Source organism: Phaseolus vulgaris, chromosome 5 (assembly GCF_051622355.1).
Source record: "Phaseolus vulgaris cultivar YP4 chromosome 5, ASM5162235v1, whole genome shotgun sequence".
Classification (NCBI taxonomy): Eukaryota; Viridiplantae; Streptophyta; class Magnoliopsida; order Fabales; family Fabaceae; genus Phaseolus; species Phaseolus vulgaris.
The window spans coordinates 1,848,749-1,917,386 of NC_143502.1; the positions used below are offsets into that span (position 1 = coordinate 1,848,749).

Below are 68,638 nucleotides of genomic sequence, written 5' to 3' on the forward strand. Positions count from 1 at the left end.
AAGCTTAAAGAAGAAGCAATATTACTACCATTGGATATGGTGTTGAGGAAATGGGGCCATATCTTATTCTTTGACATTGAAGATCCTTATTCTTTGATCTTGTGTGAAACCACAGAATATTCTAAATGTTGCTTCACTTTGACAAATTCTTCTACACATCTTCACTTGTCATTTTAAACAAGATATTCCCTTTTCAAACCAACCTTCTTTCTCTTTCATAACTATCTACCCTTAAATCCAAAAGGGTCAAAATTATTATTTAATATAAGGCAACTTCTTCCTGCACCCCTCACTTTCTGAAAAGACTGTTTTGTCCCCTTTAAAAATGACTTCCGGATTGTTCTTTCCAAAATATTTCCGGAACGTCTTTTCCAAAACATGTTTTATGAATTCCGGATTTATAAATCTGGAAATAAATAAAACATGTGTTATAGAAAAATGTTATGGAATGATTTTCTGTCTTACAGATTTTGTATTCCGGAAATATCATTTGCTTACGGAACCACTATTTCGAAAACACCTAAAACTGTAAAAGATAATTTTGGTATTTTTGAAGAATGTAGGGGTGCATAAAGAAAAGTGTAGAGGTGCAGGAAGAAACACCCTTAATCCATGGTTGAATGATAAGTTAATTAGACTTATAACAATTATTGTGTTTGTTTTTTAATATCAGATCTTTTTTCTATTCATCAAACTCTTCACTTAATTTCCTAAAGTCTTCTCTCAATTAAATTTTAGGTCAACCAAGCTTTTTACTTTATTTGTATAAACTTTTTTGTGATGGTATCCTTAATTATATTACAATGGTTTATTGAAAATTATGATCCTTAATTATTGTCACAAAATAAAAATTATAAATTCACAAAAATTGTATACATGTAACAACATATATAAATAATAAAATTATTAAAAAAAAATTAGGTATTCAGAAAAGTAAAATTTTAAAGGCATTTGAAGTTTGTTAATAGAACCATGGAAACTTTAAGGTAATAATAATAATAATAATAATAATAATATATTCAAAAGAAATTGATAAAAAAAAATCCAAAATACTTGGAAAAAAAAACCAATATTAGAATAATAAGTCATATATAATTAGCTCTTCTCTTATTTACTACTTTTCTTAATTTTATCTATTTATCGACAGGAATATAACTATAATAATAATAAATTCTAATAAATTAATTTTGGAAAAAAAAATTAATGAAACCATCTTTGTTAAATGAGATATCATCGTGATTTCAGAAAATAAATAAAAAATTATATTTATAAAAAGAACTTACTACACTTATATTTATGAATTTAAATGTATTAATTTATTATGTGACTACGGTATCAGTTTTAAAATATCAAATTAAACCTTTTTATTTTAAATCCTAACATACTATAATAATTTTACTATTATTTGCAAATTTAAATCGATTTCTTGTTGAAATTTAAAAAAATAACAATTTGAGAATACCTCATTCTCAAACTCAGCAAAGAAATATAATGTATGTCATTGATGAAAATAAGAAAATTGTTTACACATACTTTATACTTTCAAAAATTATTTTTCATACATAGTCTCATCATGTTCAAAGTTTATGACAAGATATGTTACATTGACCATCTTGGGATGCACACTGAAAAACTGGTTTCTCCTTGTAAGGTTGGTGTTTCAAATTTGGTTTGAGAAGAGGGGCAAAAGGAAAAGTGATTTCTTTTAAGACATTTTCAAGCATGGAAAAAAATGGCATGGAACACAGATTTTTCTTTACACTGGATTTTCTCTTCTTCAAATGGAAGAAAACTTTCTCTTTGATTGAAAACTAAGCATACAAAAAATGATAGTGTTAGACTGAAATGCAAGACTAATCTGAAGTAGAATCAAATTTTTGAAGAGAGAACATTAGCATGTTAACAAAATAACAGAAAAAAGTTTACAATACTATTTAGGCCAAAATTACAAATGGTGGTCAAATTACATGAAATGAGAGGAGAAAGGGTTGAAGCTCTTGAATATGCCAATTTTCAACTTTCAAAACTGTGGTTAGTGTCACAGCAAGAAGGTTCCAAGCTATTGTTTTGTTGTTGTCCATATGCTGCAATTAGTAAAGCTTCTGCCCTTCCTAAAACATCACAAATTCCATAAATCAAAAGCATATTTAGCAACAAGAACCAATCACCATGAACACTATCTTTCTACAAATTTTCACAAATAGTGTACATTTAGAAACTACAACTATGGCTTATTGATGTCCAACTTTCATATAAACTTTAAAAAACATATGGATTTAGTTTCTTAATCTAAGAGTTCATCATGTTTTATAAAGTTAAATGCATGTTTTTTAAAGTTTGGAGACCAAAATCATCAAAGTAGAAGTGCACCTTTATCACATTTGATCTAAGGGACTAAAAACACATTTTTCTCTAAAAAAAGAGGAATCCAAGCAAGAGCAATATTATCCACAACAACATGATACTGGAAGGACCTTTTCAGTTGTGTAATACATCTATAGTACTGGACTACAAGGCACTTTGATAAATTGTAGGATCTTCAAAAATTTAACAGCAAATTTTCAACATGAATTAAAAGACCTTTTTGAAGATATTAATGATAATCAAGTACCGACATAATAGTTAACTAAATATAAAACAAAACAAGACAAGTACCATGATCTTTTTTCCTAGTTAACATGGAAGTCAGTGATGGAAATAATGTGGATGCAAGTCTCCTGCTATCATCCTGCAGTATAAAAAACTCAAATGCTATTACTAACAAAGCAGACTCAAAAATATTTAGGAAATATGCATGCAGAACAAGCATTGTGGACAACATGGATAAATGCAACATGTTGCTTAAACTTCCTTTACTTTCACAATGTTGAGACATGTATCTCTAGTAATTAGGAAAAAATATATTTAAAATCTTCACATTCATTCCATCAGATCTTATCTTATTTTCTTTTTAAGAGAATGTGAATGTTACAAATAGAGGAGTTGAGAATGTAATTAGCATGATTTTTATTAATAACAGCTTCATCAAAAAGACAACAAGGGAAATATAGAGACGAAGACATCAGAGAAATTCATGTCAGACTACAATTAGTACATAAAAGTTGGGGTGAGATCACATCTTAGATAAAATCTTGAACAAAAGCGAGGTCTTTTCGAGACAAAGACCAATGGGACCAAGACAATTTTTTGGGATTTCTGGTCTGAATCTCTACAATAACCTCAGGGCCAAGGATGATTCACTGCAACTGTCAACTAGGCCAAAGTGCTATAGAGATAGACTAGGAACAGTGTCTAGGACATAAGACAAAACAAGACTCCTTTCTCCCCCTGGAAACTAGGATCACATGTCTCAAAAGGACAAAGATGTGAGTCTTGGCAGTTGCAATTGTGATAATGCCTACAAAAAAACCTCAGGCACATTTTGAAAAAAAGACTCCCTTAAGAACCAAACAGCAGCATAAACCTCCAAACAAACAACAAAACCAGCAGCACAAAATAGGTGACCACAAGAAGGCAATACTAGTGAGAAGAACAATAGTAAAAACTACCAAGAGATGAATCAACAAGAAACTCACAAATTGAAAGTGGTCACCAGGGGAGGCTGGCAAACTCAATGAGACTGGAGGCAGATACTTGAGAAGGACAGTGCATGAAGCTAAGACTGCTGGCAAGGGCAACCACAGTCAAATAATATGTGTAGGCTTTGTGAAGACTATGATGATCATGAAAGGTGAAACTTGCAGGGATGGTTCATAGAGGGCACGGTAAGTCAAATCAGACCATGACTTGGTGGTTACGATGAGAGCTGACTGTGGATGTAAAGGCTGCAAACAACAGGGGTGGTGACTAAAAGCAAAGGAGTGTTAATGTGTTGGATATCCCGCATTGATCAGATATATGACCAATACAGTCCTTGTAAAGATTGAGTAACCCTGTCCTAAACCCAAATTATAAGAAATATAATGTGCAAATATTAAGTACTCGCTTAAACATTATTAGTCTCAGCTAACAATCTTTTTTCTTTATTTGGTAAAAAATAGCATAGCATCATATTTTTGGAAATAATAAACTTTGAAACTGAAAGCAAAATTGCACATAATAATTGGAAAAATTCCACTTTGATCTGTACAGTTGGGATCAAACCAACCTTAGAAGTCATGCTTCCAGAGAGTTCAAATTTCGCTTTCCAAGTGAAAGATGGCACTGGAATAACAGAAAACCCTGAGGAAACTAAGATGCCAATCCATAGCCCATATCCGAATCCTCCACTCCACCAGCCCTTGAATGCAAAAGACGGAGGGAAATAATATTAGTTTAAGTTTAAAAAACTAAACACACTTATCAAAATATTAGTATACAGCAAAACTAAAAGACAGCTTTGACACTACACTACACAATTGTAACATAAAATTAAATAATAAATATGATAGTCTAAAGAACATTAACAATGCTGAGATCAGGTGATCAACTCATTAGCATGAAAGTAAAGGGTTTTTAACACAAAATTGAAGTCTTTAGAAAACTACAAAATATGTTCTACTTAAAGCTAACATACCAACCTGTTTCCCATCTTGTGGAAAAGGGAGTGACTGCTCTAAATACGCAGTGGTTCCTGATGAAATCAAGAGTCAATTTGCAAATAGCCAACCATAAACAGTGTCAACCTTCAAAAGAAATATGAAAACGGCAAAATAATTCAAAATTTACTGTGGCAAACTTGAGAATTAGTACTGAATCGTAAATTGCACTGCCAGGGATGAAAAAGAATAAGTAAGCATCATCATTATCTCAGAATAACTAACAAACAAGCAGATTGAAAAATGTGATACATAACATCAATTGATGCTTCATCCAAAGGAACAATAATATTTTCAGAAAATACGCATGAAAAATGGTAATATCATTTTAACTTTTTTCAGATGTAAATGTAAACTTGTGACGTGTTACACTAGATCTACTTGAGACCAGAGAAAAGCAGAGGAAAATTATTCTGAGATTATTATTGACTTGACACAAATACAGAGTGATACATGTATAAATAGATACAAGGAACAAGAAAAAGAGGTAAGGTCCTAAATCTACTAGAAATCAATGAGATTTCCTATGATACAGCAGACTTTCCTTAGATCCTTCCTAAAATATAAATCTATACGACCATAATAACTGTTATAATTATAGAAATAAGGAATTGATCCTATACAATCAAGAATATCTAGATTATATATGTTATTAGAAACGTTTTTATTTATTCTCGTATCATATCTGCTATTAAAGGACATCAAATCTCTTTTATTTGTTGTATTGACTCTTTTTTCTCAATATAAATAAAACACACGTGCGTGCTTTCTCACATTGAAACGGTTTCAGTTCAATGTTTCTCTTTCCTAGAGTTTAACAATAACAAACAAATAAAATCAAAACTTAATCTACAACAATGTTTCACAAATTCAAGTCGTGGAGAGAAGTAAATACAACATTTACACTCTATTGCTATAAGATCGTACAAATCTAACTAATATTGATTTCTCTGATTTTTTTATTTATTAACTAATACTACTCTATGTCCACACACAGTTTCCTTTAAATCCACATTTTGCATTAAATAAATTGATCAATGAAATATTAACCACACACACACAAGTAGATAAAGATTATTGCGATAAATCAAGTCTGCAGCCTTATCTCAGTATATCGTAGTCACAACACAATCTCAACAGATCATAATAAAATTCTTACAAGATCATAATATAAGTCTCAGCATATCATAATAGTCTCAAATAACAAGAAAATATAAAAAAAAATATGTGAAAGACTAACAACTGTTATGAAATGACAAAAACAGATAATTGAACCAACTTCTATAATGATTCATTTTCTACCGTTTGTATAAATAGACAGAAATAGTTAGTTGAAACACATAACCAAAAAAGGAGGTTTAGAAAAATACAATATACCAATTGGAGCATCAAAACTACGAATCAACTGAACAACAGACTTGGCATCTAAGCGCCTTCGGGTCCTATTTTTCTTGCCAACAAGTATTTTCACATGAGGAGAGTCAAACACCTGCATATGTCAGAGTAAGGATATGAATACAGAGACAAAGTTCAGAAACATAATCTAGTAGTTTTTTTTTAAAATTTGAATCAAGAGGCCTAGAGGATCTAATGCAAAAACAGTTCACAAAAATGCAAAGGAATATAATTTACTGTTGAGATCAATCCTCATCCAGATTCCATTGCCTCTTTGTTATGAAGAAACCTAGGTGTAATACTGTACACACACACCATTAGTCATCAGCCATATGTAATTTATCAATGACTGCCCACAAAACTTCATGCATAGAATTCTTCATCTAAGGGATGGGTTGACCACATTTTCCTCACTTTCTTTTTCATTATGATGATAGCAAAAGATCACTTATTTTGGCTCCTACTGTGGTTGTGAAAATAAGACTTACATTCACAATAAAAAAGAATACAAGTTTTTATGCACTGTATTACTACCTTAATATAACCACTCAATTTTAATCCAAACCACAATTCTACTACTATCAGCATCCTCCCTTCTTCATATACTTATGTATCATTCCCATTTCTTCTTGCTATTTAGATTACCGGATATGTGTAACATGCTTAAAACTGTGCAAGGCTCAAAACTTAAGCACAAAGCCGTAATCCCATCCTTCATTACTACCTTAAGCATCTAGGATCCTTTTGCATGCATTTTAGCAAAAATGTGCCACTATATATCTAGTAAACTATCCCCTATGGAACTCAAATATTCCCTTTAGACGTATATCTTCTTCCTCAACGGAACTTAGAATTAAACAAGTAAATAGCATAACAAGGCACATGTTACAAACAGTAAAAAACACTAAGCACAATCTCTACCAGTCAACTTGCAACAATATCTACCAGCACAACAAGAGGTACAAAGCATATAGGTTTTAGAAATCTTATTGATACTCTAATAACACTGCTTTTATTCCACCACATCGCAGGCAACTCACCGAACCCCATCCTTCTATACCAATACAGACACATTCAGAGCCTACCCTTACCCATAAAATACAACCCCTCCATGCCATTAAAAGCCATACAATCAAAACCGTAAAAAACCATCTCAACACATCTTAAACCACACCTAATGGCACACGTGTAACACTTCAAAGTTTCACTCTTATTTTCCCTGACAAGATTATTTTTAAAAAAAAACACCATTCTACTGCCATTATAACCACAATATAAAGTTATTTGAAGAATTGCAACAAAATCTCTACCATGGCAGCAACTTAAAACCTTGAGTAACGCTATCAATGCAACAGAACCGTGCTGAACAAAAAGGAAAGGACTTTAACCAACAAAGACAAAAAGAAGCACGATACCTGAGCTGAACAAACGGAACCGTGTGTTTTCAACAGTGCAACTGCACCAGAGACATCTGGGTCAATTCCAAGGACCCATTTGGACCCGTCATTTTGGTGGGTCGGGTCATGCTCACCATTCAAAAGATGGGTCTTTTCTGGAAAAGGGTAAGAGAGTGAGGCCAACCAATTCTCTTTGAAGTGGGTATCAGAAGCCTTAACCCTGCGCTTTTTTTCAGGAACTGTGATTGGAGGGTCACTCTGATTCTGGGTTTGGGTGAGAATGGAAGAAGGAGAAGAATGAGTAGAAGAAACCCAAAAGGCCCTGAAGGAGATTTTGGGTTTGAGTTTGGAAGAGACTCTGTTCATAAAATGGAACTGAGATTGGTGGAATTGCTGTGTGAATTGTAGGGATTCCATGAAAGAACAAAGATACACAGAAAAAATGGTTTAGAGATGTAAGAGAGGGAAGAAAAGGGTCCAAAACAAAATCAAATTAATATATTTTTCTTTATTTTTTGCTTTTGTTGAGCAAGAGTTTCTTTACCAATTTTATGGTAAAAAAGAGAATGAGAGGCTACAAAATTCAAAGGCTACAAAATTTAAATTGAAAACAAAGCAAATTTAAATTCTTATTTGTAAAATGTTTCTCTTTTATTAAATAAAAATGTATTATTTTTTAACTTTCCCTTCCATCTAAGTATATGTTTGGTGAAATATTATTATAAAACTAATTTATAATTATTGAATATAATTAAAATATATACTTAAACCATGTTACTCACAAAATTTGAATAAAAATGTATGTGGTGATATTGATTCTAATATTTGATCAAATGAAAATTAAATTAAAAATGTAGAATATATATATATATATAATTAAATTTGTATTTTCTGTAAATTATTTTTAAATAATCTCTTTTTCAATGGATCGAATAAAGTTTATGACAGAAAAATATTTTTTTTATCCAAAAAGAAATTGAAAGTGTTTATGGATTAAGTTCTATTGCACTCTTTATTTCTAATAACTAGTTTTTCTAACTATTGCAAAACATAAAATGACATCTTGAAGATCATTTGCTTAATAAGACATCAACAACATACCATCGAAGTCTAAAAATATTAATTAAATTTAACTTAAGGTGTGGGAATTTAAAATGAATCTTGTAGTATTTTGATAGTTCATATGCTTCATCCAAAACTGATTCCAACTTGTTTATATTAATGTTTTTTTTTCTTGGGTGATCCTAAATTATTAGGAAACATCTGAATTTAAAAGTATAAAATAATTTTATTTATTATTAATGGTTTTATTTAATACTATTTATTATTTTTAATTATTTAGTATTGTTATTGTATAAAAGAAAATGATAAAATAAAATATCCACAAAAATTTACAAGTACATATAACATTTCAAAATGTCTATATTTTAGCAAGTTGCAATTTTTTTTTTCTTTTATTCCTCTTTTTAAAAATATTAATTAGTAAACATAAAATATGTAAATATTTCATGACAAAAATTATAACTAAATTTGACATATTATAGATGTGACAAAAGATACACCCAAATGAAACCGATTTTAATTCAGTTGGTTAGGAAGAAATATGTTTTTGTATGTTGGAGGGATATATAAGATAATGTGATTCGATAAAAGTGTGTATTTAATATGATTGAAATATATTTTTTTTCTAAGATAATTAATGATGTTGGTGTATATAAAATAAATGTTGTGTAATTATTTTTAGTTGTGATTTTTTCAGTTAATGTTTATTTTTTTAAAAAAAAATCATTTTCAAAATATATATTTTATCTATAAAAAACTTCATCTACTAATAGCATAACTAATTTGTGTATATTTAATATAATTGAAATATGTTTCTTTTTATAAGATAATTAATGATGGTGGTGTATATAAAACAAAATCTGTGTAATTATTTTTAATTGTGATTTTTTCAGTTAATATTTATTTTTTCTTTAAAAATTATTTTCAAAATATATATTTTATCTGTTTTTATATAAATAAAAAAAATGAAAAGCCATACAGTCAAAATCGTAAAAAACCCTCAGCACATCTTAAACCACACTTAACCCAACAAAATAGGGAAAAAACCGAACAATTTTTTTTTTTTTAAAAACAATATTTGAAAATAGAAAACTGGAGCAACTGTGAAAGAATTAGTGAAAGTGGAAGACGATGAACCAACGAAGAAGAACTAGAAGACCTGGGAGAATCGGAATTTTCAACTAAGCCATTGATGGAGAATTGGAATTCAAACGTTTCAATTTATAATGATGCCTAAACACTAAATTGTATCAACTTAGTTGAATAAATTAATATTAGAATTTTCAATTTAAAAAACTAATGTTTTACTTACGAAAATTATTAACCCATGTTCTTTTTTCTACTTCATAGGAATTGGTCTGCATCCTTAACAAAATCAAATTATTTATTTCAGAATAAAAATAATTCCTTCTGAATATTCAAATAGAATTCATAGTAGGTTTTAAAATTGCTTAACTTTTTAGAACAATTGATTTAGAAATTCCAAAAGAGTTCAATCTTTTTCTGGGATGGTATTTCTGAAGGTACTGAGTTTTTCAAAAAAGTAATATTTCTGAAGGGTTGTTAATTTCTTTCCAGAATTGATTGTCAAGAAAAAATGAAATTTGTGAGGAGGAATCTAAATTTAGGAAACCCTTGGGAGAAACTTTATCATATCATATTTTGGGGGACACAGGCTGAGATTCCTACTGTGCAAGAAGAAAAAGATGCTCTCTTTCTTGCATATTCTTGATCTTCCCCATATTAAGATCATGATCCTGAGTCATCACCACCTCGTTGTTTTTTACTAAATAGAAACACCAGCCATTGCTCACTCCAAAATCAATTTTCCTTGTCACATGTAATGTCTATTTCTGAAAACAAAAAAAGCTACATGTCTAATGCTTTATTCAAGAGTAACCTCAAAGACCACCCCTTCAAGATTCCCAACAATGCATCGAGTTCCAGTAACTTCTTTCATCTTCATCCGAAGCTTAGAAGCTTCAATGATAATCAACGAATCCATGCTGCAAGCAGGGGAATTTAATCAGTGAGAGATTATACTTTAGACCAAACAAATCAATAGCTATGCAAACTAGATAAGCTATGACGTTAATAATTTGTTGGATTTGACGAATAAGCTCGGAAGAAAATTGGAACTTTATCTGGGGGACAACATAGGGGCAGGGGAAGCTGAATTCACAGTTGAGATCACAAGGGTTACAAGACTAATTTTAACCAACCAAATTTTGAAAATACCAAGTCGCAAATAATTACAAAACAGTACATGCAATGAAAGTAGCTCAAAAATACACTTTAGACATATATATATATATTAGACACAAATACACACAAAACAGAAGAACAAAAGCAAGGTTACATACGTCTTAGCTCTTGATACATAGCCTAGAATGAATTTGCACTTTCTGCCCTCTCTGGCCTGCAGTAGCTGTTTAACACTATCAAAAAGCTTTGGTATGCTTGACTGCTGAAAGCGTATAAATTGTCAAGGTTTCTAAAATCAAATTTTAGTGAATTGAAATACTTTTACAAAGAACCTTGATAAAATGAACATATTTTAATTTCAAGCATTACAGTATTCGGCAATGTTTGTTATTTTATCTTCTAATTCATTTCAGTTAATGCCTGGAATCGGATTTAGCTCCTTTAAAGTGAGGGGAACCCACTTTAGAAGATAAAGTGCTGTGATAATAACCATTGATAACAAAAACAGTGGTTGCGAATATAATAACTAATTTTCGATTTTGTGAAATATATATTTGATTTTATCATAAAATTAATTATATTTGATTATAAAACTAAATTTATATTTGATGTTATCATAAAGTTAATTATGTATAAAAAACAAGAATTTAACTGATTTTGAAAAGAAACTACACAGATGCATAGTTTTTAAGTATGATAAGGTGGAATAAATACATAAAGGATATATATATCAGCTCCAAGAATGAGATCAAAACCTCCAGGATGTTTTTGTAATATTTCATTTATATGACCAGTGTTCCCCCATTCTAGTTTCTCTGCTACTAATTCTGCATGTACATTAATGTATTTCAGTGAATCAAACATGTATATTCCATTATTTCTTTAGAAGGATTTTTACTCACCATGAGAAATAGAGCTAATATTCTCAGGACATGAATGCAGTTCTATGTTTTTCTTCAAGATCTGATAAGAGACAGAATATTAAACTATATAGCAGATAACCAGGGATGTGTACCATGCGTCATACAAACAGATTTTCACAACCCTACCTTAAGCACTTCTTCATTATGATCTGTCATCACAACTTTATGGCAGAATCTGCTGCAAAGTATTCCAGTAATACCTGAGATTCAAAACAGAGACATTCACAGCATCAAGGTCTAACATTATACAAATAAGGATAGGGTATCAAACAATCCAGATTGAGATCCTACTTAGGATCAGGAGGGGTTAGAAACACAAAGATGAAATCGTTCTGAAATTAAAGGATCCTTGAATTTTTTATGTATGTATACCAAAACAACTTAGTAAGTAGTACAACTAAAATTTAATTAAGTGTTAAAACTCCAGTTGAAAATCATGTCAGAACACAAGTTACACGTAAGTTCTGGCTCATTAAATAAAATACAACCATACAAAACTAAAAGGTTACATTTTCACAAGAGACATGAGTACAATCAGCTCATTGAACAAAGTCCATAACTGAGGACCAAAGTATATACACTGGATGAAGCAGCAAATATACACCAGAAAGCCTCTGAACCACAAGTAGAAGCAGATTGGAGGAGAGAAGGAGTTGAAAACTCAAACCACCACTAGAGGTCTAGCCGTCATCCATAACTGGAGGCTCCCATGGATCTGAGATCAAGCAAACCTGGAAAGAACCCAAAGGTTATAGGACAGTGGTCCCATGTACGACAGAAAAGGTTTGTATGCCTTTAAGGCCTTCAGAATTTGGATGTTAAAAATGAGCAACATGGCCAGTATACTGGTATTGTCCAGTCCAACCCACCATTTCCGCAATACAAATGACCAACCCCTGCTCATCTACTCAAACAAATGAAAAGCAGTATAACGTGATTCTACAACTTATCATGTGATTTTGACTACTGTGATAGGTTTAGGTGCCCTGTTTTGGATTTGGAAGATAATAAAGTAACTATAAAGATAAGTAATTCATTTTGTAGAACAAGGCAAGTTAATCATCAGCAACGAGTGATTAAGGATGCACGGCTGATTTGTAAAACTAATAATATATTACAGACACATTGTATCTCCTTCAAACATCAAAGAATCTAAGTACAATAAATCATATTTACTTATAAAGATGAATACATACATACCAACACCAGAACCTAACTCAATAACAGTGCAATCCTGAAGCATCTTAACATTTTTTGAAAGATAATCATTCAACAACATGGCTCCAGGCCATACCAACTGCCCTGTCAAGTCAAAATCAGCTGATTCAAAAGATAATTAGTATTCTGACAAAAGCTAATAGAAGATACAGAAAGCAAAATAGGAGCCAACCAAAAGGGACACGGTGTGTTCACTCTAGTTTATTATATACAAAAGTTTCTAAGTTCCCAATTACGCATTGATAGATCATGTTCAACTCCAAATCCTGTGTAAACAGTGGCTTCAATGTAAACTCTATTTGGTACACTTTTTAAAGATTGAATAGCAAATTGTTAACCTATTTACTACACCCAATTTTCCCCGTTTCAAAAATAAGAATGGGAACGTAAAGGGTCACTTGGATATATATTTTTTCAAATGCAATTTAATTTAAAGGTTTGATATGTTTGTTAGTATAATTTCAGTTCATAAGAACTTTTCTATCAGATGAAAAGCATGTACCAATTTATTGTCTTACTGAAACTAGATAGAGAATCAGTTTTCATTAATAGCCTAGGCCTGTCAAGTGAATAATAGCTTTAGTGAAAAAATATTTAATTGAGCTTACCAAATACTTAAACTTCGCAACAAAGCCATATAGTCATATATCAAACTCAAAGAACATTACAGTTCCTTCGTGAGGAATCAATGCAGCAAATGTTTAGGATAGCCACCTACTAGAAATCCCAAGTTACCAAAGTCAGTAAATTTAAAACACACACACACAAGACAGTATACCACCCAAACAAAGTACACACGCCCATAAAGTGAATGTGTGTGGAATTGAATAATAGGTATTAGAGTATACATATTTTAAGAAAATAAATGTTGGTAACACACTCTTTCCAACACACTATTTGTTGTGGAATAAAATACACAAAAATTCATGTGCGACTCACTAAATGATCCGGGTCTCACACCCAACATCATGCATCTCATTCCCTATTTGTGAGTATGCATGGTCAGCTCAATTGTAACAGCAATGGTTCCTAATTGTTAGCCAGTAGTTAGGCACAACTAAGCTACAAATTGGTTCCTCTGATGACTCACTAATTGATTGTGAATGCAATAATTAGCACTGTAAATAAGATAAAATTTGTATAGTATAACAAATACAAACAGTTCCTCTCAAAACACCATTTTTTTCAACACCTAGTTTTGGTTTTCTTCTTAACTTTTCATTACTTCACATAACCATTTTTTACTTATCAATCCTGTTATAAATGGTCATTAAGACTACGAAACAAACACTAGCACTACAACTAGAATTTACTAACAAAATTTAAAAAATAAAAAAATACAACCTTTTAATCAAACTCTGTCTCAAAGGTAGTAGTACAACCCACAATCAAGCACGTGCATTTTCAAATATTTTGAAATTTAAATTACTCACTGGAAGCAGAATGCAGACAGAAGAGCTCAATATCTTGCGAACCGAAGGTGAAATTTGTCAGCTTGTAACTTCAGATTCAAAAAATAAAAAAATAATCATCAGAACCGTTAATTTGAGAACGAGGTGGAGAGAGAAAGAGAGAAGGTGGGGAATTACTTGTCATCGACGAAGAACGATGCGTCTAAGCAAACGATTTCTTCTTCTTCTTCTTCGTGTTTCCGCTGATTTCCTCTTTCTTCCATATTCAGTGTTCGGAGCTTTAAACGACGGCGTTCTCTTCAGTTGCCGTAGTATTGCTGTTTCTCTGTTTTCTAATTGCAGTGAAGAGGGAAAAAATAAATTTAGGTTTTTTTTATTTACGTCCAACGATGTCGTTTTATATTAATGACAAAAGAGCTCAAAAATTAAAGTGAAAAAAATAAACAAATGTTATTCTTCCATTATAACACTTCTGAAAAACATTCACTTTTTTTTTTATTCAATATTATTTTGTTATCATATTATATCTTAACAAAATGGGTATAAATTTATGGTATAACATATTATTCAATCACCCATATGTAATATGTAATTTTGTATTTGATATGTTTAGACGTTGTTCTCGTATGTCAATATAGTTCCACATCGTTCAGGAATCGAGTTCAAGGGACCATTCACCAAGCTCCTCATCCATTAGGCGACCGAACAACAAAAGAAAATCCGAAGAGAGCTCACCAATACTCCGACCGACGTCGAATCGGTCATAACAGACGTGAAAAGATATGTTAGAAATTATATGTCAATTAGAAAAAATGTCAACTTAAAATATATAAATAAAGTAATTTATTTATAAAAGTAAAATATTGTGATTAATAGTAAAAATAATTATAAAAAAATGCATTCCATTAGTTCATATGAATGTGGTATTTATTTATTTAAATTAATCATGGGGTTTGAATTTAAAAGTCACATTTTCATATGGAAGAGTCATGAGCCTCCTCATTTGAATCCTACCACCAACCAAGATACATCGGCTAATAATATTTTAAGAGTCAATCCAATTTATTTTAGAACAATTATTAAAGTATATTGAATAGTTTCATGTGTAGTACTAGTTAGTATTATGGCTTAGGGAGTTTTTTTTTTTAAATAAATGTTATGTGAAATTAATAATTAATAATTATTTATTAATTTATTTTTAATTAATTTTACATGGTGATGATTTTTTACTTAACTATATTATTTTATTCAATGCAAAATCTTTATGGTCCATCAATATATAATCGGGTATTAATTTATTCTTCAACTAATACAAACTTTGATTCCGATTCTTAATTTATAAAAATAATAATAATCAAATGTTATATAAGTAAAGGTGAGTATTTAAACTCGTGAGTTATGCATATAACTTGTAGATTGTGAGATTATGAAATTTTTATTTTGGATATTACTTGGATGTCAGTCATTTAATTTGGTTTTTATGATATGGGAGCAAGAAAAAAATATAATTTTTAACATTTTAAATTAAAATATTTAATATAAGTTAGATATTTTATTTACAATGTATTGTATTATAAATAAAATAAAAAATATTCATAAAAAAGTGAAAGATAATATATATATATATATATATATGAATGAGATATGGTAATTAAAATAATAAGATAAGATGAGATAATTTTAAAAAACTTTGAAGAATATTGTTAAAAAAAAATGTGACTATGACATTAGTTCGGTCTAGAGTTTTTTTTTAATTGTTACACAACTTTTCTTTTAAAATTACATTTAAATTATTGTGTAATTGGTAATAAGGTCACTCTTGGATTAAGTATAGCTTAAAATGTATGGTTGTTTAGTATACGAGTCAAGTTAACTGCTTGAGTTCTATAGTATATGACTCAAGCATTGACGATAATCTTGAGTAAAAAGATGTTGAGACAATTGTGTTTTTTTTAAAGTATATCGTTCAAGTTTTGGATAAAATGCTCAAAGGATATGGCTTCTGGTTTAAGTATTGTGTTGAATACTTAAGCATTATATAGGTGGTATACATATCTCTTAAACGCTAGTTAGTGACATCGACGCGTTGATTAGATGATGGTGATAATCTTTTGAAACATGTTGGATTATTCAAACAATTGGTTGTCGTTCAATTATTGATCATATACTCAAGTAATGAGATGGTCATTATAACAAACAAGTATTATATAAATACTAATAATTTAATTAAAAATTGGGAGCAATTTTTTTAATTAGATTTTTAGAGAAAACACTAATCATATCACAACTTCTTAAATGTAAATATATATCAATATTTTACATTTTTATAATTATTCATAATATAAATGGATAATTTATTCATTATTATAATAGAAGAATTTATGATTAAAATTATTAAAAAAAGTGTATTTATCAAATAATTTTTTTTAAAATTAAAACCTAATAATTTGGAAAAATGAATTCAATAAAAATTAGGAAATAAAACTTACAATAAGTTGGGTTTTTTTGATTATATCTAACGTTATTATATTTCAAGCGTTAATTACTAGTGAATTAATTAGTAATGTTAAACCCTTTATACTATATATAATAATCAAATTCAAACCAATAATAATAAATATTTTATCATAAAGATATTAAATCAATTAACATGTATATGATTAATTACTTTCTATAACAATATGGTAAAAACTATATTTAACCTAGGTTTTAATTAATTAATTAAATATTTATTCTTGCAATATATACAAGTTAAACTTAAATCAAATATTAGAGAACATATATTTTGTCATACAAATACTAATGTAGAATTTTATTTTATTTTAATTTTTATTGAATTGTCACTTTTGACTTTGGAACTTCTAGCAGCACCCATGACTCTTTGGACGGTGAATAGGGCTAGAATATGACCAATTTGATGTGGGCCAATGAAAAAATGACACGTGTCCCATGTGCTTGGTTCCATTAGACTTAGGTCTTATATAAAAACTCTCTACCTTGTTATTTCTTGCTCCGTTCAAAGCACGCCGTGTTCCACTCTCTCACCCTTTCGCAATCTCAATACCCTTTTGATTTGTGAAAGGTAAAATCTTCTCTTTTCCTTCTTCCACTCTTTGTTTCGATCTCAAGTGTTTTCTTGTTCTTTTCTACATGTATTCTTCGGATCTGTTGCCGCATGATGCTGCATCTGCTGTCTTGTGTTCTGTTTTTTCCCATGATGTTTTATTTTTCGATTTTGTACAGTTTGGTGGTCTTATTTTTTGGTGTTTTGGTGTTTTTTTTGTTCGATCTGATCAGTGTTTTTTTTGGGTGGTTGGGTCATTGTTGTTTTCCTCTTGAAATTGAAGAAGAGTCTGATCCGTGTTGGTCTGTTCTTGTGTGATCGGATCTCGAATGGGCTTGATCTGTAGGCTGACACCGATTGTGAGTAGGGTTTTAGATTTGTGAGTGGGGTTACTGTTCAAAGGTCTTTCCTTTTTCCTGTTTGATTGAAGTTTTTTTTTATGGTGCATAGGAATTTAGCAAATTTATACCGACTTTTTTGTTTTATGGTTGGATATAAATATGATCTATTTCATAGATCTACCTTGGGTTTTGACTTTTTTTTGCGTTCTCTGTCATGCGTGTCTCTTGTATTGAGGTAGATTGTGGATCTGTTCTCTAAGATTTTGAAATCTATTCCATTTGTACTCCTACAAAGGCAATTTAGATTTTTTTTGGTTTGAATAAAGGATGACCAATATTTTTTCCTTAAAATATTTTTGCTATTTTATTTACTTATTAGGATTTTACTAATTTTAAAATATATCATGACTATATTTAGCTGAAAATTTGTATTCCAAGTCAATTGGATGCATGTTTCACTTTGTCTTACCACCCAAAGACCTATGTCTGTATAATTTGTCTTTGCATGGTTTATTATTATTAACGAAATATCCTGATTATTCCTATGGTTGGTCCTAGATTGTGACCTGATTTTGATGTGAATGTGTATTCTATACCAGTATTCTGTATCAGACAAATAGTTATTATTTTAAGTTATTTTTATATTGATTATCACTGTGGGTTCTTCTTTCATGTGTTTTGATGGTGACGGGCTTCTTGTACTATAGATAGACTCGGTTGTTCGATTTTTAGTGAACATTTTGGATTAACAGGGGTATTGTGTTCCAAACTTTATGTATATACTTTTTAACTATCAAACAGCCATGAAATCCGTTTGATTAAATGTGCTTTTTCATTACTTCAAAGTAATGTTCATGATCTGTGAATGCCTTTTCTTTATACTCTCATGGTAAGATTGCTAAATTTACTTAATTTAACATTGGACACTTTTTTCAGGAAAGCCACCATGGTGGATCAGGTCCAACACCCTACAATCATGGACAAGGTTGCTGGCCAGCTCCATCTCCGTTCTGGTTTTTCATCTGGTATTAAGAGTTATGATGGAGCTTACCGCCACCCTGCCATGTACCAAAGACCCTCCTTTGGGAACTACTCGAATGCTGCATTGATGCCCTCATGCAAAACTACTATGGATTTATCTGCTGCTGTAGCAACACCATCCCCTGTATTTGTTGCAGCCCCAGCAGAGAAAGGGCATTTTCTTATTGACTTTCTCATGGGAGGTGTTTCAGCAGCTGTCTCAAAAACTGCTGCTGCCCCCATTGAACGTGTTAAGCTTCTGATCCAGAACCAGGATGAAATGCTCAAAACTGGAAGGCTTTCTGAGCCCTACAAGGGTATTGGTGATTGTTTTAAAAGAACAATGGCTGAAGAGGGTGCTGTTTCTCTATGGAGAGGAAACACTGCAAATGTCATCCGTTATTTCCCCACTCAGGTTAGTTATTTCGTAATTTTCGTATGGCAAAATTTAGACACTGTTCTCCAGAAATTTGATTATTGTTGTTTTCCCATGAACTCAGATTTTTACCATAGAAATCTATGTTGACACTCACTATACAGTCTTTTATTTAGCATTTGGTAAAACATAAAATCCAACCAAAGTTCTTTACATATTTTATGTGATACTGAATTTGCTGTTTGAATTGTATCAGGCTTTGAACTTTGCATTTAAGGACTATTTCAAGAGGCTTTTCAATTTCAAGAAGGACAGAGATGGCTACTGGAAGTGGTTTGCTGGTAACTTGGCCTCTGGAGGTGCTGCTGGTGCATCGTCCCTTTTATTTGTTTACTCTCTTGACTATGCCCGTACCCGTCTTGCCAATGATGCTAAGGCTGCAAAGAAGGGTGGAGAGAGACAATTCAAAGGTCTTGTTGATGTCTACAGGAAGACATTGGCATCTGATGGTGTTGCTGGTCTCTACCGTGGTTTTAACCTCTCATGTGTTGGAATCATCGTGTATCGTGGTCTGTATTTTGGATTGTACGATTCCGTGAAACCAGTTGTCCTCACCGGATCATTGCAGGTTGGTTTTTGTCATTATGACTGTTATCTCTGATATTGAGCTCAACCTTACATTTGCTAGTCTGTTTTTTAACCATGTTTAAAGGTGTTTTCATTTCATGTGTTTCTTATTTGATTTTTAGTGTTTTATAGTTGGTTTTCAAATTTGTATTCTATTTAATCTGTGTGTAGTTAGTAGTGATATATGTTGTGTTGTGTCATTATCCATGTGAGTTGCATTGCATGTGACCTGACATAATTGGTTTGAGTTGGTTGTTTCATTTTAAGAATGAGTAGATAAATACATAACTTTTTGGTTCTATTTTTTCTTAACATAATTCTGTCTTGTAGAGTATTACCAAATAATATGTCAAAATTCAGAATGAGAGTAATTTTAAGGATGAAATTCAAATATAACCATTTACATTTTTGAAATAATGAAGTTGTTCTTGTTCATGATGTACTTAATTATGTTAATGCATCCAAAAAAGGTTCTTGAAACTTTTATGCAGTAAAATCTAATGCAATTTCCCCTGTATGGATTGCAGGATAGCTTTTTCGCCAGCTTTGCCCTTGGATGGCTCATCACCAATGGTGCAGGTCTTGCATCATACCCAATTGACACAGTGAGAAGAAGAATGATGATGACCTCTGGGGAAGCAGTGAAGTACAAGAGTTCCTTGGATGCATTCCAACAAATCGTCAAGAATGAGGGTGCCAAGTCCTTGTTCAAGGGTGCTGGTGCCAACATCCTCAGAGCTGTTGCAGGTGCTGGTGTGCTTGCTGGGTATGACAAGATGCAGGTTCTTGTGTTCGGCAAGAAGTATGGTTCTGGTGGTGCTTAAGAGTTCCTTGATGGTGCTCAAGAGTCTGTTTTTTTTTTTAGATGGCGATGAAAAAAACCATTTCAGTTCTGAGAGTTTAGACTAATTGCAGCCGCAAATTTTGTTTAATAAATTTACTAGATGATGATGGGACATTGTCCCAAAAACTTTTTCATATGTCATGCTGAAGATTTTTCTTCAGAAAAGTATGATTTATTGAGTGGCGGTGTAAGAGACTGTCACTTGGAATTCCATTTTCTTTATATGATTTAAAAATATGTGATACATGTTCAAGGTTCTTTTTTCAGAATAAAGTGCAGATGAAAGTTCTGCTTTCATGATTATTGATATTGTTGAAGAGTAAGCTTAGGTATACCTGTATTATTTGGATTCTGCGTTTTACTTTTGCTTTGTCTGTTATGTATTATGTAGTTATAAAAGTGTATGCTAATTTATTACTAAATATGCAGCATATTGCATCTTTCTTGGGCAGGCGAATAAAGTAACTATTGGTATGATTGGTAACTTGAGAATTCTCTTAGACGAACTATTGAATATATGCTTCTGGTATTACTTTTTATTTGGTCCTTGTTAGATATTAGAGTTTAAGTTAAGGTTCTGTGTGTGATCTTTACCAGGTGCAATTTCACAATAAAATTATCATGGGTAAAATTTTACCAAAATGATAATTATCAAAATGGTAAAATTACTAAATGTTTTGGAATTCATAAAATAGGATCCAAGTGATTTCGACAACACAATGAAAATATCTTTTTCCTAATATTCTTTTTTTATCTTGTTATCTTATCAACAATCACCAAGTTTTGTGGTGATTGTCTCAATTTTTTAGTATAGATAATTCAACTAAACCTAACCTTAATTGAGTTTGATTAACTTAAAAACTCCATCGCAAGTTATAAATCAAATACTGTTATTAGATACTATTTAATAATTCAAAGGTTAAGGAGGATAAGAGGTATATGGTGATAAAAAAACTAAAGGATTTTCACCCACTGATAAATGATATTAATAAAATAAATCATTTGCAGTTTTTTGTTGTTGGGATTGAAGACACATTTTAAACTATTATATAGTATCATGCTGGCATCAAATTATTGCTTGTGTTGTGAAAAGTGTTGGAAAAGTCAAAGGAAAAGGATAAACAAGACTATCTTTATATTCTTTGAAGACTTGGATATCTTTATTTATGGTGATATGTAGAAAAAAATGCGGTTTCATACAATAACATTTTAACTTTCAAATCTTCACGAATCCAGTAGTAGCCACGTAGGACGCTTTGTTGTTCAAAAGGTCTATTTGAGTGTCTCAAACTTAATTCTTCGGTTTAAAGGTAATTTACGGACTAGTTCGCATAAGAAAAATATTTTTTTAAATATTAAAATTTTATTAAGTAATGATGAAGTTTTTAATTCTTTATCAAACAAGATTTCTTTAAATAAAAATTATAAAAAAGACAATGATTAAGTGTTGTTGAGGTGAATGATGCGATGACACATTTCTTTCTCTATAATGCAACTTTAGAAACAAATACATTCAAAAATTATATGTGCAATGTAGTGTTTAAACAAATCCATGAACCGACCTTTTACTGTTGATAAAAAAAATAAAAAAATGAATCGACCTTTTACTCATGTCTCTGTTTAGTATTAGTAGGAATCATGACTTCCCACAATCTCATAGTATTATTAGGAATTATGATTTTCCACATTTTATTTCTTTTCACGCACATAACCACCACAAACTAAATACTCCTCTCAACTATTAAATATCCACCACAATTATCTTACTTACTCCAACCAAAGACTTCTCTCTTCCTCTCTGTAAAAACTCGACATTCACAACCTTTCCTTCGCTTCCACATGACACTCAGGCTCAGACTCCTCCAATCCCAGTCGATGTGACCCCTCGAAAGCCGTTGCCGTCAAGTTCGACTTCATGGAGATCCTGGCGAGACTCCTCTTGGCTCTCATTTACAACCTAATTATGTAGTTATCCACTAATCATAAGGTTCTATCACCATACTTCTTGCTTTGTTGCTTCTTTATAACACTCAAGCATTGCATATTTCATGTTTCATATATATTCACCAAGGATCTTACTCATCTAGGAGTAAACTTTGATGAAGAATCTAGTTGTTGTATAGGTAAAAGAGACATAATTGGATCTTCTCTCACTTCTTGAACTTCTTCTTGAGGTTGTTGTATTAGAGCTAGAAAATTGTGTCTTGCAACTTTCTCTTTTTCCCTTTTCAAAGAAGAATTTTCATCAACTTCATCATATTTAGTAATTGTGAGCTTCTTTGTCTACATGTTTTAAACTTTACAACCTTTTGATTATGTGTTATATCCCAAGAAAATTTCTTGTACAGTCTTGTCTTCTAATTTGTGGTTTTTCTAATTAGGTACATGTATGTAGTAGATAAATTTGAAAACTCAAGTACTTACCTAATGGCTTTTTCGCACTCCAAGCTTCGATTGGCATCTCTTGGACTTATTTAGATGGAACTTTGTTGAATATGTAAATGACATTGTAATGTGCTTCAGACAAAAAAGTATTAAGTAAGTTTTTCTCCTTTAGCCTTGATCTTGCCATCTTTATGACTGTGCTATTCTTCATTTTTTACACTCCATTTTGGTTCTGGACAATATGAAATTGTAAGTTGTTGCTCAATTCATTTGTCTTCACGAAAATTATCAAACTCATATGAACTATATTCTTTGCCTTGATCACTTATTGAAACTTTTATATATCTCCCACTTTGTTTCTTGACGAGAGTTGTAAATTTCTTGAGTATTCTAAAGAGTTCTGGTTTTTTTTAATGAATAAGCACAAATTGTTCTAGAAAAGTCATGAATTAAAGGATAAAGTATTTGTTTTTAGTTAGTGGCAGTGTCTTCATTGTCCTCCATGCTTTGTTTGTTGAAAAAGATAATCTATGTTGATTCTTGAGAAAATATCCTTCACAAGCTTCGTTATTTTTTTTTAGGTATACCTTTCATCACATTCTTTTGATTTAAAAACTTCAAAACTTAAGTGTTAAAGCAACCAAATCTTTGACGTCAAAGCTATGAATCATCATCAACTTGGACTTTCACGATAATATCAATAGTATAGTTAAACCTTACAGGAAAAAAAATGTTTCTTTTCCATTTTAACTTCACCTTTGTCTCGTATTTTTTTACCATGGATTATGTAAGTATATCCTTTGAAGAGTGTATCTTTTCTCCATCATTTGAGAAATTCTCTATAGACTCCATTTAAAATTTGGAATTAGTAAGACATCTTTGATGAGTCTCGTACCTTTTTTTTATCTCCACCACAATAATGTCTTTGCCTTTTGACTTCACCATAGCATTATTTCCCAATCGAACTTTCACTTTGATAGAGTCATCAATATTTCTAAAGATGTTCATGTATTTGACCATGTGATTATTACATTTGCTATTTAAGTACCAACTTCCGCTTGTTTTATCAGTGGAATCTCGAGTAGTATAAAAAAGTGTTACTTATAATCATGTTCTTCAATAAAATTTGCTTGATGTATTGATACCAAGTACACACCTTCAAACTCCAAATTTGTTATAGTATTGATATGGAGAATTTTCGCAATACCAACAATCATTTTCCAAATGACTTGACCTTTTACAAATATCACATTGAGGATATTTATTTCCTTTCCTTTCTTTATTTTGAGATTATATTTTCATCATTGATAGGAAGACATCTTCAACAAAGTCTTCATTATGTCTTTTCAATATTTTCTAATAAGCTTCAAGAGAGTCTATTATTTTTGTCACCAATAGGATAAACATATCTTTGATTGTTCAATTATTGTCACCATAGCCTTTTATTCTAGGAAAAAAATACATTTTTTCTTAACAATTTTATCAAGTCACATACTCTCATTTGACTAACTAATTCTTTAATTCTAGAACAACATTTTCCAATGGTATTGAACTCTTTTATATTTATAATTCAAACTCACATAAGAGTTTCAAGGTGTGTACTCTTACATTTCCTTGAAACCCCCCTTAAGTGTGTTCCAAGCCTCTTTGACATTTGTGACATCTATTTTTCTTGAAAAATATTTCATTCACCACTGCTTGTAGAAAACATAACGACATTATGCTTATTTTCCTTTAATTTCTTCTTCTAAGCAATTATCAGTGTACAAATGCCTATAAGTGCAATATAGATATCTCTAATAATCTCCTATAAACCTTAAGATAAAAAAAAAGTATATTTATTTTAATGTTGAATGATCATCGTTAATTTTGGTTACATGAACATATGAATGAGAACATGTAGTTAGAATTTTTTTCTAAAGTAGTATGGAATATAATAGGGATTTTGAAGTATTTGGGTAATATTTTCGTCTTGTAAATAACCAAAAGTAACTATGGTGACAATGTTAGAATATTAGAAAAGATAAAAAAAAACTAGTTGTGAGTTTAGAACACAAGTTTAGTAGAGTGAGTAGAAATGTAATAAATATATGTTATAAATAACTTTAGAGATGATGAATAATGTCACCAAATTTATTGATTGCTCATATATACTACAATAAATGACATTACCTATTTATAAGTTTTATTTATAAGTTTGATTCATCACTTTTAAGAATGGTGGTTGTCTAAAAAACAAATTTAATCATTGTGATCTTTGTAATATAATTTTTTTATTCTATTTTTTTTCTATACAAAATATCATATTATTATAGTAGTTGTTGTGATATGATATGACATCATCAATGAACCACAAAAATTGTTTAAAATAGTAAAACTCTATATTATATAAAAAAAAAACATTTATAAAGACCAAAACAGTACAATAAATATACTATAATCATCTTCTCATAAACACTAATTAATTATAAGTACTGATGAATTGATCAACGATGATCTCCAACGGTCAAAAGCAATCCAATGTCGGTTCCTAACGTTCGTTGTTCCTTTCTCTCTGATCCATAACGGTCACATTTGCACTCTTCACTATCACGTGCACGCACACTCACTGACTCAACTCACTCATCTCTCACTCTCTCTCTCTCGTCAATGGAACCCGCAAAAATTGACTGGAAGAGACTTGAGTGGAATTTTGTGGAAGACGAACTCTTCGAACACATCAACGCGCCCAAGTGGGTCGACTTCTTGTCCCTTGACCACTCCATCAATGATCACGCTGATGAAGCTTGGTTTTGCAAGCCTGGTATCGTTCTTCCGCTTCTTTTCTTCTTCTTTCAAGGGAATTTGCATCTGGGTCGCCAAAAGTTTGCTTCTTTTTCTATATGGGTGTGGTCAAAGTTTTGAATGTTGCGGTCACAGTTTTGTTGTAATTGTTGATGTTGTGAAACATTGTGGATAAATGTGAATGTAATTGCCGTTGGTTTGATCCCAAAAGGTTTGGTATTGTAGCCGAACTCATGTTTGTGGAGCGAATTTCAAAACTTGTCTTACTAATTTTGTGGGGTTTTGCAGATTGCAGACATCCCAAGACAGCAGAGGATTTTCTCAGATCAATAACTCCCCCTTCCAAGGTTTTTCCCTTTCTTTTCTTTACCCTCTTGTTTTTTGTGAGATTATCAATCTTGGGTGTTTCTCCATTTGATAAAAAATAAACCTTGAGCTGGTTTTCTCATTCAATTGTGGTCTTTGGTAATCTTGTTCTGAGGTTCTTTTAATCTTTTGTCTTTCTAGAAGGGTTTTAGTCCGAGTTATGTTTCCGAGAATCTTCCATGCGGTGACAAAAATAGAAGGTACGTGTAAATTTCACCTCTTTCTTTTTTAACTTTTAATTCAAGATTGTGTTGAAATTCACCAGTTTTGTATGGTGGCACAGAGATGTGAAAATCAAGAGAAGGATGCCTCCGTTATCCTCAGCTTCACCCCAAGCTGATAAATTTAGATTCAACCAAGACAGTGAAAACCAAGACCCGAATTTGTTTACTCCTCCTCCTTCTAAAGTTAACCCCATGAAGGAAGCAATTAAGTCTAGTGAGGAGAAGAAGAAATTGGTTGATAACACCTTCGAGGATCAGAAGGTGCCTTCTTTGAGATCAACCTTATCTGCCAAAAATTTGTTTGCGGGGAGGCCAATTCTGAATCAAATCACGGAATTCTGCAATGAATTGAAGAAACTCGCAATAAGAGCTAGGGAGAGAGAAAATGCTGAAAGTTTGAGCCCCGAAGAGAGTGAAGAAGTAGTAGAGAAGAAGATCCCTTGTTCTGTTCAACCTTTGGCAGAGTCAGATAAAGAAGAGAAAGAAAGGAAGCCACTGCTGGAAGTAAGTAAGGCTGAAAGATTGGAGGGAATGTGTGTAAAAGGGAAACAACAGAGAAAAAAGTAAGCATATCCTTCTTCCTTGAATTCATATGTAATTATGGTGTTTCTGTTAGAAATTCTAAGAATTACTTGGAGATAAAAAAACCTTAGGATTTTTCGAGCTCACAGAATATTTGTTGCTCAACATTCTCATATGGGTTTATGGGATTCTCATAGGTAACCCTTAAAACAATTTTAATCCTTGAAAATAAGGTGATATTTTCACTGCTAAGAGGGACTTTTCTGATCATATAGCACTAAGTTTATAGTTCCTAACTGTTCTTCTACCTTTTGTTTCATGCACCTATTATTGCTTAACCGGCATTGTTAATAGATATGACAATTAAGTTAGCCACAAATTTGGTGTAGGTAGTTGTATAATTCATATAGCTTAAGTTTGTAGTAGGGTTCATTTTCTCACAAAAGAGAAAGCTACCTAGGACTTGTGCATCATGAATAACTATTTTTTATGTATTAAGTTACAGGTTTCATTATACAAGGCTGCTCAAATTATTGAACATTATCTGTTGTAGTTCTGTTACCTTTTCTAACTTGATTATGAAGCACCGCAAGTTATCACTACATTCTAACATTTCCTGAGATAATCAATTGTTTTTTATTACTGTATTCTGCAGAAGAACTGATGAGGCAGAGAACATGCCCATAACTATTGACCTAGAGAATCTAAAGCACAGGAGGGAGGAGAGTTTACAGCAAATTCGAACAAATCCTCCCTCTCCTCAGTGCTTCTCTGCGGCACGGGGATTCAACAAACCTAACCCTTCAAAGGCTCATAAATCCCGGCTAATGGTATGTTTATAGGGTGAACTTTTTCAGATTGATAGAAGACTAACAAGACAATGCTAACATTTGATTAAACAAAATCAAGCTATTCTTAATACCAAAGATTTTGAATAGATTAAGGTAAAAAGGTTATGCAGTTCTTTTTTATAAATTTTCATGAATTACCTTTTAAGGTAGATCATTCTCCTGCATATCAAGAGAGCATAGTCTGTATCATACGTGAAAGGGTCATGAATATGTATGTACCAATTTATGCATATTGTCTTGTTCTGCATACATTCTGATCCTGATTTGTAAACATCATTAATGACTTCTTTGATGTCAAACGACATCAATTTACTTGTTTGTTACTAAATTATTATTGTTTTGGTGCAAACTAGCGCATTTAAGTAACTTCAACAAATTTCTTTCAATCCTATTGTGCTAAGACACAGGTTTTTTTCTTAAAAGGTTAGGTAATTGTTTCATAATCTAATATACTTGAAAGGGTAGTGAAAATGTACCATTTGGTGTATAGTGTTTTGTTCTGTACATATTCTGATTTTTTATTAAACAACTTCTTTCAATGTTAATTCTTAAGTAATATCAATTTACATCTTCACTAAATTATTCTTGTTTTTGCTGCAAACTGGTGCATTCAGGTTCAAATACGTTTCTTTCCAATCCTACTAATATATGGGTTTTTTTTTAAAAGTGAAAGTTTGAATGATAAATTTCTATAAATTTGAACAAAAACTTAAGATATGTGCTTGTTTGCACTTCTATAATATGAGTGCTTGCATTTCTCTAACTTAAAACCATTGAATTGTTTCTGATATGCTTTTTTTATCTTTCATTTTTGTAGGAGAGAGGAATACTTGAAGAAATTGAACTAAACAAGGAAAATGTGAAGGAGTCTCCTGTAGAGAGAATCAGAAGCACTACAATAGTTGATGGAAGAGAAACAAAAGCCCTGGACATGTTTTGGTTCCTGAAGCCTTGCACGATGTCAAGCTGAGTTTATTGAAACATGGGAGGCAACTGATTATTATTATGTCATTCTTTCATTTGTTTTCAATATTAGTAATCTTTAATGAAGTCCTCATAAAACAATACAGTTTTATTTAGGTTCATATATAGTCATTCTTTATAGCTATAGTTATTCTTTCATAATTTGTCGTCATTTGTTTCCCATATTCTTGTTTGTACCATTAATGATTCAATACATGAAATTGATGATGTACACACAAACTGGATCAAAGATTTTGTTAAATACTAATATTGTTGTTGATATTTATGGGCAATCATATATGTATATGTCTTTGTCATTTGACTCGTTAAAATCGAGTGACATGATTATGTTACTTGACTGGAGAGATATTCCATTCCTTGTGTATTTCATTGAGCAAGAATGACATTGATGTGATCATGGAAGAAGGAGAATCAAGAAGGAAGTGAAGACTTTGAAGATGATGAAACTTCTCAAGGAGTCTCAACAATAAACATGGCTAAAGAAAAAGAAGAAATACAAGAGTAACTTGTAAGTTTTAGGAAATTCTAAAATATTAGGAGATTGGAAGAAAAGATAAAAAAGCAAAGTAACTTGTAAATTTTAGAGGATTATTCAAGAATATTATAGAAGCTCATAGAGTTAGACAGTCTTGGATGGCTAAGTAAGAGACAATAACACGTGAAGATTGTAACTTTCTAAGTGTCAATATCGGTAAATAGAACTAGATTTGTGAGAATTTTGTAGTGTTTGAGAATATCGATTTTATATAGGTTTTTTTCTTGGAGAATTTTTCAAGTGACTAATCTTCAATATATTATCTAAGGTGGTGGGGTGTTTTTTACATGCTTCTTCCTTAATCTTTTTTTGTTTTTGATTACAACTTGTTTTTGTTTCTCTTTGGGAGCTGTTACAAGCTTTCAAGTCGTCATGGGGTTTGTTTCCTTCAAAAAATTCTTGAGTTTGATAGATCTATTTGCTCAAAAGAATTTTTACACTAAAGCTTTAGGGCATATCTCGTCGGGTGAGTAACATGGTTACCAAACAAAAATTTTAGTAAATGCAAGTTTGCATATCTTTCTTTACGTGAATCATGGTCACCATATCTTACACTTGTTGAGTGAGTCATTTTGTTGAGCGAGAAGATGAAAATCTTGGAACAAATTTACATTAAAATTTTACAGGATTATAAAATATTATAGAAGATTCAAGAATATTATAGAAGCTCGTAGAGTAAGACCGTTTTGGATAACTAAGAGATAACAACATACGATGATTGTGACTCATGTAAAGGATATGTGAAATTTGTAACTTTCTTCAAGTGTCAACATCAACATAAGATGTCTAAAGGGTGAATACATAACTTTTATCATTAGTTTTGTGTTTACACTAGTGTAATCATTAAAGTTTGTGTTCATGTTGTTTCTTATCCATTTGTAAATATGAGGAATTAATACAAAACTCATATATTCACAAAATCGATACATAAGTAAACATTTTTTCAACAAAGAAAAAAAAAATAAAAAATCAAAGTACGAAAACTCAAACTAGATTTATAAATACACCCAAAGTCACATAAGCATCGACCAAGTATTAAAAAATATATAAAACTTAATAAATGGATTATCATATAGAATAAAACAAAATTATTAAAAGATTTTTTTTTTTTGAAGATATAATAGAAAAAATAAAATCACAACTTAATAATAATAAGTTTGGAAGATAAAGATAACTTAATAGTAACAGTACTAGAGAACTTACATTTTTTTTAAAGAATGGTGACATATTTGACTTATTATCTTTAATGTTAGAAACTATTTTGATGATAAATGGTTGCATATTTGACTTATTATATTCAATATTAGGAACTATTTTAAAAAATTAATTTACAAGATTGGATTGATAATATCTTATGATTTCAAGAAGTAAAATGGTAATTAACTCAAACACATATAATATTAATTATTATTTTTAATAAAAAAAGTAATATTAAAAATAATAAATAAAATAATTTTTTTTAACGTATTCTCGATACAAATAATTCATCGTTAGAAACATTGAGTAACTTGGGTTTGAACAAATATTGTTTAATCTAAGACTCTTAAAAAGATAATCAATGTAAAGAGATAACTGAAAACCAATAACAAAAGAAAATACTAACCAAAACTGAATTTTATTTAAATTTTTTGAATTTATTTTTTCTTCTACTGAATGGTTTGATTTGGATTTTAGATTGAAAATAAAAAAACCTGAATCAAACTGTTTGTTATATTTAAATCTAATATTTAAATTTAATATTATATGTTTAAAATTAATTATATATACATTTCAATATAGTATTATATGTTTAAAGTTAATTAACAGCTAATAATATATAATTAAAAAAACATTACTTAAATTTTATTTTATTATTTGATTGTATTGTAATCACGAAGTATTTATATCTATCAAAATATGATAATAAATTTGCATCAAGGTTTTTAATTATAAAATTACGTAATTTATGTACAGATATGATTAAAAAATGAAATTTTATATAAGACAGCAATGGTATACAAAAGAAATAATAACACGTGTCTTTATTTAAGAATTTTCATTATAAAATGTTTAATAATTATTTCATAAAAGATTGTTTAACAGTTTTGTTGTAAGAAACATTGTTAAAATCAATCCAAACTGATCATAAATATTGTCCATTTAGTTGGTTCATATCTTATATTAAATTGAATCCAAAACAAATTGGAATACATTTGATTCTTTTATGTTTAGTTAAAATGACTTTTTAATTAAAAAAATTAAACCAACTCAAAATTATAAACACCCTTAATTTATTCCATATCTAAAATGGTATCACTTCATAACACATCTAATTTATTTCATATATAAAATGGTATCACGTACTAAACCATTTTTTTTAATTAAAATACATGGTTACAACTTATGTTAACTAATGAATAAATAAACCAAGGAAATATTTAACTTTTTTTAAAACAAAAAAACTAGTATATTAGTTTTTTTGTTTCATTACCTAAAAAACATAAAATAATTGATAAAAATAATTTGAAGAAGTTATAAGGATCCAAATATCTTAAGAACTCTAATAAAAATAAATAAAAAAATGCATTAATAACATTAAATATTTCTTTTTATACCAAATTAAATCTATTAACTCTAAATGGAAGTTAATTAACATTTTCCAAACATTAATAACATGAAAATACCTATCATACTAAAACAAATGGATGTAGCAAAAACATGGTAGATAAGATAAGAGAAACTAGTAATTGATAAAAAGTGATTTCATTTCATATGCAAAAATGCCTCCAAAAAAACAAAAAGAAAACACAAAGGGTCTTCCATACACCAAAATATTACAATAATTGTAATGAACACAAAATGATCAAACACTGGTCAAAAGTTTGAAACAACTTCTTGATGGAAAATGAAAAGCAAAAATGAATCAAAAAGCAATTGAGGGAAAATCAAAAGGATATTGAAAACAAAAATGAAAAGTTTTACAGTAAGATCCAGTTGAAGCCATTCTTGAATGCATCTACCTTGTTCTGCACAGCATGCAACTGATTAGCCTTGTCCAAGCTAGATGAAGAAGAGGGAAGATCCTGCTGGTGTAGATTCTTGACTCTCTTTCCATGCCTTCCATGGTTTCTACAAAGAGGTTTAAGCTTCTAATGGGTGGAATATAGAGGATCAAAGGAATAGCTGAGAAAGCCACTGAGAAGAACAAAGGCAACATAACTCTTGGTTTCCTTCGAATTCTGGCACACCCTTCACTCAGAGAGGAATCACTTCAATGGAAGAAAACCAAAGTTCAAAACTTTGATCACAAACACAAAAAGGGTCATTCAAATTCCAGAGATTTATGTCAACAAAAGAGAGAGGAAAAAGATAGAGCAATAGTTCTGAAAAGTTTGAAAAAAGTGTCAAACTGCAGAAACCTGAATCCAAAGTGAAGAGAAAGAAATAATATACATATATATATATATATATTGTTTTACTTATTATTACTATTATTATTAAAAATATTATTTCTAATGCATGCTCTCCAATTTTAAGTGTAAATTAATGTCATTTTTTTTCATCTTAGGTTAGATATATAGTAAAACCTTTAGTGGTGAGATTTAGGGTTTAGATGTTTTTATCCTGATTTACCTTACCCACTATAAAATATTAATATTTATAATTTAAAAAAATAAAATTTTTAATAGAAATATAATCAAAATCTAAAATATTAAAATAATTTTTAAAATTAAAAATTTATAAATAATTAAAATATTAGTATTTATTAGGGTGTTGGTGATAATTAAAATGTAAAATATTAAAATAATTTTTAAAATTAATTTTTTTTAAATAATTAAAATATTAATATATTTTGGACTGTAGGTTGGAGTATGATGGTAAAAAAAATCATTTTTTTTTGTTAAATATTACAACAACTTTATGTGTTGTCTTTGGTACACCACCTACCATATATGTAAGAAAATAAAAGTAATATAATAATAAATTTAAAGGAAAAAAATTAACATGAGTGCTTAATTAGAAATTGGTTGTTACACTGTTTCCTTTTTTTTTCATTTATTCATTTAGGAAAGATATATGTTTTAATATAACAATGCCAGTTATGAATTTATGCTGATATTGCCAACAATGTGATTTATATAAATTAAAATTGTGATTTATATTTTTATCCAAAATTAAAAATAGTATTTATGTATATGCATGGCAATAAAATATTTTATGTAACTTTTGAATATATGTAATGACAAATAATAATAAATTTTGTAATATATAAAAAAATACTTTTGAATATATTATGACATGAAATAGATAATTTATTTTAAATAAATTAAATTTTATTCTATAGTTAAAGATTACAATGTATTCTATAGTTAAAGATTAATATAAAGATAAAAGGATACGAAATCTTTTTAAAACACTATTTTTAAAATTAACTATTGATATTTTATTTTAAAAATATTTAAATTTGTTTACAGCTGAAAAGGGTGTATTAATAAAGATAAAAGGATAGAAAATCTTTTTAAAATTATTTGAAACAGTTGTTAAATATTATTTAGGTGGATTATAATTTTAATCCTTTATTTTTTTCTACTTATGTTCAATTTATTCTTTTATCTTTTAAAAAGTATAATTTCATTCTTTATATTGTTTAAAGTGATTTTAGTCCTCTGTCACACTATTAAGTTTATCATTAAAAAAAATTGTAATTTAACATGCCAACAAATATTTAAATTAAAAGAGAAAGAGTGTTATTTTTTTTAATTATTGTGGAGGTTAAAAGCTATTACTTTTGTAATATTTTTTTAGATGTGTTGTTTTGTGAAGTCTTTAAACTCTGCAATATATTTAAATTATTAATGAAGTTGATTTTAAAATAACAGAAAAATAATCTGAATTGTAATTTTTACAAGATAAGAGATCAAATTTAATATGAGAAAAAAAAGTAGTGAATTAAATAGTTTTGTAGTCCCTTATGAAATTAACTATAATGATCCTATAATTATAAGAACTTATATTAACTCTAGGGAATTTTTTTTTTATGAAAAATGAATTAAATTTTATAGAAAGAGTAATACAAAATTGCATTTTTCTTAACTCTGTTCTATATTATACTAATGAAATATTAATCACAGTTTCAACTGTCATTTGTAATTTTCCATGCATTAAATAACAATAATTAATAATTTAAATTAATAACATTGCCACAATTAATATATATGTGGACATTGAATTTAGATTTTAATTTTTAAAACATATAATTAAAGCATCACTGTATAAATCACTTTTTCATTATAATTAGAAACATTAATTGAAATATTTTTTCATAATACATTTAATATTTAAAGATTTTATAAAATATATAAAGGAGATACATATTTAATATATTTATTTTACTTTTTAATTGTATTTTAATAAAAATAATTTTTTTTATTCAAAATATTAAAAACAGTTTTTGTGTATTTTTTTTTATATATAATTACTACTATTAATATTACTTTTTATTTAAAATAGATAAAGATATAAAGTGCCTCTTTCTTGAAAATATTTGAATAATTACTTTAGATAATAACTTTAGTTTTAAATATTGAAACATTCCTAGTTACATCATTAAAAAAATCTTATGATAATTATATATATAATTTATATTTTCGTTAAATAATATTACAAAATAATATCTCTTTATAAGAATTTTTAAAAGTATACATATGTCAAAACAAAATACTAAAAGAGATAGAATAGAAAAGAGATAGAAAACTTTATCACCTAAAACATCTTTCATCTTCCTGGCTAACACATGATCATCCAAATTTAAACAATTACAATAAAAAACAAGGTAAGCTAAAGATTTTTAAAAGATTTCAACATAAATTTCATTTTCAATTCAAATAAATTATAAACATCTCAAACTTTATCATTTCGTCACATTAGAGTGTATTAAGCAATCAAGTGTTTACAAATAATTCAATCAATACCACTTATGCTAGAAATTCACATATATACCTACGTACATACATACATATCTACATACATATGTATATACATACGTACATATGTACATGCATACATACGTACGTACATACATAGACATTTTATTATATTTTAAAAAGACAATGAGTTAAATTTGACATAGAAATATGCACTTGTCATACTACATTCATTATGTTATCTCTCCATACATGTACATGAACATCATATGACCTGCCAAACTAGTTATCTTTCAAATCACAGACTTGGGCATATGAACCTCTTTTGACTATCACCACCTAATAATTTTCATCTATATGATTCTAATATACTAATAGAGTTAGGACATCTCCTTCTAAATGAATCTCTAATTCAATCCATATCTTAAAACAATTTCAATATGGTGTTTTCTTTCCTGAAAATACTATAAATACTATGTCTCAATCACACATAAACATGGTTCATTCTTCATACTACACATCAATGTATCATACAATCATACATAAATTAGCTCTAATAACATATTAAAAATTCTAAAAAGAATCACAATTTACACATGCAATTCTTGTTTGTCGAGTCTCAAGCTTTTCCAACAACCAAATTACTGGAACCAAATTCACCTAACGAGTATGGCTTGTCCATTGGCCAATGGTATCAAGCTTTTAATTCTCTAAATTTCGCCCAACGAAGAACATTGCTCACCCAATGAACAAACCACTGGGACCAAATATGCCCAATGGTCAATGCTCTCGGATTTTCTAATTTCTAAATTTCACCCAACGAGCATGTCTAGTGAGTTTGAATAATTTGTATAATTCTGAAACTAGTTTAGGTGACTCAAAAGGGTTTTCTAGATCCCTGTACTTATATTTAAAGACTAACACCCTTACTGAAGTCACTTTATCCTATTCAAATTTCTACAACTACTTAAATACGCACACATGTCATCGAAACAATCCAATCAAGTACATATTCATATCAACACACCAAATTTCGAATTAAACCTACACACAGATCAATAATAACACAATTTTATCAATCCATCGTGTTGAATAAGTAATATACTATAACATACTCAGTGACTCCAAACATTAATCAACTTTATAATAATTATCAATTCAAGACAACACTTGTTTTACTCCATCATTTAATTCCTGCAGCAGAGTGACAAAGTCACTTTCACATTAGATCTTATAAACTAAGTACTATTGAGACTTAAGTCTAACTTCCCTTATGATTAGACGATTGAATACCAAAAAGGAGTTTCAACTTTCAAAAGACACAATGATAACCTAACATGCATCACAAAGTTCTAATTAATTATTTGAACACATTTTTAGGATCATAAACTAACATAAACTAATACTGGAGTCTTAGAGACACCACATGCAAAACACGTTTACCTAAATAAAGAGAAAAACTCAAAATCGACTCAAAAGAAAAAGTAACATATTTGAACTTACTCAAATAAATCAAATAAAAAAATCTAATAAGATATTTTTAGTCTACTCACTCTTAATAGTAAAAAAATATTGGTCTTTGATCGTCAATCTGACGAAGGATAGAGTCAAACTTTTATAAAAAAAATAAAAAAAAAATATTTTTAATAAAATAATAGTTATTTTAAAATGAAATCTAAATAATTAATTTTATTTTTTATATGATTTTTTTAATATATATCAAGCTATTTGTTAGGTAGTTACAACTATTACAAACTATTTGTATTATCTGCATAAAAAGCAGAAGTGAAACAGTAAGAGAGAAGAGAATTATATATAGTTTTATATTAGATTCAATTTGATGAATAGGGAAAAAAGATGAAGTGAAACAATACGATAGAAGACAGAATTATATATGGTTTTATATTAGATTCAATTTAATGAACCAGGAAAGGAAGTTTTTTTTTTATCTTAAACATTTGTAATAATGATATTTTTTAACCTAAAATTGGATAAATTGTTAACTGGGAAAGCATAACTTGGTTTTGGTATATGTGCATAGTAAATATCTATTTGATTTTATCTAATTTTTTTATTTAATTAGTAGATAGACATGTGTATAAAGATTAATAAAATTAAATAGTTTATTTTTTAATGGGCTTTGGCTTGAGCTACAGTCCAGCCCACTTAATTATACTTTTATAATAAAACAATTTCTTTTATTTTATTGTATAATTATTTGAAATTATTTTATGTTAAAAATGAAAATGAAATTTAAATAAAATAAATATTAAAATCATTATACTTTTTTTTAAATCTTACTAATTTTTTTTATTAATATTTCTTTTTAAGGACAAATATAACATTTTCTCATGTTTTACCCTGAATAAAACTCATGAGTATAAGTTCAAGAGTATTTTTTACAAATTTTGATATTCTCACTCATATTTTAAATATAAATACAAAATAAATACAAAGAAAATTGATTAAATAAAAATAAGGATGTTACAAATAAGTTCGAAAACAATCCAGTAATAGAAAGTGTATAATTAAATAAAAATGAGAAAAAATGTTTATTCATGCCTTTATTTTGCTTGATATTAATCGAATGAACATTAAATCAATCATAAAAATATGAAACAACACTCAATTTTGTCCCCTTTTTTTTATTTTTTATGCTACAGTCCAAGTAATTAGAATTAATATTGATTTTTTTTATATTTATAATTTTTTTCCTTTTTCTTCCAACTTTATAGTAACATGTAAACAACAAAAATCTCATTCTATAGTCTAAGTTTTCTTTCTTTCTTTAGTTATTTAAATTTCACCACTTTTAATTTTCTTTTAAAATATTTCAATGCATTTGACTAAAATTGACTCACTTGCTTATTTTTTAATAAAAAGTGCAAAAATATATATATTTGTTTTTTTTTCAAATTTCTATTTATTTTTATTGTCTCTTTTCTTCTTATAAACACTATATATATATATATAAAATAAAAATTTACACCGGGTTTTTAAGTATTTAAATATTATAAAGAACATTCTTGAAACTTTGGTGATAATGTATCACTTCAAAAAATGAAAAACAAATCGTGATATTGTGATGTACCATTTATTATATAAAAAGTGAAAGTATTTTATGAGTTACTTTAACTCTAATCTTATTTGGAAATAACTATAATTCTTAGTCAAAATTGTTTTGAACGACTCTAATTTTCAAACACAATATGCTAACCTTATTTAGAAATAAGTATAATTTGTGGTCAATATTGTTTTGAATGAGCATCATTTTCAATCACTCGATAGCCTTGATTTTGAGCAAAAATTTCTGAAAAATTCTTCCGAAATAGTTTTTTCCTGAAATTTCACTAAAGAATCTCCACTGAATTCGGGACAAAACGCAACATATTTTATATCAAACGGATGAGTATTGACCTACGAAAAAAATAAAACAGTTTCACACACGAATTAACCTTTCTTTCAACCCTGATAGTGATCAATAAAAAATCTATTACCAATCTTGTGGGATAAATTTGAGGCTCAAATCTCAGCCAAAACTCAATAGACATAGTGACGAATGTCTGGTAAAAATTTCAGACCAAAAAACCCAAGGAGTAAGGCGTAGTAAGTCCCAGACCGAGAGTGCACAAAACTGGTTTTCCAAAAACAAAACGTCATGGTTTTCTTCCCCGTATTTTCTTTTTGTGATTCGTTTATGGACGTGCCTCCTTACCTGGGTGCAAACAACATATGAAGGTACTTGTGTGAATTATTTCAGCACAATACGGACGCAGAATAAAAATTTCAGAAAGTAGGGCGAAATTTCAAAAATTTTGGTAGAGGACTTGGTTTGAGCAAAAAATTCTCCCGAAAAAGTTTTTTCCTGAAATTGCACATAAGAATCTCCACAGAATTCGGGACAAAACGCAACAAATTTTAGGTCAAACGGATGAGTATTGACCCACGAAAAAAATCAAACAGTTTCACACACGAACGAACCTTCCTTTCAGCCCTGACAGTGATCAATAAAATATTTATTACCAATCTTGTGGGACGAATTTGGGGCTCAAATCTCAGCCAAAACTCAATACACACAGTGATGAATGTCTGGTAAAAATTTCAGCCAAAACACCCAAGGAGTAAGGCGTAGTAAGTCCTAGACCGAGAGTGAACAAAACTGCTTTTCCGAAAACAAAGCGTCCTGGCTTTTCTTCCCCGAATCTTCTTTTTGTGATTTGTTTATGGACGTGCCTCCTTACCTGGGCGCAAACAACATATGAAAGTACTTGTGTGAATTTTTTCAGCACAATACGGACGTAGAATAAAAATTGCAGAAAGCATGGGGAAATTTCACAAGTTTTGGTAGCCTTGGTTTGAGCGAAAATTTCTGAAAAATTCTCCCGAAATAGTTTTTTTTTTCTGAAATTCCACCTAAGAATCTCCACTGAATTCGGGACAAAACGCGACAAATTTCAGGTGAAACGGATGAGTATTGACCCACGAAAAAAATCAAACAGTGTCACACACGAACGAACCATCCTTTCAGCCCTGACAGTGATCAATAAAAGATTTATTGCCAATCTTGTGGGACGAATCTGGGGCACAAATCTCAGCCAAAACTCAATAGACACAGTGACGAACGTCTGGTAAAAATTTCAGAGCAAAACAACCAAGGAGTAAGGCGTAGTAAGTCCCAAACCAAGAGTGAACAAAACTGGTTTTCCGAAAACAAAACGTCTTGACTTTTCTTCCCCGTATCTTCTTTTTGTGATTCCTTTATGGACGTCCCTCCTTACCTGGGCGCAAACAACATATGAAAGTACTTGTGTGAATTTTTTCAGTGCAATACGGATGCAGAATAAAAATTGCAGAATGTAGGGCGAAATTTCAGAAGTTTTGGTAAAGGATAGCCTTGGTTTGAGCGAAAATTTCTGAAAAATTCTCCCAAAATAGTTTTTTCCTGAAATTTCACATAAGAATCTCCACTAAATTCGGGACAAAATGCGACTAAATTAAGGTGAAACGGAAGAGTATTGACCCACGAAAAAAATCAAACAGTTTCACACACGAATGAACCTTCCTTTCAGCCCAGGGAGTGATCAATAAAAGATAAATTGCCAATCTTGTGGGACGAATTTGAGGCTCAAATCTCAGCCAAAACTCAATAGACACAGTGACGAACTTCTGGTAAAAATTTCAGACCAAAACACCCAAGGAGTAAGGCGTAGTAAGTCCCAAACCGAGAGTGAACAAAACTGGTTTTCTGAAAACAAAACGTCCTGACTTTTCTTCCCCGTATCTTCTTTTTGTGATTCGTTTATGAACATGCCTCCTTACCTGGGTGCAAACAACATATGAAACTACTTGTATGATTTTTTTCAGCGCAATACGGACACAAAATAAAAATTGCAGAAAGTAGGGCGAAATTTCACAAGTTTTGGTAGAGGATAGCCTTGGTTTGAGCGAAAATTTCTGAAAAATTCTCTCCTAATATTTTTTTCCTGAAATTTCAGGTAAGAATCTCCACTGAATTCGGGACAAAACGCGACAAATTTCAGATGAAACGGATGAGTATTGACCCACGAAAAAAATCAAACAGTTTCAAACACAAACGAATCTTCCTTTCAGCCCTGACAGTGATCAATAAAAAATTTATTGCCAATCTTGTGGGACGAATCTGGGACTCAAATCTCCTCCAAAACTCAACAGACACAGTGACGAACGTCTGCTAAAAATCTCCGAGCAAAACAATCAAGGAGTAAGGCGTAGTAAGTCCCAGACCGAGAGTGAACAAAACTGGTTTTCCGAAAACAAAACGTCCTGACTTTTCTTCCCCGTAACTTCTTTTTGTGATTCGTTTATGGACGTGCCTCCTTACCTGGGGGCAAACAACATATGAAAGTACTTGTGTGAATTTTTTCAGTGCAATACGGACGCAGAATATTAATTGCAGAAAGTAGGGTGAAATTTCACTAGTTTTGGTAGAGGATAGCCTTGGTTTGAGCGAAAATTTCTGAAATATTCTCCCGAAATTGTTTTTTCCTGAAATTCACCCTAAGAATCTCCACAGAATTCGGGACAAATTGCGACAAATTTCAAATGAAACGGATGAGTATTGAGCCACGAAAAAAATAAAACAGTTTCACACACGAACGAACCTTCCTTTCAGACCTGGCGTTGATCAATAAAAGAGTTATTGCCAATCTTGAGGGACGAATCTGGGGCTCAAATCTCAGTCAAAACTCAATAGACACAGTGACGAACGTGTGGTAAAAATTTCAGATTAAGACACCCAAGGAGTAAGGCGTAATAAGTCCTAGACCGAGAGTGGACAAAACTGGTTTTCCGAAAACAAAATGTCATGGCTTTTCTTCCCCGTATCTTCTTTTTGTGATTCGTTTATGGACGTGCCTCCTTACCTGGGCGCAAACAACATATGAAAGTATTTGTGTAAATTTTTTCAGCGCAATACGGACGCAGAATATTAATTGCAGAAAGTAGGGCTAAATTTCACAAGTTTTGGTAGAGGATATAACCTTGGTTTGAGCGAAAATTTCTGAAAAATTCTCCCAAAATAGTTTTTTCTTGAAATTCCACGTATGAATCAATACTGAATGCGGAACAAAACGCGATAAATTTCAGGTGAAACGGAAGAGTATTGACCCACGAAAAAAATCAAACAGTTTCACACACGAACGAACCTTCCTTTCAGCCCTGACAGTGATCAATAAAAAATTTATTCCCAATCTTGTGGGACGAATCTGGGGCTGAAATCTCAGCCAAAACTCAATAGACACAGTGACGAACGTCTGGTAAAAATTTCAGACCAAAACACCCAAGGAGTAAGGCGTAGTAAGTCCCAGACCGAGAGTGAACAAAATTTGTTTTTCGAAAACAAAAAGGTCCGGGCTTTTCTTCCCCGTATCTTCTCTTTGTGCTTTGTTTATGAACGTGCCTCCTTACCTGGGCGCAAACAACATATGAAAGTACTTGTGTGAATATTTTCAGCGCAATACGGACGCAGAATAAAAATTGCAGAAAGTAGAGCGAAATTTCACAAGTTTTGGTAGAGGATAGCCTTGGTTTGAGCGAAAATTTCTGAAAAATTCTCCCGAAATAGTTTGTTCCTCAAATTCCACGTAAGAATCTCCACTGAATTCGGGACAAAACGCGACAAATTTCAGGTGAAATGGATGAGTATTGACCCACGAAAAAAATCAAACAGTTTCACACACGAACGAACATTCCTTTCAGCCTTTGTAGTGATCAATAAAAACTTTATTGTCAATCTTGTGGGACGAATCTGGGGCTCAAATCTCAGCCAAAACTCAACAGACATAGTGACGAACAACTGGTAAAAATTTCAGACCAAAACATCCAAGGAGTAAGGCGTTGTAGGTCCCTGACCTAGAGTGGAAAAAAATTGGTTTTTCGAAAACAAAACATCGTGGCTTTTCTTCCCCGTATCTTCTTTTTGTGATTCGTTTATGGACGTGCCTTCTTACTTGGGTGCAAAAAACATAAGAAAGTACTTGTGTGAATATTTTCTGCGCAATACGGACGCAGAATAAAAATTGCAAAAGTAAAGTGAAATTTCACAAGTATTGGTAGAGGATAGCCTTTGTTTGAGCGAAAATTTCTGCAAAATTCTCCGAAAATAGTTTATTCCCAAAATTCCACGTAAAAATCTCCACTGAATTCGGGACAAAACGCGACAAATTTCAAGTCAAACAGATGAGTATTGACCCATGAAAAAAATCAAACAGTTTCACACACGAACGAACCTTTCTTTCAGCCCTAGCAGTGACCAATAATAAATTTATTTCCAATCTTGTGGGACGAATCTGGGGCTCAAATCTCAGCCAAAACTCAATAGACACAGTGACGAACGTCTGGTAAAAATTTCAAACCAAAACACCCAAGGAGTAAGGCATAGTAAGTCCCAGACCGAGAGTGAACAAACCTAGTTTTCCGAAAACAAACGTGCTGGCTTTTCTTCCCCGTATCTTCTTTTTGTGATTCGTTTATGGACGTGCATCCTAACCTGGGTGCAAACAACATATGAAAGTATTTGTGTGATTTTTTTCTACGTAATACGAACGCAAAATAAAAATTGCAGAAAGTATGGCGAAATTTCCCAAGTTTTTGTTGAGGATAGCCTTGGTTTGAGCAAAAATTTCTTAAAAATTCTCCTGAAGTAGTTTTTTCCTGAAATTCCACGTAAGAATCTCCATTGAATTTGGGACAAAACGCGACAAAGTTCAGGTCAAACGGATGAGTATTGACCCACGAAAAAAATCAAACAGTTTGACACACTAAGGAACCTTCCTTTCAGCTCTTGTAGTGATGAATAAAGAATTTATTGTCAATCTTGTGGGATGAATCTTGAGCTCAAATCTCATCCAAAACTGAATAGACACAGTGACGAACGTCTGGTAAAAATTTCAGACCAAAACACCCAAGGAGTAAGGTGTAGTAAGTCTCAGACCGAGAGTAAACAAAACTGGTTTTCCGAAAACAAAATATCCTGGCTTTTCTTCCCCGTATCTTCTTTTTGTGATTCGTTTATGGACGTGCGTCCTTACCTGGGTGCAAACAACATATGAAAGTACTTGTGTGAATTTTTTCAGCGCAATACGGTCGCAGAATAAAAATTGCAGAAAGTGGGGCGAAATTTCACTAGTTTTGGTAGAGGATAGCCTTGATTTGAGCGCAAATTTCTGAAAAATTCTCCCGAAATAGTTTTTTCCTGAAATTCAACCTAAGAGTCTCCACTGAATTCGGGACAAAACGCGACAAATTTAAGGTAAAACGGATGAGTATTGACCCACAAAAAAAATCAAACAGTTTCATACACGAACAAACCTTCCTTTCAGCTCTGCAGTGATCAATAAAAAAATTATTTCCAATCTTGTGGGACAAATATGGACTCAAATCTTTGTCAAAACTCAACAGACACAGTGACGAACATCTGGTAAAAATTTCAAACCAAAACACCCAATGGGTAAGGCGTAGTAAGTCCCAGACTGAGAGTGAGCAAAACTGGCTTTCCGAAAACAAAACGTACTGGCTTTAATTGTGTACATACTCTCCAACAACACCAAAGGTTAAAATATTTCAACATAATAATACCAAAATCTCATGTTTCAATTTCAATTTTTTACCATTTTTTTTCCTATTTGAAACAAGTTGTATAATCAAATCAAATTACATATCTAACTAATTGAAATATATATTTTTTTAAAATTTTGCATAAATAAACACTATTTTTTCATAGTTTAAATTTTTTTAATATTTTATTTTCGCCTTCATTTACATTGATTTTTTAAAATATTTTTTAATAATTTTTATTACAACTTCCTTATTTTCAAACACTTTTTTTCGTCTTACCATAGATGATATACTGTAAATTTAAATTCATATTTCATGCTTTGTTTTTATTTTTTACCTTGAAATTTAAATATATAAAATATATAATTTATAAAATTATTTTAAAATTACTAAATAAGTTATAGTAACTCACATTTTTAACAATTATTTAAAAATTTAATTAACTTGGTTCATTTAAATAAGAATGTACATAATACCTTAAGAATACTATTTGCAATAATTTTTTTATATTGTAAACGTAATTTATTTCTTAATATATTTTTTCATTTATTGAAGTTGTATTTTTTATATTTAAACAGATATGTCACTCTTACATTAAACTTTGTTATTTGTCATTCCAATATAAAAGTAAAGTTATGAATAAAACTTATTACATTTCTTTTTTCCAGAAGTTGAATTGACATTAAGAAAATTTAAATATATATTTATTCTCTAATTTTCTGATGTATATTTTAAAGTAAACAATAACTTAAATATGATAATTAAATGTGATAATTAATTTTAGTAATGTTATCTAAAGACTTTGATGAAAATAATATATCTTCTCACCAGATATAAATTACAAGTTATTATTATAATAAGTCAAGTTTTCAAAAATTAATATATTATTTATATTAACAAAGAAATCTAAAATCACCCAAAATTTAACTATAAGAAAACCTACCCAAATACAATAACAAACAAACACTAGTGTAATTTGTATTGTAATATTCAATTTAATGACAACAGTTATTAAGAGATTTTTTTTAATATTTAAAGTAATTCCTATTGTAAGAGAAATTCAATGTAGTATTTTTAAACAATTGTGGAGATTAATGAAATGCATAAAAAATATTGTTTTAATTTTTTTTAATCCATTAAAAGTAAAAAAAAAAAGTGTAAAAAAAGCAAAGAAAATAGAAAAAAAAAATGTTAAAATTTACTTCTGAGTCTTCATTAGCCCTATTCAGATTCAGTTCCTCTGTGTGTGCCTTTGTTTCTCTCCCGAACAACAGAACCAGAATCAGTGACTCAAACTCCACAAAATTAGGGTTTTGCAGTGATGGCACTGTGCAACCGCGTCAGATCGGGAATCTCCCTCTTCAACAAATCCACCCTCGTCACTTCCCACCGATCCGATCTCCACCGATCCCTCGTTGTTCCTTCCGTTTCCCTCGTAAGAATCATACACCAAACAATCTCAATCTCTCCTTCTGATTTCATTTCCGTGCCCTCAATTCGTGTGAAATTTTTTGAATCTACGATTTGTATGCATTTTTATGTTTTGAATCACAACTTGCCTTCGTTTCGTTCCTATTCTTGTACAGGCCTCCAGAAATTATGCCAACGTGCCGGGAGCAAGGGACAGCAAAGTTAAGGTAAACGAATGCTTGGATTATGATTTATTTTATGTGATTCATTGAAGAAAAGAATATGCGTGGGAAACTGTGTGCATCGATGTGTTTTTTGGTTAAATAGTTTGTTGAATGGAGTGGTTATGTTTAGCAGAAGGGAATAGGAATAGTCCTTCGCAGTGCAGCGAAAGATGTTTTGAATCCCTGCTGTGATGTTTTATATTTAGTGTGTCGATCGGGATTGCCTTGGAAGGAGATACCTTTGGGTAGCCAAAAGAATCTTCTTTTTAATCATGTATTCAGTTAGGGCTGATTGAACATTTGTAGAAAGTTTCTCTTTTCTCTCCCCTGTTTTGTTTGTTGTTGTTGTTATGCATCGTTTGATCTGGTTTTTCCTTGTCTTTTTTCTCTTCTGTTGCTTTTTAGGTCCCTTTGGCTTTGTTTGGAGGTTCAGGAAACTATGCATCTGCTTTGTACATTGCATCTGTGAAAGCTAATGCAATCGAAAAGGTCGAGTCTGAGATTTTGCAATTTGTTGAGGCAGTTAAGAATAGTTCCAAATTTTCACAGTTTGTAAAGGATGTGTCTGTGGCTAAGGCTATTAGAGTAAAAGTCATCCAGGAGGTTTGTGGAGAAGCTAAGTTTTCAGACTTGACAAAGAATTTCCTTGGTAAGAAGTCTTTAATCCTCTAGTAGGCATGACACGTGTGAATTTCCTTCTGACTTTAGAGCATTAATCCTGAAAGATGTAATAGTTTTTTCTTTCCTGTTCTTCTATATATCTATATTTGGACATGTTATGCGAGTGTAAGCTAATTTTTGGAGGCACTGTGCTTTTTGTGCTATTATTACATTAGTAATAATTCTCATGGTACTGTGGCAGCTATCTCATTGTTAAGCATTCACATCTTTCAGTGGATTTTATATTTGCATCTTCTTTTTACTTCCCTTGATTGGAAATTATACTTAAAATATAGCTCCATATCACCCAATTGTCTCCAATGTTGATTCCAGTCATATGAAACTTACTGCTAATTGACAGCTTAAGTGTGAAGCACCAGAATTCAGTGCTCTCTTTCTACTTAGCTTTGTCTGCGTGTGAGTTATAAAACATTGAAACACATGTTCCAATTTTTTAAATACTAATATTTATTAATGTCTATAATCTACAATAATATTTAAATAATAATTAAAATATATAAAGGGGGTGCCTCCATTAGTTTTAACATGATAGCTCAGGATTGGCTTTTCTCAGTGCACTTCATGACCTTCCATTGACACATTGGCCAGTGTGGCCTTTAGTTTAGTTAAAAGTGGGTTTTCTGAACTTAGTTTTGGCCTACTATGGTGTTCCATAAAATGAAGGCAGTTTCACCTCTTTACTATTTGATTGTCATCCATCCCATCGAACTAAGTTCCTGATGTCATTAGGATCGATACTAACTGCAAGCTTCCCTGAGCTGTCACATCACTTTATTTCAGTATAGAATTTTGGTTCTCCCGAAGCTTGGATAATTTAGCCTCAGTCTCTTGGACTGCATTATTTTGCAATGCTGTTACAGAAAATTGCAACTATTGAAATTGAGTTTCTAGATCTGAAAGCTTGGCTTCCATGTCATATCCTTTGGACACAATGGTATCTGGCAGATTGGACCAATAATAAAAAGACCAAGGAGAAAAACATGTGTATTTTTGTATTACTGACTGATGGAATTGGGGAGGATTACTGCAAGACTATAACCTCCCGTCACAGAGGAAGTGCTTCAGAGAATAAACACTCTGCCGAAACCCTTAGCTGACAAAGTATAAAACAACAGGAATGCCCAGATATCCCCTCACCTTCATTAACCCCTCTAAAACTATCACCCTTTTTTGGTAATGGCAGTGACGCCAAAACAGTAAGGAACACAAAAGAATTTAGTCATATGCTTCTTTCTTAATTCACATTGTATTTCTCCTAGTATAGATGCTAAACTTAGGTCACTTCTCTGATGCTCAAGCTGGACCTATTCTACTTAGTTGACTTTATGCTAATTATATGAGTTTGGCCATGTTGAATAATACTTTTAAAAAGGATGCCTTTGGGAGTGTTACACAAACAGAAAAGGTCTGAAGTATGACAATCTCTCTCTCTCTCTCATTAAGTATGACAGCCAGTACTGTCAAAATATTATGTCAACTTGTTTGATGATACATGATTTTCCTCCTGTCAGTGTCAAGATGTGTTGCAGACATAGGTGGAATGATCAGGACGGTTCCTCCAAGGTGCTATATCATTGAAGTGGTGTGCAAAAATAGCCCCATTTTTTTGCATATTTTGTGCCTTATTGTCTCGGCAAGTAATAATTGTGTCTCTGCCTCTGGGCACTAGTTCCCCTCTCCTATCTCTTGTGCCCAACCCTTCCTATCTCTCTCTTATGTAACTCACAGCACTTTCTTCCCTCTCTGATTTCTGTTGCTGCTTCACTTTCTTCCCTTGTGCTTTCTCTGAGTCTCTTTTCTTCTCTGGTTGTGCTGAGGCTGTGTTATCTGGGTTCTTGCATGTATCAGTATTTAAATAGAAGATAGATAGATATGGGCAAAGAACGGAAATTGAACCTGTGCATGGTGGATTCACCATCCACTGCCTTGATCAATTTGGTTACATCCACCTTTATACTATGTAAAAATGATCTATGTCTCAATTTCTTAATAAATAATGAAACAAATAAAAAATGCATGTAGAAACCTAAATAATAGGATTACTATTAAGATAAAAAAGGAGCAATATTAAAAAAGTTGTTTGCATTCTGGTTGAAACTTAAAATACGTGTTATAATAGTGTGAGTCTTCAAGGTTACATGCCGTGGTATTTGTTGGAACTCATGTCTTTGGAGAATGCTAGCTACTTTGGTGCCACTTCTTTAGCACTTCAAACTATCTTATTTATCTTGAACTAATTAGATGGCAGCTACATTTATTTTTTTATACTATGATTCATTGATTATTATTATTTGGTTGTGAAGTTATTGTTGCTGAGAATGGACGGCTTAAAAACTTAGAGACCATTGCAAAGAGGTTTACGGAGTTGGCAATGGCATACAAGGGAGAAGTGAAAGCGACTGTGACCACTGTTGTTGTAAGTAGTGTTATACCTTTTAGAGTATTTTTACATACTCAGATTTTAGCATGTTATATATCCAATTCTAAAGAAGAGCTAGTATATTAGCATGCCTTACACCTACAGATAATTGCTGTTTTATTGCTTAGTAGTTGCTGCTGTAAACTGTCTAAATGCTCATATGCTAGTATCGGTAGTTGGGTATGTTGGTGTTTTGTGAAATTATATCAACATTGGCCCTTGGATGCTTAGTTGGATACATGATATGAAGTTATGTCGCTGAACAACAGAGTGATTAGTTATTCCCTTAACTATATTTTTATGCCAGGCTCTTCCCCCTGAAGAGGAAAAGGCCTTGAAGGAGACTCTTCAAGAAATAATAGGTTCTGGAGCAAAGGTTCATCTTGAACAGAAGGTACTGTGTGGAATTTTTTCCACCTGAGATTATGTGTGTACGTCTCCTGAGTTCGAGTTGTTAATTAGTGATTTTTTCCCTTTTGATTTTTCAGATTGATCCAAGCATACTTGGTGGCCTTGTGCTGGAATTTAGCCAGAAGGTCTTTGATATGTCTATTAAGACTAGGGCACAACAGATGGAGAGGATCCTCCGAGAACCTGTATCCATTGCCAACATCTAAAAGACAACATTTTGTGTGTTGTCATGGTTTAACTTACATTCTTGTTCATTATAAATTGTGTGGATACAGATTTCTATGGGATGGAATGCCATCATTTTGCAAATAAAAGCTACCTCTTTCCAACTTCTTGTTATGCTTTGTTGCAATTTTTTAGTGTATCTGAATATATTTTGATTTGGAATTTTGAAGAGGTTTTAGTTTGTGGGTGTTGTCTGTCATAATCTGGATATTCAATAATGATGCATCCTAATACAAAGCAAAGGAAGTTAAGTCTGTATGGAGGCGTTGGATGGGGTACTTGATGAGAAGTATTAGTTATGCATAAAAAAATATTAGAAGATAAACATAATATAAAAGAGTAATTTTATTGGAAGGATCTAATATTTACAAATGAATTAACATTAAAACTGTAATTGGAGAAGATGAAACATTTAACATGGGTGACGACAAACACATTCTTTTTTTAATTACAGATACACCACTTGTTAAATATTCATGTTTTTTTTTTCTCACAAACAATGAAGCACTTGTCGTTGTCTTCACATTTGTTGTATTTCTATGCTAACTTTAGACAACATTATCTCAACCCTTTTCCTTCACCCATTTTCAATGCTCCTCCATTTTCTACACAACACAAAATATATTCAATATTCAACCATTAATTCAAACCAAACAAATAATAAAGCATGCATAAATTAGTGAGTAGAGAATCTTATAGATTCAAAACAAAAACTTACCATTAGTGAGTAGAGAAACTTATAGATTCAAAACAAAACTTACCAATGTTGGTGCATAAATTAGTAGACTTTAGTGAGTAGAGAATCTTATAGATTCAAAACAAAACTTACCATTAGTGAGTAGAGAATCTTATAGATTCAAAACAAAACTTATCAATGTTGGTGCATAAATTAGTAGACTTTTGAATGTTGTGGATCACATTTTGAATGATACTTTATGAAGAAAAATGTATGAAATTGAATTCATATATTTGGGATAATATATGGACTGATGTTTATTTTTCACTAATGATCTAAGTCACATAAACTAAGATATCAGATGATGAAAAGCTGATGGGGGAGTTCATGCACATCGTGACGTATGAGATGTACTATTTGGGTTGTATTGAACTTACTCTGATTCTTTATCTTGAATTCGCTGGTAATCTTTGGATCGTTAGTCTCTAGTAGGACTTAATACAGATGTTTTAGAAGACGTCAATTGTTATTATGTTTGTTGAATATCCTAGATGTGTAGATCTATGTGATTGTTTTATGTTGAATTTTATTTTCACTCCTTACCCTTGTTTTTCTTCCTATGTTATGAACTCCGATGACCGTACTACACGAGACAAACATATTGGTGTCGGAGGGTCTACAAGTTATATTGTAAATATTTGTAGTTCTATAAGTTCTAATCATGTATTAGGAATATTTTGAAAAACATTAAGCTTGTATAAAGATATGTAGAACTTGTGTTGTAATTGATAGAGATGTATTATTGGGGTGTTACACATTTAACTCTTCAATACATTTAACCTACATTATTATCTTCTTTCCAATAACATTTTTTATTTAGAATTTATCATTTATTATTATTGGACTCCTTTAAACAATTTAACAAATTCTTAATGCAAAATAGTTAATAGAATTTATCATTTATTATTATTGGACTCCTTTAAACAATTTAACAAATTCTTAATGCAAAATAGTTAATAGAATTTATCATTTATTATTATTGGACTCCTTTAAACAATTTAACAAATTCTTAATGCAAAATAGTTAATAGCTATAATCTTAGCAGCTAGTTATATCAATTTAAAAATTAATTTAAATTTTTTTATCATTAATAAAAATTATTTTAAATATTAATAAATTTTGAGTTTATAAAATATTATCTAATTTAATCAATAAAAAAATAAATTTTAAATAAAATAATATTTTTAAAATGATTTAAATTATGGATGTAATAATTCTACGTTGCAGTTATTTTGATTTATAATAATATAATATTCATTCCTTTACATAGATGAAGTCAAACCTAACCTAATCCCATATAAATTAATATCTTAGAAGTTAGATTAAGTTCCATTATATTTAAACAGAAATCCAATCAAACTAAAATTTAAAATAATACTAATAATAATATAATTAATATTTAACTAAGTTAATAATTATATTTACTAAGTTATTGCCATATCATATCTATGTGATTAGAGGATATCAAATCTCTATTTATGGTATTGATTCCTTTTTCTCTATATAAATAAAGCAGCCATGGTTTATCTAAAAAATACACCAGTGTTCTCCACTCAATATTTCTCTGTACACTTGAGTTTAAAAATAATCTAAACTGAAAAGGTTATCAATTCAAATCACAATTTCTGTAAAGAATAATGTAAATTTTATCCAGCACCTCTGCCCCTATTTCTATTCACGAACCTAATATTTTCTGGCATTTTGACCAAGGATTATTCCTGTGTACCTCTCTTCTTAATAAAAAAATTAAAATAGAATCGATGTGCAAGAAAAAGAGCAAAATTTTCCCCTCAATAATCTTCTTCATCTTGTTCGTTGGCTTGATTGTTGGCTTGAGCTTTATACAACTCAGCAACCTGCAAAACATGAAAAGATGAAGATGACAAAAAAGAATCCATTACTATTTTCTCAATCTTGAATCATATTGGTACCTGCTCAGCTGATGTGGCCTGTTCAGGAGCTTTGTCATGCCGGAGTCGAATTAGTCGTGGAAATCGAAGAGATATGCCCTTCAAAGGAAAATGTAGAAAAATGTAGAAATGGCACAAAAAAAGTTAATGTTAGGCATCAATTCATTCATTGTATTACCTTGTTGGGATCAACTATGCCTCCTATGGAGGTTCGGGATAAGTAGAAACAGGGTTCGACGGCTCCGGCAGCGGGTCACTAGGTTCCGGCAGCGGGTCACTGGGGTCTGGCAGATAAGGTGGTAGGAAGTTTGGTTGTCGGGTCGGCACCGGAAAAATGGGGAGATGGTAGGAAGGAGATGGAAGGAATGGGGGGGCAACGATGGGAGGCCTCCGAGAAGCTGGAAACAAGGGGCCTCTAGCGGTGGAAGACGTCGACATAAAAGAAGAAGTGCAGGAAGAGGCACTGGAAGAAGAAGTGGAATTCGGCAGCAGGTCACTGGGGTCTGGTAGATAAGGTGACTGCGTTCCGACAGCGGGTTATTGGGTTCCGGCAGCGTGTTATTGGGCTACGGCAGCGGGTCACTGGGCTGGGCTCCGGTAGCGGGTCACTGGGGTCTAGCAGATAAGGTGACTGGGCTCCGGCAGCGAGTTATTGGGCTCCGAAAGCGGATAACTGGGCTTCGGCAGCGGGTCACTGGGTTCCGACTGTGGGTCACGACGGCGGCGACACCGAAGAAGAGGCGTCTTCCTGTGGAGGTTCGGGATAAGTAGAAACAGGGTTCGACGGCTCCGACAGCAGGTAACTGGGCTCCGACAGCGGGTCACTGGGGTCTGGCAGATAAGGTGGTAGGAAGTTTGGTTGTCGGGGCGGCACCGGGATAATGGGGAGATGGTAGGAAGGAGATGGAAGGAATGGGGGGGCAACGATGGGGGGCCTCCGAGAAGCTGGAAACAGGGGCCACTAGCGGTGAAAGACGTCGACATAGAAGAAGAAGTGCTGGAAGAGGCACTGGAAGAAGAAGTGGAATTCATATATGAAAATATGGTGATCAACAAAATAACTTGAATTTATAACAAATTTACTTGGAAAGTTGTTAAATGTTGTTATATAAAATTGTTTTGAGTGAATGCATGAAGCTGTACTAAGAGAGGGCGGGAAAAAGCAGAGACTCAACAGAGCAGGCCGGATTCAGTTACTATCGATTTTTTTTTTTTTTATTCTTATTCTTATTTTATTTTGTTTTTTCATATTTTATTTTAATTTTTTTTTAGCTTAAGTTGTTTATTTAGAGTTTACGTAGTTTTTATTTATTTATTTTAATTAGTTATTTATTACTACTAGTTTCTGTTTTATTTTAGTTTCATTTTTATTTCATTTATTTATTTTTTCTTAATAGTTATTTATTTTATGTTATTTTATTTTATTTTTATTTTTAGTTTTATTATTTTCTTTCATTTCATTCTTAGTTTTTATTTTACGCAAGTTTTTCTATCTATCTATATATTATGTTTTAGTTTTCTTAGTTAGTTATTAAAGTTTGTTTTATTTTGTATTTTTTTTATATATTATTCTTGTTTTATTTATTTTATTTTTCTCTTTGTTAAAAAATTTAGTTTTATTATTTTATTTAGTTTTTAGTTTTTATTTAAGTAAGTTTTTGTTTCTTTTATTTTTTTATTGTTCTGTTTTTCATTTACTAATTTATTTCTCTTTCTTTTGTTATTTTAAATTTTCTGCTTTTCTTTATTTCTTTTAGAAAAAAAAACTATTTGCTTGTTATACTAATCCTTGCTTGAGTTGTCATATGATATTAAGGAAACAAGTTTTTATAGATTGAGCAATTGAGAAGACAACTCTAGAAGTTAAAAATAAATAAAAGAGAAGTAAGGAAAAGTTATAAAAGAATGAGAGATGATGATGACTATACCTATCACCAATTAAGAGAGAACATATGGTTTTAATAATGAAGTGACTGGGGAATTTTGTCTAGCCAATCACTCCTATCAAATAAGTCCAGTTGAGAAACCATGGAGAATTTTAAGGGAAACCCAACCCATATATGTCGCCTTGAAAGAAATATGCGTCAAGCTATATGACGTTAAACGAGCGCTTACTGGGAGACAACCCAATATAAAATTTACTTTATAATTTGTTTGATTTTTACTTTTAAGAAAAAGAAAATTAAAAAAAAATCCTCAAAGGCAACCCAATTCCTATATGCTTCCTAATCATTTTGCAAGTTATGTATTTTGGCCTGGGGACAGGTTCTATTATTCAGGGGGCAAATCCAGCAAATGAAGCAAGACTATAGATGAAGATTTTAAGAAAGAGTTGGATGACTTCTTAGGAAGAGACACGGGTAACCACTTACATAGACACGGGTAATCAGTTTTTTGAACGAGTGCGTTGGTGCGCGAAATTGGGGGTTTGCCAAGTCCATGGTTGGTCCAATTGTGTGTAGTTGGCAATTTGGAGTGTGTGGGGGTTGAGCGTGAGATTTGAGTGTTGTGATGTTCATGAGGAAGTCATCATTCCTGGTTTTTTGGATAAACTTGGTCCTGTCAAGGGTTGATGACAATTAATGTAACACAGGTAACCACTTACAGAGACATGGGTAACCAATTTTTTTAGTAACTGTGTTGGTGCATGAAATTAGGGGTTTGGCAAGTCCATGGTTGGTCCAATTGTGTGTAGTTGGCAATTTGGAGTCCGTGGGGGTTGAGTTTGAGATTTGAAAGTTGTGGTGTTCATGAGGAAGTCATCATTCCTAGTTTTTTGGATAAACTTCGTCCTGTCAAGGGTTTATGGCAGTTAGCATAACACAGGTAACCACTTACACACACGAATAACCAGTTTTTTTAGTGACTGCGTTGGTGCGCGAAATTGCGGGTTTGACAAGTCTATGGTTGGTCCAAATATGTGTTGCTGGCAATTTGGAGTCCGTGGGGGTTGAGTTTGAGATTTGAGTGTTGTGGTGTTCATGAGGAAGTCATAATTCCTGTTTTTTTGGATAAACTTCGTCTTGTCAAGGGTTGATGGCAGTTAACGTAACACAGGTAATCATTTACACAGACATGTGTAACCTGTTTTTGGAGTGAGTGCATTAGTGCGCAAAATTGGGGGTTTGGCAAGTCCATGGTTGGTCCAATTGTGTGTAGTTGGCAATTTGGAATCCGTGGGGATTGAGTATGAGATTTGAGTGTTGTGGTTTTAATGAGGAAGTCATCATTCCTAGTTTTTTGGATAAACTTCGTCCTTTCAAGGGTTGATGGCAGTTAAAGTAACACAGGTAACCACTTACAAACACGGGTAACATGTTTGTTTAGTGAGTGCGTTGGTGCGCAAAATTGGGTTTTGCCAAGTCCATGGTTGGTCCAATTGTGTGTAGTTGGCAATTTGGTGTGCGTGAGGGTTGAGTGTGAGATTTGAGTATTGTGGTGGTAATGATGAAATCATCATTCCTGGTTTTTTGGATAAATTTGGTTCTGTCAAGGGTTGATGGCAGTTAACGTAACACAAGTAACCACTTACACAAACACAGGTAACCAGTTTTTTGAATGAGTGCGTTGGTGCGCGAAATTGAGGGTTTGCCAAGTCCATGGTTGGTCCAATTGTGTGTAGTTGGCAATTTGGAGTGCGTGGGGGTTGAGTGTGAGATTTGAGTGCTGAGGTGTTCATGAGGAAGTCATCATTCCTGTTTTTTTGGATAAACTTCGTCCTGTCAAGGGTTGATTGCAGTTAACGTAAAACAGGTAACCACTTACACACACGGGTAACCAGTTTTTTGAATAAGTGCGTTGGTGCGCAAAATTGGGGGTTTGCCAAGTCCATGGTTGGTTTAATTGTGTGTAGTTGGCAATTTGGAGTGCGTGGGGGTTGCGTGTGAGATTTAAGTGTTGTGGCGTTCATGAGGAAGTCACCATTCCTGGTTTTGTGGATAAACTTGGTTCTATCAAGGGTTGATGGCAGTTAACGTAACAGGTAACCACTTATAGAAACACAGGTAACTAGTTTTTTCAGTGAGTGCGTTGGTGCGCGAAATTGGGGGTTTGACAAGTTAATGGTTGGTCCAATTGTGTGTAGTTGGCAATTTGGAGTCCTTGGGGGTTGAGTATGAGATTTGAGTGTTATGGTGTTCATGAGGAAGTCATCATTCTACGTTTTTTGCATAAACTTCGTCCTGTCAAGGGGTGATGGCAACTAACGTAACACAGGTAACCACTTACACATACACGGGTAATCAATATTTTGCACACACGGGTAATCAATATTTTGAGTGAGTGCGTTGATGCGCGAAATTGGGGGTTTGGCAAGTTTGTGGTTGGTCCAATTGTGTGTAGTTGGCAATTTAGAGTTTGTGGGGGTTGAGTATGAGATTTGAGTGTTGTGGTGTTCATGACGAAGTCATCATTCCTGGGTTTTTTGGATAAACATCATCCTGTCAAGGGTTGATGGCGGTTAACGTAACACAGGTAACCACTTACACAGACATAGGTAACCAGACAAAAACCACTAACTACGGCCAACCCATGTGTTGAAAAATGAAAAGTGGACACCCAAGTTCCAAAAACCATACATTGCAAAAAACAACACTTCATTACTTCGTCAACAGACAAAGACATTTACTTTTACCTTGTGTCGAACACCGTAGAAAACAAATGACACCTTCTAGGGTTGTTTGACCCTCCCTCTAACAACATTATGGTTATTTCTCCCTCCTTCCGCCAAGATGACGACGCTACGAATGTTTCTTATGTGCTTTGATTAAAACTTTTTGCGGTTCTTTGTCCCTCGCTCCAATAAGACCACGACTATATGGTTGTTCTTTGTCCCTCCCACCTCCAACAACAATGCTCTCAGTAAACCCTTTGCCTCCAAATTCTCCCGCTTCCACAACAAAGTAAAAACCAAAACCCACGCTCAAACCCTAAAGTTGCCATTCTACCCTCATATAAATGAATTTTCACACCGGTTTCCATTACAAACTAATGTAATATAACCACACAACTAAACTGCCCTCAGTTTAAAATACATGTATTACATCGGTTTCTTCTACAAACCGATTTAATATTCCAACGCATTTGAATTTGAAAAATATGCATTACATTACATCGGCCTCTTCTACAAACCAATGTAATAAACCCACACCTATGAATTTGCAAAACATGGCTTACATCGGCTTCCTCTACTAAATCCTAAACCCTAAACCCCACGAAACCACCATTAGTTTAAGAGCTTCACAAACGAAAGAAACAACCATGGGGGCGACGATGGCACAACGAAGACGTTTATTAGTTCCATCAGTTCATAACCGAAAGAAACCCTCTGCACATGGCAATGACAAAACAAATACGTTTACTTACATCGGTTGGTAGTGACGACGTTGCCATATTCGGTACGTGCGAATTACTATTACGCCTATTTCTTAACATTTGTTGCATTCCCCTTATTGCCACATCACTACTAGGACAATTACCATAAACCTCATTGCCTCATCGTCAATTACTGTCACACAAGCGGTGTCAAGTCTGTGTTAGTGGCAGAGAATTTTAATAAAACATTTTCGATTTTATATACATATAGACACATGTAGATGCAATATTTCATAATGAAATATAGGTTGTTATGTTATTACTTACATCAAACACTTGATTTGATTATGTATTATTTTATAATATTCTAATATAATCATGTACATATTCTCTTATCCTTTCAATATTATATTATGTTGCAAATTTTTTAACAATTTCAATTTCACACATTAATTATAAAAAGTGTGTAAAACTTTTAAAGATTTTAAATAGATAAATTATGTCAAACTAACACTACCTCTTCAATCAACTCATGTTACATTAACACGACAAATTCATTACCTTAACACACGATTCACCCATTATAATAATTTTTTAAAAAGTTATCTCACCTTAACATGACTTACTTACTTTAATAATTTTTTAAAATTTTACTTACTTGAATAATTAATATGTAAAATTACACTAGTAAGATATCGTTCCCTAATAATGGAGCCGAGTTATGAATAATTATATGTGCAATGAAGACGAAATCAAATTACTTGTAAAAGGGACAAGATTAAAATTTGTATGCATGATTCAATACATTTGAGGTTAGTGAAAATGACTTGCTTTTCTTAGATGTTTGAGATAGAAGATTTTGCTCATCATTCATAAAAATGGTCTAATTTCTAGTCATACATTTTTATGTTAAGTAGAATATTGAATGCTGTTATTTTTTTCAAAATAATTTGGTAAACCATGAATATAACCAGAAGATTCAATCACAGTCCAGGTGCGCAACAAAACTTTCTTCTCACTTTAGTTTTAATTCAATTTTGATTTCATTAATTGAGTTAAAATTGTTTGCTATTTTTTCATTATAGAAGTTGTACTCATTTGTTTTACATGTTAGTCAATGCAAACACAAGTCGTGAGAAAAAAAAAAAGTAGCTTCACTTCAACACAGGTTGTTCAAGACGTGTTAGACACAAGTTGCCAAAAAACTATCAACACTACGTTTTGAAATTTTTTTTTCTCGAAATGTCACCAATCTCGACTTTAAATTTAAGCCTGTTGTAAATATGCGTTATATATATATAGAAGAAAGCGAATCGTTGCAGTGCACATTCTTCAGAGTCGTTGCAGATCGATGGACACCGCGAGATCTTCTCCGTTTTTTCTGGTGATCCGTTTCTTCACTTGCTTTCTGTTTCAAGTTCGTGCCTTTGAGTTTGAAAGGGTTTTGGGAACGTTGCAAGACCTGTTCCACGGTCTTTCTTTTGTTCTGGTGGCCTTCCACCATTTTCGACGCGTCTCCGGCGTCACCTTTGAACCGCCAGAACAACTTTCTCCATATCCCCTTTTTCGTGGGTTTTGAGCTTCTCTCCTTGCCTATAAATAAGAGGCACGAGAATGCTCAAACACACTAGCTTACTGCACATCCTTCTCCTCTTCTTCTTCCTCACAGCACTCACCACCGTGCCTTCCTCTTCCTCTCCTCTTTTCATTCTTTTTTTTTTTTAAATTATAACATTCCATTATAATAGATCTGGGTTTATTGTGTTTTACTCCCAGAAGGGCACCTTGCTAGTTCTGATCCTCGGAAATTACTGGGAAGTTCCTATTATATCCTATGGGACTTACGCAATACATCGCGGATAAGTCCTTACGGACAATGATTACTCACACCTCGGGAAACCAATTTTGTTCGTGTTTTAAAGCCTATTTTACTATAATCGTAAGGATTTATGGCTGAAAATACGGACAACAACAACACTGCTCCGGGACTGTCAAATGTTGTTTCCGCAACGCAAACCATTTTTGCGAAACCATTTCTGGATGTCTCCAAAATTGAAGTTTTCACTGGTCAGAAATTCCGACGTTGGCAAGAACGCGTGTCCACCCTATTGGACATGTACAGAGTTGCTCTTGCACTTACAACTTCCAAACCCGACTCAACCACGACTGCGAAACAAGTTGACGATTGGATCCATGCAAATAAGGTATGTCGTCACACTTTACTCAGTGTGTTATCTAACGATTTGTTCGATGTTTATGCTTCTTATAAGAATGCGAAAGATATTTGGGATTCTCTTATCCTCAAATATACTGCCGAAGACATCGTCAAACAAAGATTCGTAATTGCAAACTACTACCGCTAGGAGATGATCGAAGGCAAAGACATCAAAATCCAAATAAACGAATATCACAAGCTGATTGAAGATATCAAAACTGAAAGCATAACCTTGCCGGATGAATTCGTGTCTGAACTCTTGATCGAAAAGCTTCCACAATCTTGAACGGATTACAAACAACAACTGAAGCACAGACAAAAGCAGATGCCACTATTAGATCTGATCACCCACATCATCATCGAAGACACAAACAAGAAGGAGTGCACTGCTGCAAAGGCCAAAACTCTGTCTGCCAAAGCAAACGTGGTAGAAGACAAACTAGCTCCAAAAAGGTACGAGAAAAAATTTGATCATAAAAAGAAATATAACAAATTCTCTCGTCCCAGTGGAACTAACCCCTCTCTCAAGAAAAAGGGTAATTGCTTTGTCTATGGAAAGCCATGTCATCATACACCTCAGTGCAGACATAGGGCCAAAAACGACTATCCTCTTAAGGCAAATCTAGCCGAAGGGGAAGATACTATTGTGGCAGTTGTTTCACAAGTAAACATTGTGACAAATGTGAGCAAATGGGTGATAGTATATAAATATATTTAGAAAATAATTAATAAAGTAAAACTTTAAAATTAATTTAATGTAAAAAATATTTTTTTGAAAATCTAAATTAAAGTTGAAATGAAATTGAAGTTAAAATACAAAATTATTATATAACTTAATAAATAAATAAATATTCCACAATAAAAATATATTGAAATAAAATTATCAGAATTTAAATAAATGGTTTTTTAATATAAAACATATAATAATAAAATATTAAATTTATTTTATTTTATTAAATATTTTCGTATTTTATTTTATTATTGATTTTAAAATAGTAATAAAATATATTTATAAATATTCAATTATTATGTACTACATATCAATTTAAAAATATATAATAAAGTTAATTTAAAATTTAATTGATTAAATTTATTTTTCTTATACATTAAAATAAGTTTTTTTATAAAAATATTATAATTCAAATTATTTTATTTATTATAATATTATTTATTTTAATGATAATTAATTATGTTTGTTGTTTAGAACTTTCAAGAAAAAACTACAAAAAAAAATTTCATCACAATTTTTCTTGCTTTAACATTTTTATTTTTGCACTTTTATTTTGGGAGCCGTCTCCATATTTTCATAGTGGGAACAAAGTGATATGAATAACAAAATATAATTAAGTTGATTGATTTTAGCTTTTCAAAAGTGATGAAACTGAACCTTGAAATGGGAAAAGCTTATCAAAAGTGTGGTGGAAGGTGACAAAGGAAAAAAAAGAAAGTAATTGACATGCACACTTGCTAAGAAGGAAGGTGTGCATGGATTTTTCAACAAGTAATTACAATTTTTAAAAAAATGATAAAAATAGAGAGTCATTAGTTTATAGTTAATTAGATATAATTTGATCCTGCTTTTTATTTATTTGCATATATATATATATATATGGAAACAAAATAAATCACAACCAAAATGAGTAAATTGATAAAAGAAATTACTTTCTTTAAAAAATTAGCTTTCCTTCAAAATTTTGATGAAGGGGCAAGTTTACAAGACTAAATGTAGACCAAAATAATATTGGAATGATGAAATGATAGAAAGATGCACAAAGTTGTTTATACCATTTTGATTAAGTAAGAATACAAATCTAGTTAGTTAGATTGATTTGTAATATTCTAAATCTTTGTTATAATGTTATAATTATATTAATGATAACTAATTACATATTTAAATGATAATACCTATATATATATATGAGTAATAAGGTATATATAAATCATTAAATAGAAATTAATTTTAGAAAAAAAATTATTTATTATATTAATTAAATTGAATATTATAAAATTAAATAAATATTAGTATCTAGATTAGTTTCTATTATTAATAAAATTTATAAACTAGTTTCTAAATTGATATTTAATTAGCTATCAACTTTATTAAAATAATTAATGACTAAAACTATAATAGCTTATTAAATATCAATTTAAAAATTAGTTTATAAATTTTATTAATAATAAAAATAACTTTATATATCAGTAATTTTTTTAATCTAAAAAATAATATTTAATTATTTTAGTCAATAAATAAATATTTATTTTTTATTTTTTAAATTTTTTCTAAAAGTAGTTTTTATTATATATATAGAGGGAGAGAGTTAAAAATGAAAATTCGTTGTTTTGTTATTACTGTAGAGAAATTGAATGTTTTCAAATCTCATAAATACTTCATGTAACTGTAATTAAGAGAATGTTTTCAAATCTCATAAATTTTATTATTCTAATCTTTTTTCTTTTTTATTAGCATTTCAAATATTATGGTAAGAGAACAACACATTTGTCATATTATTTACTCATTTTATAACTATTTTTTGTTGAGTGATGTGTCTCCAATTTTATTATATTTATTTTTATTGATTGTATAATTATCTTTGTTTAGGTATATTTATTTATTTATTTTATAGTTATCTTTCTTTAATGTCTCTAATCTCATATTATTAATTTATTTATTAATTTTATAATTATATTTGTTTATTTTATTTATTTGATTACTTTATAATCATATTTATTTAGTAGGGTGTTCCTAATTTCGTTAAATTTTATTTAATAATTATCATTAATTGACTGAGAAATTAAATTTTATTTAATAATTATCATTAATTGACTGAGAAATTAAATTTTATTTTATAATTATCATTAATTGACTGAGCAATTAAATTTTATTTAATAATTATCATTAATTAATTGAGTGTTTCTAAATATTTAATCTTTTATTTTTATTTAATATATATATATATATATATATGTTAATGTTAATATTTATTATTTTTCTTTGGATGTAAATAAATATTTTTCTCTCACAGTTTTTCTTAATTTTATATTTTCATATACAAAATAATTATAATAATAATATCATTATTGTTAAGGGTAAATACTAAGTACAAATAAGTATTGATATATTTTATTTTTAGAACAATAAAAAAACTTACCGTCTAAATATAAAAGCTTTAATTTTGTGAATTTTTTAAATACAGTTATTGATTATGATAACTGACCATATGTTTTGTCTTTAGTAATAATTACGTATATTTATTAAAGGAAGAAATCAATGTTACAATGCAATTAAAATTAAATGAATAACTAAGAATTTTAAGTTTAAAAAAAATAGTCAAAATAATTCTTACAAAGACTAACACTTCATCCAATGTTAAAAACTTAGATTATTAATTAATCTAAGATAAAGGATTATGATAAATTTAATACAATCCAAGTCGTGCATCTCATATGTCACAGTGTGTATGAATTCCTCTATTAGTTTCATCATTTGATATCTTAGTCTATATGACTTAAATCGGGATAAAAGTTAGATGATCTTGGTTAAACATATGTTCTTCATACTTAATGTATCATCAAACAATAACTCATACATTATATCAAATGTATGTCATCAATTTCATACAATTTTCATTATTCATATATAATACATATCATTCAATCACAACATTTAAAAAATTCATAACATTCAAGAATTTTTCCAACATCAATATTTAACTTCCAAACTATAAAAAATCTAATATTTATACATGCTCTCACAACATAAAATCAAACAATTTTATCAAATAAAATCCTACAAGACAAATTGAAACTTGGGACCACGTCTCATCCACATTCAAAGCCTAAGGTACTCTTGAAAGTTAAAGTTAATTTCTGTTACCTTAATTATTTGTTTTTCAATAAACCTCTTGAATTTTATCCTCTCAGTCTGGATAAGCTTCAAGATATAAGGGTCTAATACAAGTTATCCAAACAGAACATAAATTCAGTCAGTATACAATAGAATAACTTGAGAGGACTAGTTTTCTCAATTGACCTCATTAAGATTGACGATTAAATACTAATAAAGAGAATAAATGATCTTTATAGCAAATATGAACTTTGTTTGATAATCTGTTCGAATAAGAATGTTTCTTAATTTCTCAGCTACAACTTGGTGCAATCAGATTCTAAAATAGATGAAAATTGAAAGAGGAAATTAGGAGAGAAGAGAAGTTGGGAGAGAGACTAAATTAAGTGTTTGAATTTTGGTAGTTAAAACCTTGGTAGCTAATTACATAACAATTTAAAAAATATTTATCAATAATAGAAACTAATTTAGAAATCAAGAATTTTTTTAGTCTTTAAAATAATCTCTAATTTAGTCACTGTAACAACTAATTATTTTTTGTCTCTAAAATTGATTTTTATTTAATGATTTTTTTGTGGTGGATCATGTTTTTTTTATCATATTGTCAAATTAAACTATTTATTTTAATTTTTACGTTTTATTTAAATTAAAATTAAAAGACCTAATTTGAAAGTCAACTCTATATAAGAAAGTTGGTAAATGAAAACTGACATTTGTTCAAGACAAAAAAAATAATGTTTTTATTTATAATTAATAAATTAATTAATGCAATTTGACTTTTAGAATAGAACAAAATGCTTAAGATAGTGTAACCTTTTTCTAATATAAGTGTTCATTTGAATATCATCTTTTGCAACAAAATGGATACAAGAAAACCTACTGTTACTTTATTGACATTTTTATTGGCTTTCTTCATCATTGCATTAGGTTAGAAATCATGTCTCATTTTTCAGCAATAATTTCTTGAAACAATCATTTAAAGCACAAAACTATAACATTTATAATTTTCTCTTACCCTTACATAATATAGTTTCTATGTATATTTTTCTCCATCACTCTCACTATATGTGGTGATTTTTGTATAGAAATGTTATTTTGAAAAAAGTGCTAATTAGTTATTACTTTTTGATGCAGATATGTGTATGAAATCCGAAGCAAGGGGACCTATTGTGCATTTGCACTGTAGTAGTGATGCAGATTGTCAATATCGTCCTTGTGCTGATAAATGTGGTTGCATATGTATTGATTCATTATGTCAATGTTCAAAACCTTCTTTTTTGGATAATGTTCACACCCATCCACCCACAAATTGAGTAATAGGTCTTCTTCACATCCAATCACCAAGACTCAGAATGAGGACAATGAAGTTTTGCAATTTTATAGTATTTAAAGGAAAACTTGTACTTGTATCTTATAAATGAAATAAATGTTATGTTTAGTATTTCTTTATGGTAAAGAATGAATTAAATAAAATAAAGCATTTGATATATGTTTGAGGTTATCTATCTGTCATATATAGTCTCCAATACCAAGTCCAGTCATGAGGCCTTCATCTGATATTAGTTTTTGGAGTTTGCAGCATACACCTATTGAATGACCAGTTCAATAGTTATATATAATGAGATAATATAATGATTGAGACATGTGAATATTGACTACATGAACTTATTAAGGAAAAATACTCCCTAACTTCACTAATAATTCAAATAATGTATATTAAAATATCAGGTGTGACAAATTGAAAAAAATTCTGTGACAAATTGAGAAAAATTCTTACACTACTATTGCGTATATGATGATTATATTAAGATAAATGTATCAAATCGTAAGTAATAATAATAATTTGTTTCTAAGGATGTATATTGAACCTACAAAGGGCAGTTTTAAAATCTTAAGTATAACATTTATTAAATAAAAGATAATATGTAAAAATTTGTTGAAAGGTTGTTTGTATTGTGAATTTGGAAGAAATTAAATAAAGTAAATAAAATGATTTGTATGAGTCAATTAGAAAAATTGGGATTAGGGTTCATCCGTCTCACTCATTTGTGTTTCTCAAAAGAATATATATTTAATCTCGATTGATGTTGATGCACATATAAACATCATTCATATCGATTCCTCGCATACAAAATTATTAAGAAACTTTCCAAAATATCGATTCACGCATATTTATAAAAAATATTTATCATTACGAACAGATGTTATAAAAAAATTAACATTTCAAATCAATTCCTAACATTCAAATATGTTAAGCATTACCATTTAGATTAGATGCTTAAAAGCACTTTCTAGTCATATTTAAGGATCAAAATCATGAATAATTCAAGCTTTGAGAATAAAATGATAATACCAATCATCGATAAGAACTGAATATTATAGATAAATATCATCTCAATACATAAGAGTTTGAACGAATTACTCCCAATCCTAAAAGGAAGAATTAGTCACTCATGTTAGCCATTACAAGCATGGAAAACTAGAAAAGAAGATCCATGATGTTTCTCCTTGACGCTTATCTCTCCTTTAGGGTTTTTATACTTGTATAGGCAAAAGACCTAAACAGTACATGTGACTGGGCGTACAATTGTTGACGTGTCGATAATTCTCTGGTTGCTTCCTTCAAACCTTCTTCCTCAAATGTTGACACTTGGTTGGGGGTGACCTGCAAAAGGTACTATGACGCTTAAGTAAGTATTGTGTATTCTGGTAAATGGTAAAAACGTACATTATCATTTGGAGAGGGTTTTATTTATAACATTGGTTATGGGCATTTGCCATGATGGGCTGGATATCAGTTATCAACTGATATGCGTCGTGGTCCCTAATTAATAGGCATCTTTCAGTTAATCAGTTTATGACTGATTCTTGGAGATATTTCTCACATATTTCAAGATACTAATTATGACTCATTAAGTATCGTTGTAACTTTCGTTACTATGATTCATTGTGTGTCATGATATGTTATTCGACTCGGTCGGTTGGTCGCCGAGGTCGAGACTGGTTCATCTGGTACTGGTACAATTTTCTATCTCTCTCTATTCTCCCCATGGTATCTAAGGTTATACCTCACGCCTTCTATTTAACCTAGTTGGGTTTGGGCTAAGTGACATCTCACTTAAGCGAGTTTGACGAGAAAGCCTAACTTCATTGGAATGAACTTGTTAGGGCGAGTTCCTATGGAGTGATCTTGCTTGGGTAAGTTTGAGTGAGTTTTCAATATTTCAACTTTGTCTTTTTATCTTGTCTATTCTTCTTTAACCCGTTTATCTCCATCTTCCTCTAAAAACCTGAAATTAATATAAATTTGAGAATAAATTATTCACATTCCTCTTATAATAAAAAAGATATAAAAAAATATAAATTCCAAAATTAAAAATTAAATTATAACTATTTTATTAATTAAAATTCATAAGTATTTTTTAAAAAAATATTATTAAATTACTACACTTATTAATGTATATTTTGTACCAGGATTTACTTAACAAAAATTGGTATACACATGAAATGGATATGACATTAGTCTCTAATATAATTCACTAAATGTGAATGTTATAAAAAAATATCATATTATATTGAATTACTTTGAGTTCGAAATCGGCCTAGGCCCGGACGACTCGACATCGGTTCAGGTCCGGACACTCGACAACAATCCGGGCCCGAACGACTCGACATCGGTTCGGGCCTGCTCTGCTCGACATCGGCCCAGATTGTCTTGGCTCAACTTGGATCGGGCCAAGTCAAAACCCAACCCAAAATGCAATTTGGATAATCCAAAAAATGTATCCAATCCATATATAATCCATATCCAATTAAATGGATTGGATTTAAAATCCAAAAATATGGATTTGGATTTAAGATAAATCCATTTAAATGGATTAAAACTAATATGGATTTGGATCCTTATGGATTGGATTTTGTAATATGGATTTTTTGCCCATCCTTAACGAAGACAATTGTGTATCGACGTGGATCAACATTAGTCTCGTCCCGACGTACACATATATTTTTTTAAATAAATGCGATACAGATGCACAAAAGCTTCATCAATATTCAAGTTAGATTATTATGTGACCAATAAACTGGAGAAATGCAATAAATACTAATGGGATACGTAGAAAAAATTGTTATGACAGGTTTTGATTTTTTCGAATTAACAGAAATTATTTTTATACATGGATATAATATATTCGTCGTATTTGTTAAAATAAGTTAGAAATTCTTAAATATAAATATGCAAATAATACTATTTTATTTAATTTTAAATATTAGTTTATTTACAATTTGTCATTGGTATTATATAATATAGATTTAAATTCTCTAAATTTTTTTTAAAAAAAAATCTTGTAATTTAACTATTAATATTAATAAAATCAAATTTTAATTTTAATTTTACTAGTTTTATAAAAAAAAAATACATTGATGAGATATTTATGGAGTTTTTTTTAAATCCCTACCATATTTTTAAAAAATTAAAAAAATCTAAAAAATTAAATAAAATTAAATATGTTAATAAAAGTAAAATCAGTAATTAATTGTATCTACTAAAATAGTTACTTATAGATGCAATTAATTGTATCCTCTGATCCCAAAGTATCCTTAAAAAAATGGGAACCTTTTCTCATAGGTTTTGATTTTTTTTTAAATTGAGTAAAAGTATTTAATAATTTTGTATTAATTATTAACTTATGATAAAAAAAGTGAATATAAATTTGTTTGTCTGTAATGATTTGTTTCATAGTTTGTTGTTTGAGTATGTGTATATGCAATTTTTTGTTGAATATGAAAAAGCAACCTATAGAGAAGAAAGCAGAGGAAATCTTTTAGAATTTCATGAAGCAACATGAAAGGATTGCTTTCACAGGTCAAATACAAAAGCAACTATCCATCTAAATAAAATCCCAAAGAAAAGCAGAGCAACAAACATGTATCATGACTTTTTATTTGTTTCGTCCAATCTTTATTGCATCAACCATGTGTTACCGTGTCTAAGAAAAAGAAAGAAAAGTATACCTGTTCTTTTACAATACTTACAATTTACAAAATAATATATATTAAAGTAATGGGATGAATTCTCCATTTTTATTTTGCATCAATAATATATGCATGCAAATAATTTTCACCAAATAAGACTACTGGAAA

At 30.7% G+C, this 68,638-nt stretch overlaps 6 protein-coding genes and 1 long non-coding RNA gene across 13 annotated transcripts; 3 read left to right on the forward strand and 4 right to left on the reverse strand.

Annotated features, from left to right (window-relative positions):
- Positions 1-1,749: 1,749 nt before the first annotated feature.
- LOC137834740 (Holliday junction resolvase MOC1, chloroplastic) lies at positions 1,750-7,859 on the reverse strand. 6 transcript variants are annotated; one of them, XR_016521216.1, is made up of 7 exons: positions 7,388-7,849; positions 5,955-6,066; positions 4,560-4,664; positions 4,148-4,279; positions 3,549-3,661; positions 2,656-2,728; positions 1,750-2,111 (listed from the first exon to the last, which is right to left on the reverse strand). XR_016521216.1 is itself a non-coding variant. In XM_068642904.2 (6 exons), exons 1-6 carry the CDS (start codon positions 7,784-7,786, stop codon positions 2,014-2,016), a joined length of 867 nt encoding a protein of 288 aa, XP_068499005.2. In that variant the 5' UTR covers positions 7,787-7,859; the 3' UTR covers positions 1,750-2,013. The 6 variants fall into 6 exon arrangements, 2 of the variants coding, with proteins under 2 accessions (XP_068499005.2, XP_090158952.1); XR_016521213.1 differs by having other exon boundaries at positions 1,860-2,111; positions 3,549-3,824; positions 4,560-4,612; positions 7,388-7,850; XR_016521215.1 differs by lacking the exon at positions 3,549-3,661.
- Positions 7,860-10,207: 2,348 nt separating this feature from the next.
- LOC137834741 (Putative methyltransferase family protein) lies at positions 10,208-14,561 on the reverse strand. Its single transcript, XM_090302705.1, is given in 8 exon segments — positions 10,208-10,437; positions 10,795-10,925; positions 11,351-11,463; positions 11,539-11,599; positions 11,686-11,759; positions 12,760-12,879; positions 14,211-14,278; positions 14,367-14,561. Coding segments are annotated over 8 exon segments (774 nt in total). The 5' UTR covers positions 14,453-14,561; the 3' UTR covers positions 10,208-10,316.
- A 2,628-nt stretch (positions 14,562-17,189) lies between these two features.
- Positions 17,190-20,764, forward strand: LOC137834744 (ADP/ATP translocase 1, mitochondrial). The gene is made up of 4 exons (XM_068642912.2): positions 17,190-17,271; positions 18,531-19,029; positions 19,247-19,618; positions 20,145-20,764. The coding sequence occupies exons 2-4, from the start codon at positions 18,541-18,543 to the stop codon at positions 20,439-20,441; spliced, it is 1,158 nt and encodes a 385-aa protein (XP_068499013.1). The 5' UTR covers positions 17,190-17,271; positions 18,531-18,540; the 3' UTR covers positions 20,442-20,764.
- A 4,624-nt stretch (positions 20,765-25,388) lies between these two features.
- LOC137834742 (interferon-activable protein) lies at positions 25,389-28,838 on the forward strand. Of its 2 annotated transcripts, none has more exons than XM_068642908.2 (6): positions 25,389-25,649; positions 25,919-25,977; positions 26,141-26,196; positions 26,280-26,783; positions 27,398-27,572; positions 28,411-28,838. In XM_068642908.2, the coding sequence occupies exons 1-6, from the start codon at positions 25,496-25,498 to the stop codon at positions 28,561-28,563; spliced, it is 1,101 nt and encodes a 366-aa protein (XP_068499009.1). In that variant the 5' UTR covers positions 25,389-25,495; the 3' UTR covers positions 28,564-28,838. The 2 variants fall into 2 exon arrangements, with proteins under 2 accessions (XP_068499009.1, XP_068499010.1); XM_068642909.2 differs by having other exon boundaries at positions 25,390-25,649; positions 26,138-26,196.
- Positions 28,839-31,885: 3,047 nt separating this feature from the next.
- On the reverse strand, positions 31,886-32,504 carry LOC150027417 (uncharacterized). Its single transcript, XM_090302648.1, has one exon. The coding sequence runs from the start codon at positions 32,306-32,308 to the stop codon at positions 32,108-32,110; it is 201 nt and encodes a 66-aa protein (XP_090158774.1). The 5' UTR covers positions 32,309-32,504; the 3' UTR covers positions 31,886-32,107.
- Positions 32,505-45,298: 12,794 nt separating this feature from the next.
- ATP5 (delta subunit of Mt ATP synthase) lies at positions 45,299-49,582 on the forward strand. The gene is made up of 6 exons (XM_068642913.2): positions 45,299-45,543; positions 45,695-45,745; positions 46,148-46,391; positions 48,727-48,839; positions 49,150-49,236; positions 49,331-49,582. Exons 1-6 carry the CDS (start codon positions 45,430-45,432, stop codon positions 49,457-49,459), a joined length of 738 nt encoding a protein of 245 aa, XP_068499014.2. The 5' UTR covers positions 45,299-45,429; the 3' UTR covers positions 49,460-49,582.
- Positions 49,583-51,689: 2,107 nt separating this feature from the next.
- LOC150027418 (uncharacterized) lies at positions 51,690-52,440 on the reverse strand. The gene is made up of 3 exons (XR_016521039.1): positions 52,303-52,440; positions 52,146-52,223; positions 51,690-52,070 (listed from the first exon to the last, which is right to left on the reverse strand). It is a non-coding gene; the product is annotated as an uncharacterized LOC150027418 (long non-coding RNA).
- Positions 52,441-68,638: the final 16,198 nt, after the last annotated feature.

Bases quoted from the DNA above. Each gene is read 5' to 3' on its own strand.
- LOC137834740 (XM_068642904.2), bottom strand. From the start codon at position 7,786: ATGGAATCCCTACAATTCACACAGCAATTCCACCAATCTCAGTTCCAT. The intron at 6,067-7,387 runs GTATCGTGCTTC...TGACATATGCAG, and splicing joins GTTCCGTTTGTTCAGCTCAG to GTGTTTGACTCTCCTCATGT. The intron at 4,613-5,954 runs GTATATTGTATT...TGATTTCATCAG, and splicing joins TAGTTTTGATGCTCCAATTG to GAACCACTGCGTATTTAGAG.
- LOC137834744 (XM_068642912.2), top strand. From the start codon at position 18,541: ATGGTGGATCAGGTCCAACACCCTACAATCATGGACAAGGTTGCTGGC. The intron at 19,030-19,246 runs GTTAGTTATTTC...GAATTGTATCAG, and splicing joins TCCGTTATTTCCCCACTCAG to GCTTTGAACTTTGCATTTAA. The intron at 19,619-20,144 runs GTTGGTTTTTGT...TATGGATTGCAG, and splicing joins TCCTCACCGGATCATTGCAG to GATAGCTTTTTCGCCAGCTT.
- LOC137834742 (XM_068642909.2), top strand. From the start codon at position 25,496: ATGGAACCCGCAAAAATTGACTGGAAGAGACTTGAGTGGAATTTTGTG. The intron at 25,650-25,918 runs GTATCGTTCTTC...GGGGTTTTGCAG, and splicing joins AGCTTGGTTTTGCAAGCCTG to ATTGCAGACATCCCAAGACA. The intron at 26,784-27,397 runs GTAAGCATATCC...TGTATTCTGCAG, and splicing joins GGGAAACAACAGAGAAAAAA to AAGAACTGATGAGGCAGAGA.
- LOC150027417 (XM_090302648.1), bottom strand. From the start codon at position 32,308: ATGTTGCCTTTGTTCTTCTCAGTGGCTTTCTCAGCTATTCCTTTGATC.
- ATP5 (XM_068642913.2), top strand. From the start codon at position 45,430: ATGGCACTGTGCAACCGCGTCAGATCGGGAATCTCCCTCTTCAACAAA. The intron at 45,544-45,694 runs GTAAGAATCATA...ATTCTTGTACAG, and splicing joins TTGTTCCTTCCGTTTCCCTC to GCCTCCAGAAATTATGCCAA. The intron at 49,237-49,330 runs GTACTGTGTGGA...TTGATTTTTCAG, and splicing joins AGGTTCATCTTGAACAGAAG to ATTGATCCAAGCATACTTGG.